General features: G+C 49.6%; 4 protein-coding genes across 13 annotated transcripts; 2 read left to right on the top strand and 2 right to left on the bottom strand.

Annotated features, from left to right (window-relative positions):
* Window positions 1-5,772: 5,772 nt before the first annotated feature.
* Window positions 5,773-38,714, top strand: SGF29 (SAGA complex associated factor 29). Of its 5 annotated transcripts, XM_060648880.3 has the most exons (13): window positions 5,773-5,854; window positions 6,955-7,293; window positions 12,134-12,231; window positions 17,639-17,705; window positions 27,466-27,554; window positions 29,942-30,017; window positions 30,713-30,785; window positions 35,969-36,033; window positions 36,945-37,074; window positions 37,148-37,294; window positions 37,509-37,544; window positions 37,635-37,797; window positions 38,509-38,714. In XM_060648880.3, exons 4-13 carry the CDS (start codon window positions 17,639-17,641, stop codon window positions 38,623-38,625), a joined length of 963 nt encoding a protein of 320 aa, XP_060504863.1. In that variant the 5' UTR covers window positions 5,773-5,854; window positions 6,955-7,293; window positions 12,134-12,231; the 3' UTR covers window positions 38,626-38,714. The 5 variants fall into 5 exon arrangements, with proteins under 5 accessions (XP_060504863.1, XP_060504866.1, XP_060504865.1 ...); XM_060648881.3 differs by lacking the exon at window positions 17,639-17,705 and having other exon boundaries at window positions 5,780-5,854; XM_060648883.3 differs by lacking the exons at window positions 12,134-12,231; window positions 17,639-17,705 and having other exon boundaries at window positions 6,955-7,186.
* Window positions 38,715-38,876: 162 nt separating this feature from the next.
* Window positions 38,877-42,050, bottom strand: LOC132689284 (sulfotransferase 1A1). Of its 4 annotated transcripts, none has more exons than XM_060648885.3 (8): window positions 41,936-42,050; window positions 41,027-41,210; window positions 40,795-40,920; window positions 40,606-40,703; window positions 40,060-40,186; window positions 39,868-39,962; window positions 39,206-39,386; window positions 38,877-39,075 (listed from the first exon to the last, which is right to left on the bottom strand). In XM_060648885.3, the coding sequence occupies exons 2-8, from the start codon at window positions 41,172-41,174 to the stop codon at window positions 38,963-38,965; spliced, it is 888 nt and encodes a 295-aa protein (XP_060504868.1). In that variant the 5' UTR covers window positions 41,175-41,210; window positions 41,936-42,050; the 3' UTR covers window positions 38,877-38,962. The 4 variants fall into 4 exon arrangements, with proteins under 4 accessions (XP_060504868.1, XP_060504870.1, XP_060504869.1 ...); XM_060648887.3 differs by having other exon boundaries at window positions 41,027-41,202; window positions 41,936-42,049; XM_060648886.3 differs by having other exon boundaries at window positions 41,027-41,202; window positions 41,931-42,042.
* Window positions 42,051-43,088: 1,038 nt separating this feature from the next.
* On the bottom strand, window positions 43,089-45,972 carry SLX1A (structure-specific endonuclease subunit SLX1A). Of its 3 annotated transcripts, none has more exons than XR_009614953.3 (6): window positions 45,777-45,972; window positions 45,165-45,216; window positions 44,720-45,058; window positions 43,537-43,664; window positions 43,283-43,433; window positions 43,089-43,198 (listed from the first exon to the last, which is right to left on the bottom strand). XR_009614953.3 is itself a non-coding variant. In XM_060648889.2 (6 exons), the coding sequence occupies exons 1-6, from the start codon at window positions 45,962-45,964 to the stop codon at window positions 43,169-43,171; spliced, it is 825 nt and encodes a 274-aa protein (XP_060504872.1). In that variant the 5' UTR covers window positions 45,965-45,972; the 3' UTR covers window positions 43,089-43,168. The 3 variants fall into 3 exon arrangements, 2 of the variants coding, with proteins under 2 accessions (XP_060504872.1, XP_081647842.1); XM_060648889.2 differs by having other exon boundaries at window positions 43,283-43,370; XM_081791716.1 differs by lacking the exon at window positions 45,777-45,972 and adding an exon at window positions 45,309-45,417 and having other exon boundaries at window positions 43,283-43,370.
* Window positions 45,973-46,376: 404 nt separating this feature from the next.
* LOC132689286 (bolA-like protein 2) lies at window positions 46,377-47,290 on the top strand. Its single transcript, XM_060648891.3, has 3 exons — window positions 46,377-46,485; window positions 46,573-46,670; window positions 46,964-47,290. Exons 1-3 carry the CDS (start codon window positions 46,423-46,425, stop codon window positions 47,061-47,063), a joined length of 261 nt encoding a protein of 86 aa, XP_060504874.1. The 5' UTR covers window positions 46,377-46,422; the 3' UTR covers window positions 47,064-47,290.
* Window positions 47,291-60,948: the final 13,658 nt, after the last annotated feature.

Here is a 60,948-nt window from a genome sequence, read left to right as displayed (position 1 = left end):
TTGACTGCCGAGTAATACTCCATTGTATATATAGATACCACATCTTTATCCATTCATCCATCGATGGACATTTGGGCTCTTTCCATACTTTGGCTATTGTTGAGAGTGCTGCTATAAACATCGGGGTGCAGGTGTTTTTATTTATTTTTAAGAGAGAAAGACAGAGAGCCTGAGCGGGGGAGGGGCAGAGAGAGGGAGACAGAATCTGAAGCAGGCTCCAGGCTCTGAGCTGTCAGCACAGAACCTGACATGGGGCTCAAACTCTTGAACCGCAAGATCATGGCCTGAGCTGAAGTCAGACACCTAACCGACTGAGCCACCCAGATGCCCCTTACATTACAGTTTTTGAAATAATATAAGTAACTGTGTGTAATACATTGTTTTCAGCATAAAATAGGTATCACACTTTCTCTGGTAAATAAAGAAGATGGATGGTCAGTTAAAACAATCATGAATGAGTCTAGAGTGATAAATTCTATTCCTGGAACACTCCCTAGAAATCAGTGAACCCAACCCCTTTACCAGAGGAGGAAGGAAGGATAAGACAGGCTAGCATTCACTATTCTACAAACGTCTAGGGCACCAATCATACACCAGGCACTTGCTTGGTGCTGGGATATAGAAGCGAACAGAACACGGTACCCGTATCCAAGGGGCTCATAGGCTGGTGGATGATACTGTCCAATAAGCAGGATGTTACCACCCAGCGTAATAAGTAATGTGACAAAAGCACCTTCAGGCCGCACCATGCACCTAACCCAGGCTTGTGAGCAACTCCCAGAAAAACTCACGTGTGAACTAACCTAGGAAGTCAGAGAGACCAGGTCAGTTTCCCAGGAAGGCCAAAGTGAAGGGAAGCACAGTGCATTTAGTTAGCCAAAGGAGCTAGAGCACAAGGGAATTCTAGTCCTGGATTTATTAGACGAGAGTCTCCTGTCTCACAGTTCAGTGCTCTTTTTTATTCTTGTCTTTTTAAAAATTTTTTAAAATTTTTATTTATTTTTGAGACACAGAGGGACAGAGCATGAGCAGGGGAGGGGCAGAGAGAGGGGGAGACACAGAATCTGAAGCAGGCTCCAGGCTCTGAGCTGTCAGCACAGAGCCCGACACAGGGTTGGAACTCACGGAGTGTGAGATATATGATCTGAGCTGAAGTTGGATGCTCAACCAACTGAGCCACCCAGGTGCCCCTTAAAATGTCTCTTTAGAGGAATAGTACAGACTTCTAGTTACGCCAAAATTTCTATGTGAATTGGGTCATGCCATAGAACTCTTAAATCTGGAAGGGATTTTTTTTTAATGCAACCAAATATTTATTAGTTATTTTTTTTATTTTTTAAATGTTTATTTATTTTTGAGAGAGAGAGAGAGAGAGAGAGAGAGCAAGTGGGGGAGGGTCAGAGAGAGAGAGAGAGAGAGAGAGGGAGACACAGAATCTGAAGCAGGCTCCAGGCTCTGAACTGTCAGCACAGAGCCTGATGCGGGCCTTGAACCCATGAACCATGGGATCATGACCTGAGCTGAAGTCGGACACTCAACCGAGTGGCTCAGTTGAGCCACCCAGGTGCCCCAAATCCGGAAGGGACTTTAAAAGGGATCGCTTTGGTAGGAGGGGCCAATGTCAGCATTCTGACACTAAAGGGGTCGTTGTCTGTAAACTGACCCAAATCACCTACTTTTTATTATCATCGTCAATCCTCAACAATGTCAATAGTACAATACGCCTCCCTGCCACAGCCAACACCTTAGCCCACCTTAGCCCTTCGTATGCCGGGGCACCTAGTATGCACCTACACACACGTAAAAAACAGGACCAAGTGGATTTCAGAACTAGCCGAAGTATCCATATTAGCTATCTATTCGTCTCATGTTACCATATGTTCTCCATTCTGTTTCATTTTGTAAACATAGCTTGAGTAGTCAAAATTACAGACATACGAAGAACTCACAACTATGTTTATCTTCGTAAGATGACGATATTTACCTCCAGCGAAGAGCCCTGTCTCTTCAAGTCTCAAATCCATTTCCCTCCGAGGCCGTGGCGTCCGATGTCCAGTGCTGTCACTTCTGCGTTCGCGGGCTTACCTGCTCTGCTGGGTACTCTGGCACCTTCTTGGTGGGGTAGACACACAGAGGTCTTTAATGTCCAGCTGGATGTCAAAACACTGGGCGGACAGTATCACCTTGTAATTCCTGGTGAAGGTTTCCTGGATAGGATAGCCATCCTTGACTGTATAAATTCCAATCCAGGTGTCATGTGATCTAGCTGACTTTCTGTCTGACCACTCCTGGATGGTAATGTGCTCTGGGGATCCCCTGTAGAAGCCCTGGTCTTTAAAGGTGGCATCCAGCCTGAGGAATGTCAAGAGAATCCTGGGGGTCCATCAGGGAGATCTTTGAGCATTTGCTTGTTGGCTCATTCAATCTGATACATCATTCCATACTTACAGAGGAAAATCTATTCAAATACGATTTTCAAATAGTGAAGATCATAGCCTTGCAGTTTGAGTGGGTGGTGGTAGGGGGTAGGGAATGTCTGTAGAGCCCAGTACCCTTCAGGGGCAGAATCTGGCCCCCCTCCCACCAGCCCTCCTCCCCAGCCCTGCTCTCAGCTGTCCCAGGTTACAGAAGTTCCCGTGCTTTGAGGAGTGGCTTCCCCCCACCCCAGAGAAAGAGAGCCCCAAGCCAATCTTATTTTTGTAAGCAAAATTATTGTAGTTACTGAACAAAGAAAGGGGGAGAGGCTAGGGGATGGGAAGTCATCACACTCTTCGGGAGTGGTCATGCCCTAGACAGGGATCATGGAGAATTTGTACTTTTTCCATTCCAGATTCTAGATCTCTGCAATGTTTGACTTTCTACCGCGTATACCCATTTTTAATTTAATTTAATTTAATTTTACTTTATGTTTTATTTTATGTTTTATTTTATTTCTTTTTTAAAATTTATATCCAAGTTAGTTAGCATATAGTGCAATAATGATTTCAGGAGTAGAATCCCCTGATTCATCCCCTACGTATAACCCCCAGTGCTCATCCCATCAAGTGTCCTCCTTAATGCTCCTCACCCATTTAGCCCACCTCCCAGCCATAAGAGTCTCTTATGTTTTGCCCCCGCTCCCTGTGTTTATATTATTTTTGCTTCCCTTCCCTTATGTTCATCTGTTTTGTATCTTAAATTCCACATATGAGCGAAGTCATATGATATTTGTCTTTTTCTGACTAATTTTGCTTAGCATAATACACTCTAGTTCCATCCATGTTGTTGCAAGATTTCACTGGCAAGATTTCATTCTTTTTGATTGCTGAGTAATACTCCATACAATGTATACCTATTTTAGGAGCGGCAGTGGGGTAGGGGAGGAGATAAAGGCAATTTTTAAGAGTTAATGTATTGTATCCCCTTCCCCCCTTGGGTTCCGTACACACTATGCCACCTTCTGGTCATTCTACGGCTTCTTTTGTATGTGTTGGGGAGGAAAAGCAGTAAGTGTAAAGAGTTAGAATTGGCCCCACCTGCCTGCCATGGGAGGTCAGATCCAAAGGAAGAGCCTGTAACCAAACCCAGTGAGAATTCATTCACCTGATGCACAGCAAGCCAGTAAAAACTGACACCGAGCTTTTGCAGTGAAGGAAGATAGGGTATTTATTGGTGTGGTGCCGTCCAGAAGAACGAGGAGCTAATGCTCAAAAGTCCCAAATGCCCCGATGGCTTACAAGTGAGGGTTTCTCAGGGCAAAATTTGGGTCAGGGATCTTCTGAGAAGGTAGATGCTGTTGATTAGAAGTCCATGAGGTCATGTTAACAGTTGTTCCTTAGTTGGTTCTGGTGTTGCTTTGTCCGGTCCCAGGGAGGTCAAAAGTTTATTCCACCTTTTGAGGGACTTGGAATCTGAAAAATATCTTTGTTCTGTATGTCATAGATTTCGTGAGCTGCATCTGGTGCTTACGTGTTCAGGATAGTGCTGGTTAGCTGCCTGTATGTGCTCGGACTACTTGTAGGTGCATACAAGTAGTTGGGCTGTATTCCTTCACGTTCCTTTGGATAGTAAGCAAGCATTTCTATCTCTTGGGCCTGGATTTGTATGTTGTTCCCTGGTCAGTCCAGCCATGCCTGGGGATCATATGACCTCTAGTTAGTTCTATCATCTGCACTAAGAAGATGGGTGTGGGATTCAAGCCTTTTCTGTTTTGTTCAAGTGGGTTATGGGTAGGCATGAATAGGGACAAGGTGAGAGATGGGTAGCTGGCTTTCCATAGAAGGTTCCGGAAGCCCCCCATGCACAGAGTCAGTTCTGAGCAGGAAGAAAGCAAAGAGGAGGGAGAGTGTGAGCACCGTCCTCAGCAGTGGAACTCTGTGAAGAAAGGGATTTGTAAAGGGATTGTTAGGAAGTCATGGTAACGTAACTCCCTCCGCATGACCTAAAGAGACCTTCCGTCAAGATCCCTGTGACTTTTCAAGGCTTTTTGGCAAAGATTCAGATGTGATGCTCTGACGCAAAGGGACTCAAAGACCAGAAGGGCCCAGTTTTCTTTGCCACACTGTGCCTTTCTCACAGGAACGAAGGGTGCTGTCCAGGCAAAGTGAGTGCTCTGGTCAGCACCACATTTCTAAATCAGTGGGTTCTGGTTTGTACATCAGTCCCTTTTGAGCTGCATCGGTGTGAGTCTACCCTGAGAGGTTGCTCACAAAATGGAATTTCTGGTCCTGCAGAGCTGAGGACCAAATTCTCTAGCAGTCACCCCACCAAGACGCCGGCCCCTCGATGGCCCTCCCCAAAGCAGAGATAACACCTCCATTTTCTCTTTCATCTAACAAATGTTTTTGTTATCTGCCAGGCACAAGGCTGTGTGCTAAAGATACGGTGATGAACATAAACAGGTATGAGCCCAGCCTTCATGGGGCTTATAATCTAAGGAGTGAGAGGTAGGACAGACATAAATCAAATTATGCCACAAACAACTGTACGATTGTGTTATTGTGTTATGGTCACAGTTACAGGAGGTCTACTACATGGGGCTCTCGAGGGATCGTGACAGAGGGATTTGGCCCAGTCAGGGAGATCTGAAGTTGAGTAGGAGATTTGGAGGTAAATAGGGCAGGGAAATATGCTCCAGAGGAGGGAGGAGGGACGTGGCAGGTATGAAAGACCTAAAGAAGTGGAGACGCTGAAGGAGAGAGCGAGGTGGAGAGGGTTGGGAGAGAAGGTGATGGGGCGGGAGACCCAGGTGCCAGTTCACGCACACCTTTGTGTTTTGAGAAGAGTGCTCTGGCCAGAATGTGCGAGGGCAGACAATTTAAGGGGCTATTACCAGTCTCATTGGGCAGTTATACTTCCCAGAAAAATCCTCACATTGGCCGCTAGAGGACAGGCATGAGGCTGGTTGTCTGCCGTAGCCAGTAGTTGGAGGCGATTTAAACGTCCATCACCACGGGTCCAGATAACTACAATGTGGATGTCCATTGAGAAAGATTGCACAGTTTTTCTAAGTAACAGGCACATACAACAACAAGGACAAATCTTAAAAGTACAGGGTGGAGTGGAAAAAATAAGAAACTGAGGTTTATAGCACAATACCACTTAAGCAAATTAAAAATACATGCACCCTAAGCAACACGCGTGTTTTGTAAAGACACACACACGCTGGGGAAGGGAGGAGGAGTGGAGAAGAGATAAAGGTCATAAACAGAGAAAACAAGAGAGAGGGTGTACTGAGCCCAATGATTGTAGTCTGTCATAAAGCGAGTAATGAGTAACCCAACCTCCACATCTGGGAATAAACAAATAAAAAGCTCTTGCAGTTGTTGAACGAGGAGTAGAGACCCCTCAGACGAGGGTGCAAGCAGTGAAGACGGTAAGTGTATGGAGTATGTTTTATGAATGAAACATACAAAACATATTAACAGCACCTGGTACACAGTAAGTCCCCAACAATGTGAACTGTTATTATTTATTATTTAACCAATCTACATGGAATTTCTTGGTCAGCACTAGGAAATTTACTGATAGATCCCTTCTATTCCCCTCAGGAGGGGTGACCTTGCCCAAAACAATGTATTCTTTGCTAATAATATCCTTTTTTTCTGCTCCCTCTCCACTTCAAAAACCTTTCCTTTTCTTCAGCTCGGTGGGTGGGATGCTGCCCAATTCACGAACCGAACCGTTTCAATAAAGCCAATTTGACCTTCTAAGTTAACTCAGTTGAATTTCTGTCGTTTGACAGTAGTAGTATAGGAGATTAAACATAAATTCAAACAAACAAACAAACAAACAAACAAACAAACAATTGTGAGCTCCAAATCTCTTCTGAGGAGCCACTAAGGTCAGTATTTGACATTCAGGAGAAACAGCTCTTGAGACCTCCACAAACGCAAAATTTGTGATATCCTTGCCAGCATTAGCTTCATAAAATGCAGGATATAGGGCTGAGTCTGGATAGATGGTCATGCCAGCATCATTGAGACAGAGATCACAAAATCAAAAAGAAGCTTGATGGGGGCGGGGGGGGGGGGGAATGATGCATTAATTTGGGGCTGGAAGAGTTTGTGTTGAAGTCTGCGATCCTTCTAAGTGTACACGAAAATATTGAGGGCCTACCATGCGCCCTCATAGGTACTAGGAATGTGCTAGGTACTGGGAACACATAGGTGAACAAAACAGATGATCCTAACCTTATTGGGCTGGCAAGTGTATCAAATAATCAAACGACATAAAATGTACTTCTAAACTTTGGCAGGGGTTATGTAAGAAGTTATAAGATACTGGTATGGAAACTAATGTAGTTAAACATTTACTCACGTCCTTAATAGGTTCCTGAGAAGACTCCCTGAAAGGGCAATTTCTGGGTCTAAGGATCTGTTTGTTTTAATTTATTCAAACTTTTTAAAATAGAATTTATCTTTTGGAGCAACCTGTGGTTTCACACACATAAAATTTTTTTTTATTATCTTATAGAGGCTTTGGGGAATGAGAGGCTACTGAAAACAGACAAAGGCCTTAGTTTGTTAAAATAAGGTCCAGTGGCTGACTCCGGACTAGGGTGACAAAGTAAAAACTACATTTCCCAAGGAGCAGCGCGGCGCGTCACACAGGAAGGACGGCGCATGCGTGAAGGCGTTCGCGCTGCGACTAGCTCATAAAAGGAAAACAGCGTGTGTGGCTCTCGACGTGCCGCGAATCTTCGAACGTAAGCGCGTTATGGTCCTAAGGCTTTGAAAAGCATTCGAGGGACGCGCCCGCTCCTGCCGTCGTAATTTCCAGCGCGACGTGCTTACTCCGTTCGTGGCTTGGCAGGTGGGGCTGGGTCGCGGTCTGGGGCCCCCGGGAAATGGCGGGAGCGGAGGGTTAGGGTCCCCGGTGCGTCCCTACTCCCGGGCCTTGCCGAGGCGGCTCTTGAGGGGCGGTGCGCACGCGCCCTGGGCGGGGAGAGGCGGGGCTGGAGGAGGGAGGGCCGGCGGTGTTTGAGTTTGCGCGTGCGCTCGCCGGAAGCTGGCGCGCGCGGTGCGGGGCGCTAAGGCGGCAGAGGCGGGGTACTCAGCCCAGGTGTGGGAAGACAGCAGCCGAGGATGCGCCCCCCTTAAGGAGAGGACTTCCTTCGCCCTCAAGAGACTTCCAGTTGCCTCCTCATCTGTCTGCGCCCGTTTACAGCCTAGGGCTTCAGTCTGTAGCTGACCTCTCATCTCCAGGTCTCTCGAGAACCCACTCCAGTCTAGGCCCCCACCATTCCACTGAAATAGCACTTTGTCAAAGCCACCAATGATCGCAACGTCGCCAAATTCAGTTTTAACTTCGTTCGCACTCCCGTAGCAATTTTTGATGCGGTTCATCGTTGCCCCTTCTTGAAGCACGTTCTTCATTTGATTTGTGCAATAGCCACGTCTTTAGCCTCAGCTCTCTGGCTTCTCCTCTGCTGATTTCTTGTTCCTCTTCCTTATCTTTAATGATTACACCGCCCCCAGGCCTCATGCTGAATCTCTTCTCCGTGGTCACTTCCTAGGAGCTATCAATTTCAAGGCTTTAAATATAAATACTGTGTGTTGTGCTCTCAAATTTCTATCTGCAGCCCAGTGCTCTACCTTGAACTCCAGATTCTTACATTCACCTCTCAAATGGTATCTCTTAAAATGTCAAATCAGTATCTCAAACATGTACAAAACTGACATTTTAAGTTTTACCCTTCTCGTACCTTAACCTGTCTTCCCATTCTTCCAGTTGCTCCTGCCAAACACTTGAGTTATTCTTGGTGTATTTTGTCCCCCTCCCCTTTCCTTCTCCAGTATATTATCATGTATTTGCCCTTGAGGCTTTGAAGTTTCACTATTGGGTGTCTAATTGTAGATATTCTCTTTGGCACTTTGTCCTTTTTGCCTGAGAATTTGTGTTTTCAGTTCTTCGACATCCCTGTCATTGTTTATTCAAATTTATCTGTGTATCTACTCTGTCCTCTATGTCCCTTTTATTTAAAAAAATTTTTTTTTTAATGTTTATGTATTTATTTTGAGAGAGTGCACATGTGCATGCAAGCCAGGGAGGGACAGAGAGAAAGAATCCCAAGCATGGAGCCCGACAGGATTCAATCCCACCAACCATGAGATCATGACCCGAGCCAATATCAAGAGTTGTTTTTTAACCAACTGAGCCTCCCAGGCGCCCCATCTCTATGTCCCTTTTAACTTTCACCTACAAATAAGTATATGGGACTATTTTTTTAATGTCTGTGTTCCTTTCTGGACTGTAAGTTTTGTACAGCAAGGCAGGGAGTCTTTGCCTCATTCACTGCTGTATGTTCCTCATGCCTGGCACAGCAGTATTTAACAAATTATTGAATGAATTAATTTATAGAGGAAAAGTACCTCTTCTCCGTAAGTGAGAGTAGATTGTCTTTCTTAGAGTATGTTTATAGGAACTATTTTTTTTTTTTTTTTTCTGGGATTGGAGAGAAGGTATTGACTAACCCAGCTTCAGAATTGGTGCATGCTTCTAAGCTGAAAGACTGTTTTAAGAGATTTCCAGGATTCAGCTCCCATAATCTATTTTGAAGACTTAGTAGGTGCCAGGCCCTGTGCTAGTTGCTGGGAATATAGAGACGAATACGCCTGCTTCTCTGTCTTCTGAGAGTTTGTGGTCTGCAGGAGAGACAAGTTAATGCAAGTGTCTCGTGCATGTGTGACAGGTGCAAGAACAGAAATTTGTGTACCGTGCTTTGGAAATTTTGATTGCCCTTGGCATCAGGGCACCTGAGCAGGGCCTGGGACAGCCAGATCCCCCTGCCATTCTCTTCTGGCTGCAAGCAGCTTTGTTCTTTTACACGAGGACACAAATAACATCATAAATACTACGTTCTGTGTATGCTGTGGTGTGAGAAATGTTGGCAAGTACTGCCGTGAAAGTATTAACTTGGCTGCCATTTGATTTGCACCTGAAAGACGAGCAAATTTGAGACCCACGGAGAGGTAGGGAAAGGATTAAAGGACCTGAAGCATGAAAGCCTGTGCTTGCTTGGGATGGGGACACTGGAATTGCTTACTGCAGTTGCTGTATGGTATTGCTGTTTGAGAGGGGCTGGCTGTCCAAGATCTGAAGTGGTGCCTTGAAAGTGTTTTGTCGGGGCACCTGGCTGGCTCAGTTGGTGGAGTGTGTGACTCTTGATCTCGGGGTCGTGAGTTCGAGCCCCACGTTGGGTGTAGAGATTGCTTAAATAAACAAACTTTTTAAAAAATCTTAAAAAAAGAAGTGTTTTGTAAACCACAGTGTGTGTTTTATAAATACCTGGCCCAGCCACGAGGCACCCTGTTCTCAGTGGGTAGGTCCATTAGAATTCATAGTTTTAGTGACCCAGCTTTCCGGAGCTGGAAACAGGGGCATGTAGTAAGTCAGCCTTTTAAACCTCATTTCTAAATTTGTGTACAAAGAGTCTTACAAATGTTTTAAAAATGAATCTTCTATAGGATCCTATATCATTTGCATTGGAAAAAATACCCAGTATACATCACTTCAGGATTTGTGGTCACTCTATCTGTGGAGGGGAAGCTAGTTTGTTGAACATCATACCAGTATGTTTGGGATGTTGATCATGAGCCTTAAGGCTTAGGTCATAGAGTCAGACAGATCTGGATTTGAATCCCACCTCTTCCACTTATTACTTGTGTGACTTCAGTAAAGTCACTGATTTCTCCAAGACTCCTGTTTCCACAGTGTTAAATGAAGAGCACTTCCTCTGCAGGACCGTTAGAAGAGTTAGATGGAGTCATCTACATAAAAGTGCTTAGCTCATAGTAGGTATTCAGTAAGGAATAGCTGTCAGTGTTTGTCGTAGATTCTAAATCTAAAGTTCTCTCTTGGCCAGCAAGAGAGCAGACGCAGGATTAAAAGCAAGAGATGGCTAATGTCCGCAAAAAGACAAGACCCCGAATAAGGGTCCTTGCTCCGTATTTATTAAGATCAGAAGGCTTACAAACGTGATGGGCATGCACAAAGAGACAATGAATCTGTGAACATTAACTCATGGGCATGAGGGAAAGAGGGTTTTGAAGATACACGGTGTTTGAGGTTTGGGTCAATCCTGGCGCCAGGCAGATGGGTAGATGGTTGTTAATGGCAGACAGGAGGCGCAGTGTCTGTTTATCTTAGCTAGCCTAGGGGATAAGGCAGATAGGGGAAATGACCTCAGGGTTAACAAGGCACCTTTTCTTTTGCTAATCAGCTCTGCTCTGGGCTGCTTCACCCACAGCAACAGAGGTCTATAGCCCTATTTACCTGTTTATTTAACTTGGTCCTTCCCTCCTGTGAAAGCAGCTTTACTGCTATAGTACTAAATTGGGGGGCACTTTTGCCCTGAATACCTAATCTTGCTTACTTCATATACCTTTGTGTTGGGGGCCTTTGCCCCCTACCATGTCTATTCTGGGGGCCTTTGCCCCTCTCCTACTCTATTCTGGGGGCCTAATCTTGTCTACTCAAGCTTGGGTAAGAGCATCCTATGGTTTTGTAATTCTTTATGCCTTGTTAACCCACTGGTGCAAGCCCAGGGAATTTCTAAACTTATTTCTCACAATTGTTACCTTTATTTTTATCAGATGCCACTACGAATCACCATCCTATTGGTGACTCTTTCAGTGCAATCTTAATAACAGTTGATTGACAGCTTCTAGTAGACGAAATGGTCTTACTTCATGATCTCTTTTGCTAATGAATAAGCCGAAGTCATTACAAAGTTTGAAATTGGGAGGGAGGGCATAGATTTTAGAGTTTGCAGTTTTGTAACTACCTGTTATTTCCTGAATTACCGAGCATAATTTAACCACTCTGAACTTCAGGTTCCCCAGCTATAGAGAGGGTGTGCTTAGGCGATTGTTAGGTTTCAATGAGAATGATGTATGTAAGCTTTGGTCTAGAAGCATGGTAGGTACTAGGGGAAAGAAATCCGCATCTCCTTAATTTTTTCAAACCAATTGATGAATGTAGATTGTTGTTGAGCGTGGCTACATTGAGAGTATGGGATCTGAGTGTAGGGTCTTAGATGCCTGACTTCCCTTTGATTCAGAACAAAGCTCTGTCTTTTTTTTTTTTTTAATTTTTTTTTTTTCAACGTTTTTTATTTATTTTTTTGGGACAGAGAGAGACAGAGCATGAACGGGGGAGGGGCAGAGATAGAGGGTGACACAGAATCGGAAACAGGCTCCAGGCTCCGAGCCATCAGCCCAGAGCCTGACGCGGGGCTCGAACTCACGGACCGCGAGATGGTGACCTGGCTGAAGTCGGACGCTTAACCGACTGCGCCACCCAGGTGCCCCTACAAAGCTCTGTCTTAAGCCCTGTGGGATTGATGTCAGAGTGGTTTAAGTATAGAATGTTTGGGTTTGTTGGTATGGGGCCTTGGCTTCTAGACAAGGTGCTAGAGAACAGGTTTAGACTGAGTGGTTAGCGGTTAACACGTTCTTTGTCCCTATAATTACCTATTAGGCTTCTCAGTTGCAGATAACAAAAAACTAACCCAAACTAGTCCAAGGAGAAAAGTAGTATCCATTAGACTCTAACTGAAAAGTCCTGGGTATACCAGCCTCAGGCACAGTTATATCCCGAAACCTAAGTTATGTCACCAGGAATTTTTTTTTTTTCTTTTAATGTCTTTCAGCTCCACTTTTCTCCATGTTGACTTCTATCTCAGACGGGCAAAAGCCTCCATCAGTTCCAGGCTTCCCTGCTACTCTGTTAACAACCAACTGAAAGAAGGTATCTCTTTTCAGATAGCTTCCAGCAAAAGATCTTTTTTTCCCCTAATTTCTGTCTAATTTTAATTAAAACAATTTTTAAAAATTTTTTCAAACATTTATTTATTTTTTTGAGAGACAGAGCACTAGGGGGGCAGGGGCAGAGAGAGAGAGAGAGAGTCACAGATTCCGAAGCAGGCTCCAGGCTCCAGGCTCCAAGCTGTCAGGACAGAGCCCAACATGGGGCTCGAACCCATGAACCGTGAGATCATGACCTGAGCCGAAGTTGGATGCTTAACCGACTGAGTCACTCAGGCGCGCCCCAGCAAAACCTCTTAAATTGATTTGGGCCAGACTTAGGTCACATTCCTCTTCCTGAGCTAGTCATGGCGGTCAGAAAGAGTGGAATACTCTTGTGGGCCCAGGTCATATACCCATCTTGGAGCCAAGGTGAAGGACATTTTCTCGAAGGAGAAATTGGGAGTACTGTTACCAAAATGGAGAGAAAAGGTGATGGGCATACACTGAGAGGTTGCTTCCAGTAATGATGGAGGAGCTCAGATCAGGCCAACCCTCTCACAGACAATGACCATAACTTGTACAAATTAAAACAAAACAAAAACCCACTAACTGGAGTCAGTGGAGCAGGAGTTGACCCCCAGAAGGGAGTGGCACTGATGAGGTGTTCTCAATGTCTTGTTACGTGATACTCATCTTGAAAAGATAGCCACGCAGAGGGAGTTCCAGTTTTTTTTAATGTTTGTTTATTTTTGAGAGAGAGAGAGAGAGAGAGAGAGAGAGACAGACAGACAGACAGAGTGCAAGCAGGGGAGGGGCAGAGGGAGAGGGAGACACAGAATACGAAGCAGGCTCCAGGCTCTGAGCTGTCAGCACAGAGCCTGATGCGGGGCTCGAATTCGTGAACTGCGAGATCATGACCTGAGCCGAAGTCGGATGCTCAACCGACTGAGCCCCCCAGGTGTCCCCCAGATTCTTGATATAAAAGTCATTTTACCTAAATGTCCCACCCACCGATGAATGGAAAAACAAAATCCATACCAGTGGAGTATTATTCAGCCATAAAAGGAATGAAATACACATGTGTAGCAGGAATGAACCTTGAAAATATTGCACTAAGTGAAAGAAGCCAGTCCCCAAAGGCCACATAGTGTGTGATTTTGTTTCTATGAAGCATCTAGAACAGGCAGATCTGTAAGGTCAGAAAGAATAAACAGTTGCCAGTGGCTACGGGGAGTGACTGCTGATGGGTACGGGTTTTTGGGGTGTACAGGCTTTGGGGGTCCTGAAAATGATTCTGAAATTAGGTCGCAGTGATGGTGGCACAACCTTTTGAATATACTAAAAGGCCACTGAATTGAACGTGTAAAGGAAGCCATATAAGCACATGGGAAGGTGCTCAGCATCAGTGGTCACCAGAGAAGTCTAAATTAAACCCACAATGGAAAACCACTTCACACTAGCTAGAATGGCTAAATTTTCTTAAATAAAATGAAAACAACAACACTGTATGTCATCGGGCATGTGGAGCAACTAAAGCTTCCATATGTTGTTGGTGGGAAGCCGGTACACCTTCTCAGGAACAGGGTCTGGTCCGGCGGTTTCCTGTAAAATTAAGTATCCACCTCAGACCTAAGCACTTAAGAGAAATGAACATATGTCCGAAAAAAGACTCACGTGTGACTGCTCGTGGCAGTTTTATTCACAGTGGCCCCGAACTGGGAATCACCCAGGTGCCACCAAAGCGAGGGCTGGTTAAAGAAACAGGTTTTTTCGTACAGGAGAATGCTGCTGGGCAGTGGAAAGAAACGGACTCCTGATACACATCCCACCACCGATGAATCTCAAAAACGTGTTGAGAGAATCCGGACCCTAAAGATGGTGGATGGCATGATTACATTTCAGTGAAATTCTAGAACAGGTGTAACTAATCGATAGTCAAAATGTCAGAATGGTGGTTCCCTCTGGGTAGAAATAGAAGCTGTGGCTTTTTTTTTTTTTTTTTTTTTTTAAGAACATGAGCAGGATAGAGGAACAGAGGGAGAGAGAGAGAATCTTAAGCAGGCTCTGCGCTCAGCATGGGTCTGACCTGGGGCTTGATCGTATGACCCTGGGATCATGACCTGAGCCCACATCAAGAGCGAGATATTCAACAACCGAGCCACCCAGGCGCCGCGGAAGTTGTGGCTTCTAAACCGGTTGGAAGAAGAGAGTGCTAGGAGCCAAAAAGTGTATAGTGTTGGGCCTTGCCTCAGAATTCAGAAGAATGCCTGAAACCTTGCAGGGATTGCCTGGCCTCCCAGGGTTAAGAACAGTGATAGATCAGCTGGGGCCTTTGGACTCTGATAACAGGCAGCTTGGGCTCAAAGCCATGTCCTCCCAGCTGGGAGCTCTGGCCTTTCAGCCAAGTTCCAGTGCCCGGTGCTTGGTTCCCACAGGCTCTGGTGTTGCAGATGTTTTCTGGGGAAGTCCAAGTTCACAACCGACTAGATCCAGTTAGTGGGAGTTTGTTGTAAAATCATAAAATGAGGTGGTTCTCCCAAGCAAGGCGCCACCCAGCAGGCAGAGCTCACACAGGAGAGCACTCCTCCGTGGTGTGGTCTTTGTGCGGGCCATCCGCTCAGAGCCGCTCCCCTCGGGCTCGGGATGCATCAGTGTTTTCTTTTGCTTGTGCCTTTGACTGCTTTGCTTGACTTAGCATAGTCCCTGTTTTTTCCTGGCAGTTCCCTGAGCCACATCTGCGGACAGAGAGGGGGAAACTCATGTCCACTAAGAGTGTGTGTTGTCCCAGGCACTGCCTGGACCTTACTTGTGTTGTTAATCCTCCAGTGGGTGCTCTGGTCTTTATGGAGACTCAGGAAGGTTAAGGAGCGCCCACAGGGTGAGTAAAAGGCCTCATGAGAACTTATGTTCCCTGTTGTGTCCCCTTTCCCCTCCTTGGAATGCTCCTAAAATATGCATGGCCGTCCATTTCTCTGATGACTTGTTGGTGGCGTATTTCATTTCTTTCTGTGACTTGATGCGTTTGGGCATGTGGGAATGCTGTTTGCCTCTTCCTGTGTTTACCAGAATAGTTTCTGATAAACAGCTGCCAAGCCCTCCTATGTTCTAGGCTTTGTTTCGGGTGCCAAGGCACAGAGATGACTAACACTCAGTTCTTGTATTTAAGGGGCTAGAAATCCTAGAAGTGGGCTCCTACGCAAATAGAAAACAGTTTTACAAGAGCAAGTGCACTCTGATTGCAGTTATATTGCACGTACAGGGAGCGGCACACAAAATGAAAATCATTTAGGTTGCTGAGGTTTACTTTAATAATTCTTTAATAATTCTTATACTATTTTTTTGTCTGCTAAATTAGGAAAAAATGGAAAGAGAGGTGTGGCCAGAGTGCTCTGGGGCCCAGGGGCGTTCCTCACTGCTGAGTGGTTAAGGAGTGCCCCAAAGAAGAGAGGGCATTTGAGCAGGAAGAACATGCTGGCATTTGTCTGTTAGGTTTTGGGGGAAGGGGCATCCGGGTAGTGGAAAAGCTTGGTGGTCCACTTGCAGAGGTGACTGGTTCCAGAGAAAGCAGTCGTTTGTCGTATAATCGAGAGATGAACTTTTCCCGGGCGGGGCACTACCCAGCGGACAAGGCGACCCTCCGGAATGCTGTTCTCCATCTCAGCACTTCACAGTGTTTCACACTGGATGGAAATGAGGGGAGGTGAAAGCATTTTAAAAACTACCAGTCACCATTCATACGTGAGGGGATCCCGATGATTGGTATAGGGGCTGAGTGTCGGAGGCCAAAGGTCTCCAAAACCGGGGCCCACCCTCCACTGCTGCTTGCTGGTTGCAAGATTAGGCCCTGACTGCTTTGCTCTTTGACCTCCTTCTTCCCCTCCAGACCACGTGGGTCAGCTTTCAAATTTCACTGTGCTGAAAGTTTCAAGCTCCATCACGTGTGTGTGTGTGTGTGTGTGTGTGTGTGTGTGTGTCTGTCTGTCTCTGCATCTTCCATTTGCAAAAGGTTTTCTGAGATACATGCTTTTTTTTCCTGTGTATGCATAGGATACCTCTGGAGAAATACCCAAGAAACAGTAGGGGTTACTTCTAGGGGTGGGAGATTTCATTGTACTTCTGGAATCATTTGAATTTTTTTTTTATTATGTGCATACGTTAAAGGTTTGTTGTTTTTTTTTTTTCCTTAAGAGGAACAGGCTTTGTGTCCAGCCACAATGAGGCACAGCAATGGGTGATATTGTGATAATGTGATGAGAGCCCCAACTAAGACAGTGACAGGTGGGGTGGAAGGGAGGGGCCGGGTTTGGGAGAAATTTCTGAGGCAAAATCCCTAGGAATGGAATGGGGTGGATCAGGGAGCTGTGGGGTTGCAGATGGCCAAGAAGGAGGAGTGGATGTCTCTGAGATGTGAGGCCTGGGAGGCTGGCTGGGCAGCGATGGGTGCCATCAAACCACATCTGGAAGGCAGAGCAGAGCAGGAAGTGTGAGTTGTCTGAGGGGCGTCTCGGGCCCTCAGCTGGCAGCTCAAAATCTGAGCTGGGAACCTTGGCGAGGGGTCAGGGTTGATGGAGGAATCTGGAAGTTTCAGAATATGGGGCCTTACAGCAGATGAGCTACCCAGGGAGCTTAGAGACTGAGAGGGGGGTCCTGGAGTAGCCGTCCTGTGGGTCGGAGGAGGGGGCAGCAGAAGGACCGCACAGGGTGGTTGGAGAAATAGGAGGGACCGCAGGCCTGGAAACTCAGCCAAGCTTCGAGAAGCAGCATGTGGTCAGGTGTTCAGGGCAGCAGAAAGGTCCAGGAGCTAACAGGAGATCACTGGGGAGTGGGGGGGGAGCCATGCTGTGTCGGGCTGAGGTGTGAATGGGAATAGAAAATGAGGACAGTGGTACGTGTGGAGCCCTGTGCTAGGTATCTACGATCTAGTGATCCCCACCCTCAAGAGAGGAGACAAAAACACACAAAGAGAATTTGAATATGATTTGATAGGCACTATGGTAGAGAGATGCACAGGATAATTCGAGGCCACAGAGAAAGGTAACAAGTCAGCCTAGTAGACAGGTTTCCGACCGTGGCTGATGAAGGGAGATGGTATATGAGCCAGATCCTAGAGAGTAAGTAGTTAAATTGGGCCGAGGATTAGGGATGTCCTGCTTGCAGGAAGCACATCCCAGATGGAGGGAACAGCATGGGGATAAGAAATGTGACATGGTGTGTGGCCAAAAGCAGGAGTGAGAAGTGTCTGGGGTATGAAGTGTGAGGCAGGCAGGGTGACGAGAGGAGACAGGAATGGGGGGCCAGGGACGGAGGCCTCTTCCGTCGAGTCTGTGTTGTGGGTAAGGACTTGATGCACCCTGGAGGCACGGGTTGAAAGCGTTTGGCAGGGGAACATGGCCACGCTTGTCTTTCAGATGGGTGGTGCCGCGGCCGCGTCGAGGGTGGATTTGATGGAGAGGAAACTGCAGAAGGGTGTGCTGGGTAAGTTACCGGGAGGCCATCGGTGTGGTGGGAAACAGTGACTGAAGGCTAAGAAGGGGGCAGTGAGTCAACAGGAGCGGTGACCGATTGGACAGGGGATTGAGGGAGAAGGTGGTTTGAAAACAGCTGTTTTCAGCACAGGCAGCTGAGTGGCTTCTGGACACGCCGGCAGGGAAGGAGCGAGCTAGCACACAGGAGTTTTAGGGGTGGAGTGGGTAGGGAGGGATGAGTTGGGTTTTGGACATACAGGGTTTTTTTTTTTTAAGTTTTATTGAGCTATAATTCACATACCATACGATTCACCTAAAGTGCACGATTCATTGTTGGTTTGTTGTTGTTGTGTCACTGATTTGTACAGCCATCACCAGTATTTTAGAATGGTTCCTGGACAAACTGATGTAAAATCTTTTTGAAATCGTAGAAAATTTCTAGTGTATAGGAGAGACTCATACAAGGAATGTCTGTGTCGGGCATAGGGATTTGGGGTCTTCTGTGGTAGGGCTGTCCAGCTGGCATGAAAATAAGGTTCTGAATCTTGGGGACGCTGTGGGGGCTGGAGGTAGATTTGGGAGTTGGTGCCATGTGGCCCATAGTTGATAATACGAGGGAAGAAGCCTTTGCTTAACAACAAAGTTTGGGAGAGTTGATGTGGGAAGTTCACAGTGGACCTTACTGCGGGGGCGGGGGGTGGGGAGAGGGTCAGGGCAGGAGAGAGGTGGTGTGTCAAGTAGAATTATTATCAAGTTCTTGCCAAGTCCTTGACACAACTTACCAGTGGTGGTTATTGATGTGAGGGGATTGCTGATGAAAGCAGAGGTGTTTGTTCTTGCCTGAGGAGCTCCCAGTCTGGTTGAGGAAGAAAAGCCAGTTTATAAAGGGAGGTTGGAAAGTCTAGATAGGAAGAGTCCAACAGGAGACACGTTTGGCTTATTTAGGGACAGTCAGGCAAGACCAGTCTTGAGCTGATCCTTGCAAGTGTAAGCTTTGGAGGAAGGGCATGCCCTTCAGCCTCTGTGGAGGGGAGGGGTGGTGGAAGGGACCTCCATGTCGAGTGTTTGTAGATGGGACGGGCTGGAAGGAATGTTCGAAAATGGTGATGGGACGGGCTGGAAGGAATGTTCGCAAATAATGAGGGCTGCCGCTGGGTGTATCTCAGGGCCGGATCCCGTCCCTCAACTGCCCGTGTCTTCTTCAGATGCAGCCCTGTTCTTTGGCCCTTGGTCTCGTTCTCAGCATGCTTCTAGAAGCCCCTCAGCCAGCGTACTCCCATTTCCCCACCCGAAGCCCCCCTCCCGCATCCACACTGCCTTCCCCTCAGGCCTCCACCCTCTCTGGTGCCACAGCTCTGGCAGGAGGTAGTTGTGTACATGTGCTTCTCCTGCATGGTGGCTCCTGTCTCTCCCATTGCCCGTTTCCTGAGGTCCTCAGTAAAGTCCTGACTGAGACCACTCCCGAGTCCTTTCCTGTAACATCTGGGGGCAGGTGGATGGGGGTGGCGGCCGGGGCGGGGTGGGGTGGGGGGAGACCTGGAAGTGTATACGGCGGCGGCCAGGCTCGAGCCCTGAGGAGCGCCAGCATTTGCAGGACAGGCCGGCGAGAGGCCGGTGCAGGAGAGGAGTGGAGGCTGACCACGCAGGAGGGAGGCCCTGACGCCAGGGGAGGAGGCGGCGGGCACCTGTGTCCAGCGGATGCAGGCAGGGGAAGCATCTAATTCTTTGGCCTGTGCGGTTCCTGGTTCTCCCGAGAGCATCATTGCTGGGCTGGGGACGACAGAAGCTAGACTCAAGTGGGTTGCGAAGTCAAATGGGGGCGAGGACTAGAAGCACAGGCTTGGACCACTTCTGAAGTTTTGCCGTGAAGAGACGAGGTGGGGAGCTGGAGGGGAGTGTGGGCTTTGGAAGCTCTTACATATTTTAATTTTTAAGATGGGCTCTCCTAAAGTATGCTCGTGTGCCATACGGCATAGGAAAGGGGCGTCAGCCGGCCCAAGAGGAGATGGGATTCAGAGCACAGATGACGGGTTGCTCTTCACTAAGCGCAGAGGTGACCGGTGCTGCTGCACTTAGCTTGTCCTGTTCATGGTGGGAACAGGGTCTCTGGCTTCTCTTCTGACCAGAGTGGGAACTTGGGACTTCAGCTAGGGGGGCTCAGACCCGGGCCTGAGGGCAGCAGCAAAAACATTGAAAGAGAGAGAGAGGTTGAAATGTCAGACAGACTTGCCAGGAACGACACCGATTTACGGGACAGCATTGTGGACACGCCCGCTGCCGGTGTTTGTGGTGGCACAGCGTAAAGTCAGATGCACCCGTCCAGTTGTGGGGCTCGCCCCAGTTTTACCGTGCACCGGTGTGGGCAGGTCCACGGCAGGTGGCTCCACCCAGGGTTCCTGCTTTACTTAGCGGGAGAGACAACTCTTTTCCACGCGAATCCATCCTCCTTGGGATCTTTCCACTGAGCTCTCCTTCCGTCCACACCTTCGCCTTTGTTGTAGCTCACGGCGGGGGGGGGGGGGGGGGGGGGGTCTTTCTCCTTCCTCTTTTCTCACTCAGCAGATCAGTTCCTTCATGCTGATCATTCTCAAGTTTGTACGCTTCTAATCTCTAAACTCTCTAAACTTGAGATCCATTATTTCATGCGATTCTAGCTAATGCAGCTGGACTGTTTTTTTTAAGGGACATGTTCTTCCCTGTATTAAAATGTATTATGTAAAGCTGTGGTGGCAAAAAATAGTGTTGCATGTGGGAAAACGTGTCTTGTGTCCCAAGCAATCAGGAAAAATAGATAAATTGGACTGTATAGACATTTAAAAATGTATTTCAAAGACAAAAATAAAGACAACCCAATAAAAATGGGTAAAGGGCAGTTCTCCAGAGCAGACACACCAATGGCTAATACACAGGTGAAAACACGTTCAGCATCGTTAGCCATGGGGGAAATGCAAATCAAAACCGCTAGTTAACTTTTCAAGCCCACTAGGAGGGCTGTGATCAGAAAGACAGTTACACGCACTGCTGCAGATGTAGGGATATCGGAACCCTGGTGCTTTGCTGCTGGGAATGTAAAATGGTGCGCCCACTTTGGAAACCGTCTGGCAGCTCCTCAAAAGGTTAAACCTAGAGTTACCATACAACCCAGCAGTTCCACTCCTGGGTATAGACCGAGAAAATGGAAACACGTCCACAGAAAAGCTTGTCCATGAGTGTTCATAGCAGTGTTATTCTCATTAGCCAAAAGTGAACACAACCCAAATGTCTATCAGTTGCTGGATTAATATACAAAGTGTGGTGTATGCAAGCAGAGGAATATTATTCCACAATGAGAATAAATGAAGTGCACAATAGGGAAATCTATAGAGGGGCGCCTGGATGGTTCAGTCGGTTGAGTGTCCGACTTCAGCTCAGGTTGTGATTTCGCTGTCCGTGAGTTTAAGCCCCGCGTCAGACTCTGTGCTGACAGCTCAGAGCCTGGAGCCTGTTTCGGATTCTGTGTCTCCCTCTCTCTCTGCCCCTCCCCCACTCATGCTCTGTCTCTCTGTCTCTCTGTCTCTCTCTCTCTCTGTCAAAAATAAATATTTTAAAAAAAATTTAAAAAAAATCTATAGAAACAGAAATAGATTAGTGTTTACCTGAGGCTGGTGGCTGGGCGTGGGGAGGTATATCTATCTAAAATTAACAACTCAGTGAATTTCAGTATATTCAGAGTTGTGCAGCTGTCACCACAATCAATTTTAGAACGTGGTCATCCCCTGGCTAAAAAGCCCCGTACTCATTAACAGTCCCTTTCCCCCTAACCACACTCCCGCCCCGCGCCCCGCCGCCATTTTCTGTGGATTTACCTAGATGATATTTCATCTAAATGGAATCGTACAGTAGGTAATGCAGTCTGTCGTGTGTGGCTTCTTTTACTTAGCATAAGGTTTTCAAGGTTCACCTGTGTTGTAATATGTGTCATACTTCGTTCCTTTTTTTGTTGAATCATATCTGCCTTTGTGTGAACAATACCACTTTCCTCCATTCGTAGGATTTCTCCACATCCTCACCAACACTTGTTATGTCTCTTTTTAATGTGAAATGCTACCTCCTTGTGGTTTTGACTTGTATTTTCTTGATGGCTAGTGATATTGAGTATCTTTTCATGTACTTTTTGGCCATTTATATATCTTCTTTGGGGAACTGTCTATTCAAATCTTTTTTAAGTTTATTTATTGGGAGAGAGAGAACAAGTGGGGAGGGGCAGAGAGAGAGGGGGACATAGGATCCAAAGCAGGCTCCGTGCCAATAACGGAGAGCCTGATGCGGGGCTCGAACTCATGAACTATGAGATCATGACCTGAGCTGAAGTCAGATGCTTAACTGACTGAGCCACCCAAGTGCCCCAGATCATTTTTGTATATGGTCTGAGGAAGGGGTCGAAATTCATTCTTTTACATATGGATACCTAGTTGTCCCAGTACTGTTTGTCAAAAAGACTATTCTAGTTGTCTTGGCACCCTGGTTGGAAATTAATTGACCGTAGGTATGAGGGTTTATTTCTGGTCTCTCGATGCTGTGTCATTGATCGATAGGTCTATCCTTATGCCCGTACTGCACCGCCTTGATTGCTATAGCTTTGTGTAGTGCATTTTGTAATTGGGAAAACATCTTTATATTTGAGATTGTTTTGTCTATTCTCGATCCCTTGAGTTACCAACTGGATTTTAGGATGAGCTCATTAATTTCTGCAAAGAAGCCAGCTGGGATTGCATTGAAAATGATGAGGGACAGAAGCAGGAAGATGTTTACCCTTATCCAGGAAGCTGACCTAAAGCCTGCATAGTTTTGATAAAGATCAAATGCATGCTGGTTACTACATTCTGTAAGGGTCTCGCGACTGCCTCTATATCTCCAATAGTTAATATCGAACTGAATGACAAAGGAATCTTGCAAAAGTAGTTTTACGAGTAGACATTCAAAGAAATTCGAAGAAATTTTGGTAATCTGATATTCCCAGCATGCCTCCTTCCCTTTGATTACTGAGTATATATAACCACCAGCCTCACACAGCAAAAGTACAGCACCTTCTGCCCATGGGTCGGGTTCCCATGCTACTTAAATACACTTAGTAAGTTGCACTGTCAGCGGCTCAAGAATTCTTTCTTTACTGTTGGCCTCAACCCCCACATAATTTTTGGTAGCCTGTACGGGGACAGTGATGAAAGAAATTCAGGAGCTTCAGTGCGGCTTGGTAAGTCTTCTTTACCCCCAGTATTTGTTTCTTACTTGTTCTTTTTCGGAGATGTCCTGAATAGTATGACTCTCCAGAATGTGCCTTGTCCAAGTGCTCAGGAGAGAACCTGTGCCTGTGGCTACACTACAGGGAGGGACAAACTTCTGCCCCCCAGCTGGACACTGGTACCTTGGCTGTAACAGCGTTGGTCAGAAATCAAGCTCTCCCTGTTTTACTGGTTTATTTTATTTTTTTTTAGTGTTTGTTTATTTTTGGGACCGAGAGAGACAGAGTGTGAGCAGGGGAGGGGCAGAGAGAGAGAGAGGGAGACACAGAATCCGAAGTAGCCCCAGGCTCTGAACTGTCTGCACACAGCCTGATGCAGGGCTCAAACTCAGGAGCCATGAGATCATGACCTGAGCCGAAGTCAGACACTTAACTGACAGAGCCACCCGGGAGCTCCTATTTTGCTGTTTTTTATAATGTTTGTATTCTTCTTGGGCATGGGATGGCCATACCTGTCATTAGGGTGGCTGCCAACCTTAAGACCCCCTAAATAGCCCAGTGTGATCCCTCGAGCATAAAATTCAACATACATCTTCCTGTGTGCTTCCCGAAAGGGACAGGTGGGAGCTGTTCCCATTTGGGGCACTAACCCAACAGGGGACCCCTCCCTTGGGACTGGTTGACGGCTGAAACTCATGAGAAAGTTGCCCGGGTTAGGTAGGAGTTCCACACTGCCATCTTTTCATGTCTCTCATTTGACCTTCCCCATCGACTGTTTGGTGTTCTTGGTCCTGCTCTCAGGGTAAAGGTACTTCTACCTTAGATATCTCATGCGTAATTTGATATGAAATGGCTGCCCCTTCTAAACAAAGGCCAGGACCTCCACCCCATCCATTACTACTAGATCCAGAGGCTTACGAAGGGTATCATTATTGGTCACCAAGCCTACCGACTCCCCCAAAATGGAAAGAGGCAGCCTCAACGGTTGCGGCATTTCAGTCCATCTCCCCGCACCTACCGCAGGTTAGGGTGCAATAGGGGAAGTGGAGGGAAGCCCACATCCCTCCTCAAGTAGTACAGGGGTGTCAGAGCAGTCAGGGGAGGGTGCCTCCTGCCGCCCTGAACCCCAGGAAGCTTCAGCAGTGTTCCTGACAGGATGCCATTCAGAAGCTGAGAGAGATTTTGGTCAAGGACTCTTAGTTAATGTAACGATGGATGGGATCAGCTTCTTCAGTCCCAGAGGATTCCCCGTCTCCTAACACAATGGAGTTAATTTGGATTTAAAGAAAAAGTGCCGAGCCCTACTCCCCACCCCAAAGAATAAATACTGCCCCCTAGTTAACACTGCCAATAAAAGATAGAAACCCAAGTGCCAGGGCGTGCAGCTCACTCTCTCGAGCTTGCCTGCTCTCACATCTCGAGAGTGTCTTTTTCACTTTAATAACCTTTCCCTCCCCACTTCTTTTACTCATCTGCTGTGCTGCATGTCTGTCCTGAGCTCCTTCCTGAGACAAGACCAAGAACCTTCAGCATCCACTTTGGGTCTGGCTGGGTCAAGGCTCCAGGGATCGGGGTCTCCCCAGTTCACACGGCAACACCTTCGGCAGCCACGAAGGGACAGGGTAACAGCAGGTCGAGTGACCGTCTTCATCGGTGAGCTTCTCACCTTCCTTGTGCTGGACAGTTGCTTAGTCACTCTTTGTTCTGCTCTCTCTTTCTGATCTCCCTGGGGAAAGGCCTCAAAAGGAAACAAAAAATTCCAGTATGCCAGATTATATCTCAGTACAGGGGAGACTTCTCCTGTCTCTCCCAAGGACACCCATGTTGATTGAAAGGAAGGATGGGCAGGGGTTCCCTCTTGGGGGGCACGCTAGGCCAAAGAGGGCAGCAGGTTGGGGATGCCCACCTGCATCAGGGATGATAGTGTGATGGTTCCAGGGAGATGTCCCAGGGCCCAGACTCTCCAGGGTGGTGCTCTTGGGGTTCAGCAGGGACGCCTCTAGCCCAGGAGACTGTCAACTTTCTTTCCTCTAAATCCTTGATCCCATCCCACCCCGCCTTGAGATACATCTTGAGAAGCTACAACCAGTTTGACCCTGGCACCTTGTATGCTTCCTTCCCACGTCGGCTTCTTTGTAACATTGTTGGCCTCAGTATAAAGAATGGGGAAGTCTGACCAGAAAAATAGACCGAAATCCCGTATGGTCAGGCTTTTACGGATCTGTACCCAAACCCTGATCTGTCCGTGCTCTTTTAGGGGGCCTCAGAACACCCACCTCCTCCACTCCTCAATGCACCATCAGCTCACCTGCCTTAGGCCTTGTTCTTCTGTTAATCCGCCACAAGCCTGTGTTCTGTCCTGTGTGCCCACCCACCTTGTCTCTTTTGTAAACAGGTTGCTGCCAGGATCCTGTACAGCCCCCCCCTCTTTTTCCTGAGTTACTCGTCTCCTCTTTGCTGCTGCTTTGGTGTGTCAGATCTGAAATCTGTCTTGAGAGACCTGGATGAATGTCGCCTGATCCTTGTACGTGGAGGCGTCTCCCTCCTTCGTCTCCAGGTTAATGGCTGTGATAAACGGAGCCAATTGTCTGTTACAGGTCTTCCTCAGGATGGGGACTTTAAGGAATATTCCCAAGCAGCTTTTGAAACTCCTTTTGTCTCAAGGGGGTTCCCTGTATTGTCTGGCCAGACTGGACTGCCTTTTTTCACATTTTGTTGGGGGAAAGAAAATGTTCATCTGTTCTCCTGTCTGGTGACCGGGAGTCTCTTTCTTCTGTTTGGGCTTTTATCGCCTCCAGCCTTGCAGGCAGCACCTCGCCTCTTCTGCCTCCTCCTCCCTCTCCTCCTGTTTCGGCACCACCCTCCACCCTAGGCAAGGCTTACCTAACAGGCTCCTGCACCTTCCTCAGTGCCTGTGGCACCAGTGGTTTCTGGTCCTACTCCCAGTGTCACGGAGCGGAGAGCACTCCAAGCTGTTGGGCCGCCTCCTTATGAGGTTCAAACTGAAACACGTCCCAGGTCGGCAAGAAGGGGCCTGACGGTTCCCTTGGACTTAAACCACCCCTCAGATTTCCCCACAGGTACCCCAAGCAACATGGACAGTGCGGAGCAGATTGATTGACTTTTAGTGGGCACAGGTGCAACATATTTTGATTGAAAGTCCATTTAAGTTTGTTTATTGTTTTTAAGTTTATTTATTTTGAGAGAGAGAGGATCCCAAGCAGGCTCTGTGCTGTCAGCACAGAGCCTGAGGTGGGGCTCGATCTCATGAACTGTCTCATAAAGCTTTCGTGGGTGATGGTTACGAACAAGTAGGTAGGTTGAATAAATGAAAAGGTTTCTAGGTAAAACTTTTAATGGCTTTCAAGATCTTTTGTAACATGAATTTTTTTTTATGTTTATTTTTGAGAGAGAGAGTACACATGCAAGCAGGGGAGGGGCAGAGAGAGAGGGAGTCAGAGAATGCAAAGCAGGTTCCAGGCTCTAAGCTGTCAGCCCCAGTGTGGGGCTCAAACTCATAAACCATGAGATCCTGACCTGAGCCAAAGTTGGATGCTTAACCGGTTGAGCCACCCAGGTGCCCCAGTAACCCAAAAGTTTTAAAGTTTTGCTAAGTTAAATGATAAATTGGATTGAATTCATTGGATATCCATAACCTTTCTAAATAAGGTAAAATACCTAAAGCATTGTTTTCTGAACGTAGGTTTGTGTTTTTGGCTTCTTATTGTGGAGAAACTGACAGGGTTGCTTTCCTCATCATTTCCATCAGCCTTAATTATGTTTAATAGAATTTTAACTTAGAAACCTTAGTTTCCAGTGAACATGAAGTAGTAACCAATTGTGAACTGTCTGCTACACCAGAATTCTTTAGATTGGCAAATTTATGAATATAGTTCATAATTTCTAAAAACATGTTTTCCCATAGCACAATCTTTCAACAAAGCATGCTTAACAAGAGACTCAACTCTGTATGTAGGAAAGTGGGAAATGTGTTAGGAAGATACAAGAAATGAGAATACATTTTGTTGAGAGGAAAAACAAAGTAATTTTGTCCTAAAATGAGACTGTTTATTTAGAGAGAGAAGCCTTAGGACAAAGCCTGAGTGAAAAAGAAAGTTGTAGAAGGTTTGTCAAGGCAAATCTTTGAAAAGAACTTTGTATGTAATCATGACTAAGATTGAAATGATCTCTTATTGTCAGCTTGGTTAGTTAAATATGGAGTTTTATAGTGATCTACGATCCTGTTTAGGCATGTACCATGAAACTTCCCAAGATTCAAACTCTAGATAAAGTCTTTTTGACTGATTAGGCTGGTTTATTTGGTATGGTAAGCTACTTGGGAAGTTGTATCACAGAGATGATGATAAAGGTTATGTTGTTTGGGTAAATGCTGTAACTGTTCTAGAAATTATATGAAATTCCTGTAGTTTTAGTATGTTCTGGTACAAGGTCATCATTTGACATTCTGAGCTTCAACATACCTTTTGGAGGACACGATGAACCCGTAACAGCCACTAACAGGGTTCTCTCCTATTCCTCTCCACCCCAGGCACCCCGTATGCAATGGCCCTGGTGTCTGCTGATTCCCGCATTGCAGAACTTCTCACGGAGCTCCATCAGCTGATCAAACAAACCCAGGTAAAAAGCTGTAGCCCTTGGCTCCTGGAGGGCAGCATGTGAGTGGCAGGGGTGGAGGGTGGGGGGTGGGGAGGGTTGTGTTCAGAGAGATTGGACGTGCAGGAGCCCAGGTGATGTGAAGAATGCGTTTTAAGAACGAGAATGTGGGGGTATAACTACCCTTCCTGCTGGATTTTCTATCAGGGGCAGGATTTTGTGATTCTTTCTGTTTAATAACGGCTGTATTGAGATCTAGTTCACTGGTTCCAAGTGTCCGATTCCAGTGGTTTTGGTGTATTCACAGAGTTGTGCCACCATCACCACGATCAATTTCAGAACGTTGACATCGTCTGACAAAAATGCCCTGTATCCATTATGGCCATTCCTCTTTTCCCTCCACCCTCTTATCTCAGCTGAACACAGATACTCTTACTGGGCAGGATACTCCAGGGGTGCAGGCAGAGGTTCTCTCCCGGGAGCTGGTCAAGGGCCAAAACTTTTTTGGAATATGCAAGATCTGAAAACACAGGCCTGTTGAGTTCAACTTTTCCGGCACAGCCCCCCGTCCCCAGCCCTTGGCCTAGGCTCCCTTAGAGTGAAATGATATCGGAGCATCTACATTTAATACAGCATTTCTACATCAGCTATAGCAGCAGTGTCAACACGAGTATGCCTAACATTTGGAGGAGCCGGTGTGGGGTCGGGATAGACTTCAAGAAACAGCCTGTCCTATTGAGCCATTACATACATTTTCATATTTTTATACTAATTTGGTTACCCATTTCGCCCCTTCATCCACTCCTGTTTGTGCCTTATAATACGTTTGTGTCGAACTGTTCCTTTGGGCACTGGTACCAGAATTATCATATGACTTCTTTACGTAAGGCAGTTGAGTTTTACTGGCGATACCAGGGTGGTACACTGTTGAACTATGGTCGTGGTAGAATTCAGTTTCATTATAGAACAAGTTAGTAAGAATTATAGACTTATTTCTTATGCCTTCCCACCGGAATTGGCCTTGCCCACTTACTAGATATCGTACTTAACTAGATAATGCCCTGGACAATAAAAGTATACTTTACAATATTTGCTTTGTTACGGTTGGCCACGATTCAGTTATTTCTGGGTTCTGGTGACAAAGCCAGTCACCCTGTTGCAGCTCACAGGCTTGAAAAGAGACTGGTTTTCATTGTGTGCCCTTGTACACCGGGGCTCACCTCCTCCCTATGGGAAGGACCTAAGCGATACTCAAAGTAACAGCCCTACCTCTGCCAGCTGTACCTCAGGATGTCTTATTTTGATCTGTTCTTGGATCAAGGCAGTCATGGTGCATCAATATAAATTATAAAAGCCCTGTACAGGTGCCCTAGAAGGGCCGCCACAGGTTTAGAAACGCGTGCTTCCCCTAGGTGTGTCCTTGGAGCTCAGTGGCTAGAATGGAGGGCCGTTGCCCCATGGCTGCCGCAGCCCCCGTCTAGATTAAAATAGCCAAGAGGCCCTGAGGGGCAGGGTGGCAAACCTTTCCCAACAACACATGGGTCCGTGAATTATCCAGCACTATCTGTTGGATTGACCTGGCCCAAGACACTAACTCCTCCTCATCTTTCCAGGTGGACACACACTCCTTGTCTTCCTCCTACCAGAGAACTCACCTTAGTCTGTTCGTTTTACTAATCAGTCTTCCTCTGAATGCCACTTCTCCTTAAAAGTGTATTCAATTGTCCCATGAGGCGCACACTAGCACCCGTCTCCCCTAAAACCCTTTCTGTCTGTGGGCCAGTGTACTTTGTCCAGCACGCATTTTGTTACCATTGTTGTCTACTGGCCTGGGTGCAGTGAGGAGACCTATTTCATACTCCAAAATGCTGGGTCCCCTATACTGGATGTATGGCGGCCACACGTAGATGTATTTTAGCCTGAATGTATCAAATGGCCTCTCCAAACCTTCCTCACCTCAGGGCGAGAAGGTTCCCCAGGGGAATTTGGACCCACCATGTGATGCCTGCTGCTCTAATCCTATCAGAAAGCCATTTTTTTTCCACTTAAAAAGATATCTTTTCATTCACAAAAATAAGGGTGGTGTGTGTTTGTGCACGGCATATTGGATGTGCCGCTGCTATACTTTGGTCCATTATAATCAGGGTCCTCTCCAAGCATTCGGTCATCCAGGTTTATAGTTACACAGGGACCCATCTCCTGGGAGCCATGCACCACACAGTCATGTGGCCCAGAAGGGAGCGGTTCCCGGAAATTCCTTCCCAAATGAAGTCTTTTGTAGTGGGATGTAACCTGAAAAGTAAGGGTCAGGAGATGCCGGTATAAATATATCTGGGGCCTCTGGCCTGGGATGCGGGGTGCCACAGCAGGATAAAGGGCCGCCCTCATGCCTGTTGACCTCACCCTTGCAGGAAGAGCGTTCACGGAGCGAACACAACTTAGTGAACATCCAGAAGACCCATGAGCGGATGCAGACAGAGAACAAGAGTAAGTAGCTGGGCTCACAACAGAAAGGGGTATGGGCCGAGACAGGGAACCTGACTGTTACTAGTGTCGGACAGGATTTGGACAGGATTTTTGCATGTACCTACACAACCCGAAATGAACCGCTCCTTGGCCAGAGGGACAGTTTTCCCTTAGGCTGTGTGATATATGGTGACCCAGGAAACAGATAGCAGATGACCTAGCACTAAGGAGCCTTAAAATCCCCCACTTCTAGGGACTGGGACGTCAGTGAAATGAGGCTGCATCCAGGGGAACCCCTTTGGGCACACAAGCATCCCCAGTAGGCTGGTGTTTTCTAGAGAGAGCTTCCCTCCCGTGCACTGCACATGCCCCAGCGGCCCTCATGCTCAGCCTCCTGGGTCGGTGCTTTCCAACCCTGAGCAGCTTCGAGAGTTGTTGTCTGTCTTCCTCTGTGCTGACACGTATTTTCTGTCATGCGATGGCAGAGATTAGAAAGTCCTCTCCTGACATGTAATGATGTGATCTGTACCATATGAAAATGTGAACTCGTCGAACATGGGCATCTGCCTCAGAGAGCACTTCTGACCCAATAAAGCTCACACCCTGGCCCGTGGCCTCTGTAAGCCTCCGGAAGTCTGATTTGGGTGTACTGGAAGCAGGGCCACATGACCACCAGCTGCCCCTTGCCCACGCCTCTTTCTCTGTTCACTCGGCAGTCTCTCCCTATTACCGGACAAAGCTGCGTGGGCTCTATACAACCGCCAAGGCCGATGCGGAGGCGGAGTGCAAGTGAGTACTGTCCCACCGCCCTGCCCTCATCTCCCCTTCCCCGCCCGTGCGCTGGGCTCCAGAAGCCTACAAAACACAGCCCCAGCTGCCTTTCCTGCCACGGATAAGCAGATTCCCACTCCCCAGGCTGTCCCTGGGGGCCTGCCTTCCCTAGCAGGGGAAGAACCCACTTTTGGACCTCTCTTTCCCGATAGCCCTGCTGTTTTGTAGATGGCAGTGAGGTGGGGACCAGACCCCAGCACTGCCATTTACCAGCCGCAGTGACCTTTTGAGCAGGCCCTTCCATCGAGACTCAGTGCTCCATCATTACAATGGGGATAATAACCATCTACAGAACTGTCAGCATATGAGACGGTTGTATATATAGTGCCTAAAACCAGTGTTTTTCAAACTTCTGATCATTACCTGTGGTAGGAAATACATTCTCTGTTGTGGCTTAATAATAATAATATTAAAGACATAATCATCATGTTAATAATATTAATAAAGACTCCTTTTGGCCTTACTGTGCCAGGCATTATTCCAAGTACTTTATGTATTTATCTCAATGCTCAGAGCCACCATTTTACAGATGAGGAAACTAAGACACAAGGGGTTCCATAATCTGCTAAAAGACATACAGCTAGTAAGTGGGGGAGCCCAACGTTAGACCCAAAGTCCATATTCTTGGATACCATGCTAGAATGGTTTAATGATTGTCTTTTCACATTTATTTTATATGCACATATATCATAGAATTGGAACAAGAAATAGTTTGTACTGTTACTATGTCTTTGTGTGTGTGTGTGTGTGTGTGTGTGCGTGCGCGTGTGTGTTTTGTTTTGTTTTGTTTTGTTTAAGTAATCTCTACACCCACTGTGTGGGGCTCAAACTCATGACCCAGAGATCGAGAGTTGCATGCTCTTACGGCTGAACCAGCCAGGTATCCTCTGTTCTGTTTTTTTTAAATGCTGGTTGTTACCCAGGAAATTAATTTCACAACTCACTAATGAGTTATGGGCTCCGTTTAAATACTGGCCTGCACATGTGGTGATGGCCAGCACCCTAAACATTTCTAGTGGTTCCAGATCTTCCTCTCCTCCCGTCAGGCTCTTCATGAGCACACCCTGCCTTGCGCTCATGGTCCCAGATTTTCGTCGCCTGCTGTCATCTTTGTTTTACAAACCTTTGCCGGCACCTGTGTCTGGTGCTGGCCATCCCCATGTAGAGACACGAGGATAGCGAAGACCCTGCCTTCAAGGGCAAACGGTCCGGAAAGGAGAGGCACCCTAAGAAAAGAGTTACAGGACAGTGTGGTTGATGGGCCAGCAGAGGTGGGCTCACTGTGCCTGCAGGCCCGGGATGGCCGCGGGGAGGAGGAGAGACTTGAAGTAGGGGTCAGCAGGTGGACACGGCAGAGGGGACAGTGTGTGGAGGCTGTGGAAGAGTGCCCGCTGGGCATGCGCACTGGGGGACTGAGAACCAGTCCTGTGTGGCTGGGAAGGGCAAGGCAGCATGTGGAGGGCTTCCAGGAACTGGGTTTTATCCTGGAGGCCACAGGGAGCCAGTGCGGATGTAAAAGGAGAGAAACCTCTGGCTGCTGTGTGGACGGTAGACTGGGTGAGATTCAGAGCCAGTGAGGAGATCGGGCAAGAGGTGGTGACGGGATTGAGCCAAGACAGTGGCTGTGGGGATGGAGAAGCAAGGGGGGGTTCAAGGGCAGATTCTGAAATAAAATTGGGGGAATCGGGCGCCTGGGTGGCCCAGTCGGTTGGGCGTCCGACTTCAACTCAGGTCATGATCTCACGGTTTCTGGGTTCAAGTCCTGCGTCGGGCTCTGTGCTGACAGCTCACAGCCTGGAGCCTGCTTCGGATTCTGTGTCTCCCTCTCTCTCTGCCCCTCCCCTGCTCATGCTCTGTCTCTCTGTGTCTCAAAAATAAATAAAAACATTTTTAAAAAATTAAAAAAAATAAAATTGGAATCATTTGGGACAGGGGAAGGTGAAGATCCCAGGGTTTTTTAGCTTAGAGGCACCAGCTGGGCTCCCTGTGCTGGTCTGGGGAGGAGAACAAAGGGTGGGGCTGACTTAGGCAGGGGGAGGCACAGGCCGGGGGGAGGCACGGAGCGTTCTGACCGCCAGCCGGCCTTCCAGCCCACCCTTCCCCACCGCCTCTTCTCCCTGATGTGCAAGTTTGTCTCATCCGGCCATAGTCGGGCCCTTTCCCGCTCACCTGCACTGGAGTTGGGCTGGCATGAGTTAGAGGGACACGCACATTAGAGAGTAAAAGGCAAATGGCCCTTCCAAGCTTAACTGCTGGGAAAGTGACTGCTTCAGAAACCAGTCTGGTGTGGGCTCCTCTCTCCCATTGACCCACCGGGAGTTAAACACTTAGAAGCTTATTTCCTAATTTCAGGGCCCAGCCTCTTGCAGTTCTGCCACTTTACTTTTCAGACTGTCAAAAGTTCGTACATTTATTCACTAGACTCTGAGTCCTTGTCAGCACCGGGTGCCGTGCTGGGCCCGGGAGCACATGAGGGGGCGAAGTGCCACCCTGCCTGCGGGAGGCTCCGAGTCTGGGAGTCTGGGTGGGGAACACGTGTCACGGTGTGTTCCCGCGACACTCTCCTCCACCCATACATCTCCAAGCAGATTAATTAAAGCCCTCAGGAAACTGAAGAGGCGCCAAGAGCCAGCGTCAGGAGTTAGTCCCATGACACGCCGCTAGCTGACTCCTTGACACGCTGCTGCACTTTCCTCCACATGCTCTTTCCTGCCCCCCGGCTGGTTTCATCCTCCTGCTTGCAGAAAATGGAAAAGTGCCTGTGTCTTCATTTAACAATTTCTTTTTTTTTTTTTTTTCTTTTTTTTTTTTAAAAAGGGCTTGAGGTTGCACACTGGCTGCAGGGGTCAGAGGGCAACAAGGTCAAAGATTTCACTTTCCAGAAATAGGCAGCCATTCCAGGCAGGAGCAAATCATTTTCTAGCCTTAGTGCAAAAGGTCTTCTGCAAGAGTGGGAGGGACGGGGTCCTCAGTGATACTTTGGCCACAGACCGTGGCTTCCAACCACCCCGAGTTCCGGCTGGGGAAGATGGTTTTTGCCCTGGCTCGGCTGGCGCAGGCAGAGGTGTAGGTTAGCTTCCCAAGGGCCTGAACGACTCCCAGGCTAACACGGCAGGTCCCCAGAGGAGAGAATGATTTGTGGTCTGAGGACGGTCCTTCCGCACCAGGTGCGGGGCCCTGGACAGCTGACCGTTGGCTGCGGGCGCTTGCGGCGTAGATGTTGTTCCAGGCTGCAGGCCAGAGGTGGCGCTCTAGTCTTGACCTGTTCCATAGGAAGGAGGTCTCGTCCACTTTTTTCCAGGGTTATGGCCGTTTTCCATTGTGTAGTTAGTAAGTCTCTTATGGGAGGTCATCGAGATTATGTAAATATTCCAGGTCAAGCTGTCTCTCAGCTTTGGCATCTGTTTATGGTCCTTGTTCACAACAATTGGGATTCTTTTTCTTAAAGCGCCCCAGGGGATTCTGATGTGGTTGAGACCCACTCCATTAATGTCTCACAGAGTACAGCTTAGGACATACTGCATAGAGCTGTGTTCTTCAGACAGGCCCAGCAGCAGTGGTCAGACTCCCAGGTTCCCTTTGGCCTCCTGGCTTTTACTCCCCTCCTGTCCTGGTGCCTGACTGCCCTGTGTCCCAGTGCTCCCGGCCTGCAGTGGCCCTGGCTGAGCCCTCCCTGTGTCCTGTGCCTGCCGCGCTGAACTGTGATGCTGCAGGCATATCAGGTGACATGTCCACCCCTCCCTGCTTTGGACTGCCCCACTCCATCTGCCTGACAAGCTCCACGAGAGCCTGGGACCCAGCAGGACACAGCTGCGAGGCTGTATCGTGCTGTGTTCTTATTTGTCTCCCTCCTGCTAAATGAAGGCCTTCAGAACTACAGGGGCATTTACTAAAGGTTTACTAGAGGAATAGCTATGGGAGAGGAGAATAAATGACCCAAAATGGAGTCTGTGCTGCTTAGTCCTATTGAAATACTTGTGGGGGAAGAGTCCTCAAGATCTAGGATAAAGAAATCTTCCTCCAGCGAGAATTGTGTTCAGTCTGCTGGATTGCCTGGGCCCCAACCACTCTGGAACCCCGTAAGTTAACTCCAGAGGCTTACTGGGGCTGTGGCCTTTCGGAGACAGATTCCTTCTACCCCTACCCCTGCTCTGAGCTGAGAGGACTCCCCACAATCCTCTGGAGTGTCTCCTTTTACACGTCCCAGCGTGGGCAGACCCCGAGCCTTAACTTCCACCCTGCGAACCTCCAGACTGTTCAGAGCAGCCAGACCTGTAGCATGCTTTCTTCAGGCTTTGTCAGATGCAGTTCTCTCTGCTTTGCTTGCCTCTCTGCGATTCTCTTGGATTCTTTGGCCTGCTTCCTCTCACTACCTTATCGGTTCTTTTATGCTTTTAAAATTAAAAAAACACGGGTGCCTGGCTGGCTCAGTCAGTGGAACACGTGACTCTCGATCTTGGGATTGGAGGTTTGACCCCCGACCCACGTTGGGTGTAGAGATTACTTAAAATTAAAATAAATAAACAAACCAAACCAAAGAGATAGGGGCGCCTGGGTGGCTCAGTCGGTTAAGCGTCCGACTTCGGCTCAGGTCCACGATCTCACAGTTCATGAGTTCGAGCCCCGCGTCGCGCTCTGTGCTGACAGCTCGGAGCCTGGAGCCTGCTTCCGATTCTGTGTCTCCCTGTCTCTCTGCCCCTCCCCCACTCACATTCTGTCTCCTCTCCTCTCCTCCCTCTCTGTCTGTCAAAAATAAACATTGGGGCGCCTGGGTGGCGCAGTCGGTTAAGCGTCCGACTTCAGCCAGGTCACGATCTCGCGGTCCGTGAGTTCGAGCCCCGCGTCAGGCTCTGGGCTGATGGCTCGGAGCCTGGAGCCTGTTTCCGATTCTGTGTCTCCCTCTCTCTCTGCCCCTCCCCCGTTCATGCTCTGTCTCTCTCTGTCCCAAAAATAAATTAAAAAAAAAAAAAAAAAACGAAAAAAAAAAAAATAAACATTAAGAAATAAATAAATAAGCACTTAGGGTTTATAGTTTTTGGCACTAGGGCTGATCTGAGTTACCCAGCTTGCTGTAAGCAGAGACGGAAGTCTGTGCTTTGTGCTTCATCCTGACGCCTTCTCTCCCTTCTCCCCACCCTCAGTATCCTCCGGAAAGCTCTAGATAAGATAGCAGAAATCAAGTCTCTGTTGGAGGAAAGGCGGATCGGTGAGTCGGAGATGCGTCTTGACCAGGCTGAGTGAGGCTTCTGAGAGCAGCAGCCACGGCTCCCTGCAGCCTCAGCCCTGTGTGCTCGTTCCGTGGACTTCCGGTGGGGGGAGCGCATCTGCGCAGCCCGGGTCTGGGAGGGAATGGAGACGCTCCCCTGCTCAGAGGCAGGGGCTCCCCAGCGTCCCTGTGCAGACCTGGGAGGTTTCATCCCCCTACCCGTGCTCTTCTCCCTTCCTCTTGTGCCTGGGCAGGTGCCTCCTTCCCGCTACCTCCACTCGCACTTCTTTCTGTCGTAAACCCTGGCTGCTCTGTGAGGGCCGTCCTAGGATGGAGTTTACACAGGTGCTGGCTTCCAGATCCCTCCAGGCCGCCCCGGCTCTCCCACCTCTCTTACCGTAACGTTCGGTGAGCCCACAGCGGGCAGTCGCCTCCCCCGTCAAACGTGTCACGCCGCCAGCGGGGTCCGTGTGAGGTTGACTGGGTGTGTGGTGCCATGCCTGAGGAGGTCAAGGGTCCGACTAAGGAACCTAAAGTTCTTTTACCTTTATGTGGAATAACAGCACATTCTAACAGTAGAAAAGCACGCCTAATTGTACACACAGCTCTGTGAAATTTTCACTGACCGAACATCTGATGTGACCAGCATCTCAGAAGCCCCCCTTTTTGCCCTCTTTCGTCCTTCACACCAAGGGACCCCCCTGACCCGACATCTCACCGGTCCGTGAGAGTAGTCCGCAAGTGTTTCTCCGCGGGCATCTGGCGGAAGGGGCCGGGATCCCATCTGGGCCCTTGCTGCTAACTCGGGAGCTGGGGTTCCAGGCCGAACGCCACTGGCAGCTCAGTGCACGGGTGGGCCTGGGGGAGGCGCCCTGTCCCCGGTGCCTCAGGGGCTCGCTTCCTTCCCACAGCGGCCAAGATTGCGGGCCTGTACAATGACTCGGAGCCCCCTCGGAAGACCATGCGCAGGGGGGTGCTGATGACCCTGCTGCAGCAGTCGGCCATGACCCTGCCCCTGTGGATCGGGAAGCCTGGTGACAAGTGAGGGCAGGCCCCGGGTGGAGGGAGCTGAGAAGTGGGAGGGGCTGGACCTAACACCTCGTCCCACCCTCAGGCCCCCGCCCCTCTGTGGGGCCATTCCAGCCTCTGGTGACTACGTGGCCAAACCTGGAGACAAGGTGGCCGCCCGGGTAAAGGCTGTGGATGGGGACGAGCAGTGGATCCTGGCCGAGGTGGTCAGCTACAGCCATGCCACCAACAAGTGAGTCGACACCCATGCCTCCGTCTGCGCTCCCGTTACACCTGCGCGGCTGCCCCTCCCCCACGTGCAGGATGGGAGAAGGGCTTCCCTCCGGGTGCCTGTGGGGACGGGGACGGTGTGTGGTGCAGGCTCCTTGGGCCCATTCCCTGCCCCGCTCGTGGCTCCCCGACTTGGCGCACCTCCCCGCATCCACCGTTTTCCTTTCGTTCGCCAGGTATGAGGTAGATGACATCGACGAAGAAGGCAAAGAGTGAGTGTGCTGGTCAGGGCGGGACCGTGGAAGCTGCTGGGAAGGAGCCCCCGCCTGGCCGCGGGTTGACCTAAGCCCCCCTTCCCCCAGGAGACATACCCTGAGCCGGCGGCGCATCATCCCACTGCCCCAGTGGAAGGCCAACCCCGAGACGGACCCTGAAGCCTTATTTCAGAAGGAGCAGCTCGTACTGGCCCTGTATCCGCAGACCACCTGCTTCTACCGTGCCCTGATCCACACGCCCCCGCAACGGGTAAGCAGCCCCCACGGGAGAGGCCGCACAGGACACGACGACTGGGCTGACCCCATGGGTCATGGGGTCACCGTCCACCTCCCTCCCCTCCTGACCACCTCCTCCAGCCTCTCTGAGCTAGGAGGGTCCCGTGCGTTGCCCTGTCTCCTGCTCACACTGCCCCGCAGCTGCCCTCCGGCCCTGCCCCCTACGGCAGTGCCAGCCAACCCCTCTCCCACCTTCAGAGTCCCAGCAGGCCCTGAGTGGAATGTGACCCACGAGTCCCCTAGTCTCACCTCACCTGCGCATTTCGACAGGCAGCCCTGAGATGGGAAGGCCCGTGCCGGGGCCCTTTCTCTGTCCCCGGCTGCGCTCCCTCATGCTGGTCACCCTTCACCTCATGGTGGGGGAAAGGCCCTTCTCCCCTCTTCCTCCAGGATTCCTGCCTGCTGCCCTCTGGGTTTTCCTTGATCCCCTTAACAGAGGGTCCTCAAAAGGCACCAGATCCTCTATGTAGGATCTCCCCATATAGACAGTAAGTCTCCCTCCTGCTTGCTCTTTGTTGCTGAGAAAAGAACTCCGTCCTAGCAGGGGTTAGGTTCAAACATCTAGACTTTTTGAGCGAGCTTGGGGACGGGAGAGGCTGGGAGCCCCAGAGGTTCTGCTCATTCTCGGCACAGGGCCTCGTCTGGGGGTCTCTGACCAGCCCCTCCTGTCTGCCCCCTACTGCAGCCCCAGGATGACTATTCAGTCCTGTTTGAAGACACCTCCTATGCGGATGGTTACTCCCCTCCCCTCAATGTGGCCCAGAGGTACGTGGTGGCTTGTAAGGAGCCCAAGAAAAAGTGAAGTGGGCTGGCAGACTCCAAATCTCCTGCCGTCCTCACAGGGGACTGCAACAGAAGATTTTGTGATCAAATAAATATTGTTCCCCTTTGCCCATGTCTCCTTGGCTTTGCTTTTCCAGGCCCTTCTCCCCCTCCTCCTGACAGGACAAGTTGGGGAATTGGAGGCCGCGGAGGAGATGGCCGCATCTGGTCCCAGCAGGCATTTAGTTTCAGTTGAGGTTTGCTCTTTGCTCGCATTAGAGACTCAGGGTGTTAACACAAATGGGATTTTATTCTCGACCCCAGGGTCAGGCCGGGTCACAGCAGTGGGGCCGCGGGCGTGCCTCGGGGAGCACCACTCACAGGTGCGTGCGGAAGCGGAGGCTGCAGCCCGCCATCTTCTCCGCATAGTGGGCGTCAAAGCGCTCGTTCTGGGCCACGGTGAAGGTGGTCTTCCAGTCCCCTGCGACGCCTGTGGGCGCGAGGAAGAAGGGCAGCGTGGCTGTGCGTCCTGGCGGCAGAGGCGGCCCCGGGTGGCTCGGGCAGCTCTCGCTCTGCTTCCACGCTTGCCTCCCCGCCCGGCCAGCCGCCCGGGCACTCACCTTTCCTCATGAAGGCCGAAACGCTGTGATCCATGATGTCAGGGGGTATGGTGGTGTAGTTAGCCATGGGGTTCTTCTTCATCTCCTTGAAAGACGTTTGCTGGGTGATGAGATCCACGGTCTCCTCTGGCAGGGTGCGCCCCACAAACTCCAGGATCTTCTGAATTTCCCTTTTAGGGTTCTGGAGCAGCAGAGGGGCTCTTCAGTAGAGGTTGGGATCGCTCATTGAGCAAACAAAAGGGGGCCTCCCAACCCCTTAGGGGACCTGGCCGCTTCCGCTTCCGGCCCTCCCAGCCCCAGCTCCTTGGGCCTGCCTTCCCTGGAGGCACATTAACTGCCGCCGCCCTGTGACCCTGTAACAAGCTCTGCCTGGGTCCCAACGGGTGAGGGCAGGGACAGTCGTCTCTCAGAACTCTGGCCCCAGGGAGAACAGCAGCAGTAAATGGCCAGTGGATGGCGAGGCGTCGCTCCGGTCTGAGACGAGCCATACAGTGTTGCCCCCCGGGTGGCACCGCAGCTCCATGTCCCGGGCGGGAAGGCGGGCCGGGGGGGTCCCGGGGACTGACGTGGGGGCTGCCATGGGGAAGGTGGCTGAGAGGGCCTCGGCAGGTCCCCGTGGGCTTCTTGGCTCTCTGGAGAGAAGTGGCAGCGGGTGACCTCACCTCTTTCATGTCCTCATAGAAGAGGTAGAGAACAGGGTGGGTATGACTCAGCTCCCACCACTCCCGCACGTGCTGATACCAGGACCCGTAGGACACTGGGGAAAGGGCAGGGGCAGGGACACAGAGCTGGCATTAGTTTTGACTGACCGCTGCTCAGCTCCACCCCACTCCTTCCTCCAGATTGAGCCCCACCTTCTCCGGCCATGAACTTCTCCAGGAAGCTGTCCCAGGTGTCAGGGTCAGGGTGCACCTTGGCCATGCGGTAGAAGTGGTAATAGGAGACAGCCACATCCTTTGCGTTGCGGGCAACATAGACCACCTGGAGGGGCAGACGACCCCCCCCACACACACACACCCACGCATCATCACCACACAGTGAGCCAGGCACTGGATGTTCCACCTTTCACAGCATCCCTGTGAGGGAAGTTATCCCTGGTCTGACCAGAGGGGAAACTGGCTTAGAGGCTGACTTGTTTGTGTCCCTGGAACCCTATTTGATGCTAATCTAATCCCCTCAGTGCCGCCATACCCAGATTTGGAACCAGGCGTGCCCCACTGTCACCAGCCCCTCCTCTGCGGGCCTGGGGAGGCCTGCAGAGAAGACTGCCTTTCACAGCTCTGCACAGAGGAGGCTCACTTTCACCGACTTCTACCACAGGATGGGGCAGACAGCCTCCCCCCTTAAGATGAGACCTTCCTCTCAGGACCAAAACTGGGATGGCTTCCTCTGCCACTCACCTTGACCTTCTGATCCAGCAGGGTCTGAGGGAGCAGGGCCAGGGGCAAGTGCGTCTTGATGATTCGTGGGGCCGGTGTGTCTTTCAGAACCTCCATACCTGTGCCGTGGGCAGGGAAAGGTCTGCCGAGCTAGAGCCCAGTCCTGCCTCCTCCCTCCGTTCCACGTGGCCCTAGAGCCCTACTGCACACCTGTGGGAATCCCTGGAGCCTTGAACTCAAGGAAGGGTATCCGGATAAAGACGGGGGCCCTGCGACACTTCTCCAGATCGCCACCTTGGTAGATCATGTCCAGGATCTCGCTCACCCAGGTGGTGCCTGGAGAGCAGGGAAAGAGGAGGCCGACAGGGCTGCGGGTGGCCCCCTGCTGGCCCAACGCGGGACTTGTGGCCCAGGAGAGGGGTGGGTGGCCCTCATCACTTACCGGATTTGGGGTAGGTACTGATAAGCAGGTCATCGGGCTGGGCCTGGAAGTTCTGCAGTGGCCCCAGTGCCTCGGCAAAGTACTTGATGAGAGGGATCCCCTTCACGTACTGCAGTGGCGGGCGTGAGGTGTCCGGGACCAGCTCCATGCCGCTGCGTCAGGGGCCAGAGTGCAGCCTACTTCCCTTAACATCACAACATGCCATCTACTGAAACCGTTGCTTTAAGATAAGGGACTGAAGGCTGGGTGACTTGCCCCCACTCACAAGGCTAGCGAGCGGCGGGGGCGGGGGTCCAAAGCCACACGTAACCTGCAGAGGGTCACAACGCCGGCTGCACCTTCACCTGAAGGGCCTGAAAAATCCCAGAGCTTGGGGCCACACCCCAATCCAGTTAAATCACTCTGGGGGCCCAATCCCAGTTTTCGGGAAGCTCTCCAGATTCCAGTGTGCACTTGAGAAAACTACTCTAGAGGCTGCCTGTCCTAAGTCCCCGCCTGTTTTCTTTTTCATACTACTTCCTGCTTCAGCCCCTGGCCTACTGCACTGGCCTCCTCGCCCTGTCGTCCCCTGGAGCTCCTTGGCCCCTCACATGTGGAAACATCCCAAAGGCCAGCCTGTGACCCCACTTGTCCAACCACACTCCATCTTGGCTCGGAGATAAACACCCAGCTGAGCAACTGAGCTTCCTTTAGGGGCTAAAGTCTGAGATGTAGATGAGCAAAAGAGAGGAGTCACGGAAGGGGGTTTCGGACCGGGTTGCAGTTGGCAGACTGCTTTCCCGAGGGAAAGCACAAGGATGCCATGCTATCAGAGGCAGCAGCAGAGAGAGAGGATCTGGAGAGAGAGGAGCTAGCGACGCCAAGTGAGGGAAGTCTGGCCAGCCCAGCCCACCCCAGCACTCACCACACCTCTCTGGATCTTGGCCTTGTGGCTCCTTTGTGCTGTGGCTTACTGGCTGCAGTTGTGGGGAGTACAGACTTGCTTTCTGAGCTGAAGCGTTTCTAAGTCCAAAGTGGGAGGTCTCTGGAGCCAGCACTGGGATCTGGCCGTCCTCCAGGAAGGAAAGGGTGGAGTTTAGAGTGGGAGGGCCCCCCTGTGCTCCCCTCCTCAGCACCTTAGCCAGAGCCAAGCTTAGACTGACCTGAAAATCCAAGATATGGGTTTAGCATGCAGAAAATAAGAGTGAATCCAGACAACAGAGCCCAATAAGCTTTCATTTTTGTCTTTTGGGGGTTTTTTGAGCTGTAATCCTGGCTCCTGACCTGCCTTCCAAGCTCCACCCCTGCAGGGCGGGCCAACCAACAGCTTTTTCTAATGGATCCAGCCAGTTGAGAGGGGGCAGGGTGGAGAGGAAAAATGGGACACTCCCGTGAGCAGGGTCACTCACCTTCCTGGCTGGCTCCAGGCCAGTCTTGGAGATGCCAAAGGCTCAGGCTGGGGGTGGCACACAGGCCCCCAGCAGCCCAGGGATTCTAAAAACTGTTACTCTTGACCTCTGACAGCAAGGCCAGTACAGAGCAATGTGGGTGGGCAGCATGACAGAGTCTGGGGTGGAGCAGAAAAGAGAGGAAGAATGCCGAGTCTAATAACCCTGGGAGTGAGTCCAGCTTCATGATTCCCAAGGGATTTCATGGAGATTCATTCATGGTTGGTAAAAGAACCATGGCCCCCAGAAGGTGCTTTTCTCTCACTGGGTCTGAAGGGGCTCTGCAGACAGAGACAAGGAGTTGGGGCTTAGAGAGCCACGGGGCCCCATGGGGGTAGAGTATCCCCCCGCCTCCACCGCACTCTTGGCCTCTGTCCTTCCTATTTGTATTAAAGTCCAGAGTCAAGCTGGGCACTGGATTTGGATGGGCTCTGAGTCAAGAGTGTGTCCCCCAAGCAAAGCACTGTGTGATGTCAGAAGCGTGCTAGGGACAGCTGAGGCACCCGGGCCTCCAGAAAGAGGAGAGGCTCATCCACACAGGCCAGCAGCCTCTCCCTGCCTCTGCTCTTCTCTTCAGGCCCCAGTGACTGGTAGGGCCTCTGCCTCCAGCCCCCAGCAAACACCAGGAAGTTCCGTTAACTCAAGACTCTTTATTGTGCTCAAGTAAAAACCGCCCAGACCCGCAGGAGTGGCACAAACAAGCAGTGGGCGAGGATCAGGTCTCCAGCATGTCTGTCCAGTGTTCCTGTGGAAACAAGAGGACCGGTCAAAGGCAGCCTGGGGGGGTGGGGCGGGGGAGGGGGAGGCCGGGGCCAAAGCCACCTCTCACCTCTTCTAATTCCAAGTTCTCTTCTTCCTCCTCGGTGCCCATCTGGCACAGCCAGATCAGGTCTCCCCACAGCAGTGAGTTCTTACAGCTACCAAGGGGTGCAGTCGGTAGGAGACACAGTCAGGATCACAAGCCTCTTCCAGGCTAGGCCCTGAGTGCCAAGATAAGGACTCGGCTGCCCTGGGCCTGGACCTGGACGACCGACACCATCTTCCCAAAGGTAGGCCAGGCTGGGGCAGGGGTGCTGGACTCACCCAGGGCATTGACCCTCTAGGGGCAGAAGCTGCCCTGGCTCCTTCTCCAGGAACTCCTCTGCAAGGCAGATCACGTGGGCCCTGAGGCGGCAGCCAGGGTGGGGGCAGCACAGGGGGCCCTCTTCATCCTGTCAGAGGTGGTAGGCAGGTAAGAGAGAAAAGCGGGAGGAATGAAGTAGCTAAACACTCAGAATTTCTATGGACCAGATACTGTTCCAGGGGCTTTGCATTAAACAATGCTGTGAGGCACATACTACTGCTATTTGCGTTTTATAGATGAAACTGAAGCACGGAGAGGTTACAGCACTTGCCCACAGAGACCAAGCTAATCAGTTTCCTCTCAGCATGAGCAGTGATTATATATTTTTTAAATTTTTTTAACGTTTATTTATTATTGAGAGACAGACACGGAGCGTGAGCAGGGGAGGGGCCGACAGATGGAGAGACACAGAATCCGAAGCGGGCTCCAGGCTCCGAGCCGTCAGCACAGAGCCCAACGCCGGGCTGGAACTCACAAACCGTGAGATCATGACCTGAGCTGAAGTCGGACGCCTGACCGACTGAGCCACCCGGCCGCCCCATGGGCAATGATTATATACACAGCACGGCCACTGCAGCCAGGCCTATAGTTCTTCCAGCTAACCGACCTCAGGCAGGTCACTTAATCTCTGAATGGCAGGTACTCAATTTACATTTCCCGAGAGCTCTGAAGAAGTCAGGCCCATCCTTTCAGTTAATCTGTTAAATATGTATTGTCTGTTTTCCCGACCCTTTTCTACAGCAGTCAACAAGACCTGGCCTTGTATGGGCGGTGGGAGAAACTGACAAGATGAATAAAACACCTAGCATGTTAAACAATAAGTGTTTAGGTTTTAAAAAAAAAAAAAAGGCAAGGAAGTGTACAAGAAAGAATTGCAGTTTTAGATGGAGAGCCGAGGAAGACTTCATGGAGAAGGGGAAGGTGGCACTTTATAAAGACCGAAAGTCTAGGGAAGAGCCTTACAGTCAAAGGGGAAAGGCACAGGCCCTGAGCAGAAGGGTACTGATTCTGAGGAATGGCAGCAAGTAGGCTCATCCCCATTTGAGAAACGAGGGCAAAAGGTGTCAGTGGGCTGCGCGGTCCCTCAATAAACAGCTGGATCCCAAGTCGTCCGAACCCTGAAGGCCAGGTGGAGCCGCTCACCTGGAAGGAGCGCGCGCACAGGGCGCAGCAGGCCTCGGCATCTTGGTCAGGCTCGGACTCCAGGTCAGCTAAGGGTCCGGCGCGGCGCTTCGGGGCCGCGGCGCGGGGCGGCGGAGGCCCAAAGGTCAGCGGCATGTGCGGCGGTGGCGGTGGGCAGAGGTCACACCGGAAGTCGGCGCGCAGCCAGCGCACGGTGAGCGGGAGGCGCACCCAAGGCGGCACGCGCAGCATGTGCGCCAGCACGCGTAGGTGGAAAGCGAAGGCGGCCTCGCTGCGCAGGCGCGGGCCCACGTGAGCCAGGCGGCGTGAGGCTTGCGGGTGCTGCCAGGCCCACTCGAACTGCGGGCGGAGAGTAGGGGCTTCAGGGACGCCCCAGGAAGGGGGCCGCCAGGGGAAGGCCCGAAGCCCCAGCCCATTCTCCCACCGTCCCCGACTCCTTTCTTACCCGAAGGGCGGCCACGGCGGAAGGGAAGCCGTGCACGATAAGCACCATCGCCCTGGGGAAAAGAACGAGGGCGCGGCCTGTGAGCCCCCCGCCTCACCCCGCGTCAAGCTGAACCCCCTGGCCATGATTCACCCCCAGTCCTACCTGAGAGTGAAGTCCTCATGCCAGGCTTCAAGCCTAGTCCGCGAGGCCCCGCCCCCTTCGCGAAGGTGCATCCTCTCACACCTGCCAACCTCAGGCCCCGCCTCCAGCACAGGCCCCGCCTCCTGCCCTCCCCCTGTCCTCTCCCTTGCAGACTCTCTCTGGTACAACCCCAGCCTTGTTCATCAGCCGCTGTCACCGGACCAACCCTAGATCCTCAGTCCCCTTCTCACTCAATCCCTGCCTCTTAGTCCCACAGCCGAGTTTCACAGGGCTCCGCCTCCCCACCGTGCTCCTCCACCCCTGGTGCCAGTGCACCAGGAACTCGCATCCCGGCCCTGCTCTCAGCCACCGCACCGGCTCCGCCCACTGTCACTGGCTTGGCCCCGCCCCTCTCGGCAGGCCTCTCCCCCTCAGAGCCTCGCCTCTCCCTGGAAGCCCTGCTCCAGACAGCAATCCACTCCCTCTTACCAGGGCCCGCGCCCGCTGGTCCGCCAGGCCCCTCCTTTCTTGCGGCCCCCGTTGTGCTGCTGGACCCTACGAGTAGGGTTGACGGTGAACCCCACGTAGACGCGACCCCGGTGCCGAGGGTTCAGGCAGTAGAGCAGATAGACGCCGAAGAAGCGCCCGGGCCTCGCCGCGTCCCCCTCAGGGCCCATCGGCACTTGTGGGTTGATTGCTGTGGCCTATGACCTTAGGGAGGACTGAGTTGCCAGGGCCGCAAGATGCTTGTCTCGGAAAAAGCGTTTGGAGGCGATCCCGAGATACCCTCGAGGCCACGGCAATGCAGATTCGCGCACCCTCTCCTGACTGGAGCTAGGGTGTCCAAACCGGCCCACGGGACCCGGGCTGCTGTGCAGGCGGCGGGCACTTATTACCGCCCGATTCGGTCCTTGGGCTGACTCTGATTGGCTGCTTGATGGTAAGCGCGGAAACCTGGGACTGTTGGAAAGCTGGACTTGCCTGAGGGCGGAAGTGCCTCGTTTACAATCGCCTTAGTAAGGGCGGAAGTCGAGACTCTGACGGAAGTGGCGTCAGTACGGGCGGAAGAGGTGTGGCTGCGGAGGGAGCTGGGATTCCATCCCCGCTGAGCTGCCGCCCCTTCTGGGCTGCCGCAATGGAACTCAGCGCCGAGTACCTCCGGGAGAAGCTGCAGCGGGACCTTGAGGCAGAGCACGTGGTGAGTTGAGCGGTCTAGATTCGCCCAACGAGGGGGAAAGGGCCTGAGGGGCGGGTTTCATACTCCCCACACCGTTGTTCCCCATAGGAAGTAGAGGACACGACTCCCAACCGTTGCGCGTCCAGCTTCCGAGTCCTGGTGGTGTCGGCCAAGTTCGAGGGGAAGCCGCTGCTTCAGAGACACCGGTGAGGCCCCGGGAGCCCCTCACTCAGCGCGACCCCAGCGCCGGGACCACAACCCTGGCCACTCCCCTCAACCTAACTCCCTACCCCCACCAGTGCGGCCCCGCACGGTGACCACGACCCCAGGGATGCCGCCTTCGTGGCCCCTGGATTGAGACTTAGGCCCTCTTCCTCTTTGGTCCGCACGTCCTGGGGACACAACCTGGGTGACACCTCCAGTCTCCCTGATCACCCTACATTCTGGAATCGCAACTCAGGCCTCCACCTACCGTTTCCTAACCCCATCTTTCCCCCAGGCTGGTGAACACGTGCCTAGCAGAAGAGCTTCTGCACATCCATGCCTTTGAGCAGAAAACTCTGACCCCAGAGCAGTGGACCCGTGAGCAGCAGAAATAAAGAGACCTAGGCCTGCACAGCCATTAAATAATGAATCAGGGCCAGCTTCTGTGTCAGCGTGTTGTGGGGGGGAGGGTGGGAAGGGTGCTGAGCTTTAATCTAGAGCCTGGTTTCTCCCTGCTCCGCCCCACCCCCACTCTCCATTGTCTTACACTTTGGACAAGTCTTTCACACATCCACAAGGCCTTAAGTGTTGAATCAGATAAAAACAAAAAACAAAAACAAAACTGAGCCTCAATGAACTCACAGGCTATCGTTTCTTCCCAACAGAGGCTACTGGTATTGCCTTTTGGCTTCAGCTAACACCCAATTACTTTACAAGGATTAATATGATCTAAAATCTACTGCCTCCACTGTAAGTACTCATTGACTAGTGGGCAAGGCATTTATGAAAAAGGAACCAACATTCACAAGAGGGTGAGTTAAGTAGGAGAAGTCAATCAGAAAGTTCCCATCGTACAATGTCTCCTATCTGACTTAAGCAAACAAAAAACCCAGTTAATACAGAATATAGTAACAGGATGTCTTGGGCCTGAATAATGCGAAAGTTCTTTTGGAAAAAATAAAACACTTAAGCACATGTAGTCTGAATATTTCTCCCAGTCTGTCTTGCCCGTTCATTTTCTCAGTGCATCCATTTTTCCTTTGTAATTAGTGCTTTTTTTTGTTCTGTATCCAAAACATTTGCCTACCTCAAGGTTGTCAACATATGCTCTCATGTTTTCATCTAAAAGATTTATGGTTCTAGCCTTTATATTTCGGTTTATGATCCATCCCAAATTCATGTGTACAGAACGAGGTAGGGGCTAAGGTCCATTTTGTTTCCACTTGAATATCCACTTTACCCAGAATTATTCATTAAAAAGACGTCCCTTTCGCCCACTGAATTGGCTTGACAATCTGGGTGAAGATCAACCAACAGTCCTTGTGTTTGGTCTATTTCTTGGACTCTTTATTCTGTGTCACTGATCTATCTCTATGCCAAAGACTTTGATTGCTGTGGCTTTACTGCAAGTCTTCAAATTAAGCAGTATTAAGCAGTTTAAGTGCTTCAACTCTGCTCTTCGTTTGAAGACTTTTTTGGCTATTCAAGACCCTTCACGTTTCCATATACATTTTCGAAACAATCTGTTAATTTCTTCTAAAAAAAAAAGATGGCTAGGATTTTGACGGTGATTGCACTGATTCCACGGATCAAGTCAGGGAGAACAGGAATCTCAAAACATCAAATCTTCCAATGCATGAACAAAGCATATATCCCATTTATTTCAGTCTCCTTGAATTCCTCTCAACAATGTTTTACGGTTTTCTGTGTAAAGTTGTTTTGCGTCTTTCATTATATTTATTCCTACCCAGTTTAGGTTTTTGGATGCTATTGTCAATGTTTTCAATTTGAATGTTCCTACCCATGTATGTATACGTACAATATATCTATCTGACAAAGAATTCCTATCCAGAATATAGAATAAACTCCAATGAGTCAAAACCAAAAACCATTAAGAACAAAAATGGGCAAAACACTTGAACAGACAGTTCACGAAAGATGTAGGAATGTCCAGTAAGCACACAAAAAGATGCCTAAGATCATTAGTCACCAGGGAAGTGCAATTTAAAACCATACTGAGATGCTCTTTCACCCTCACTGACAATACAGAATGTTAACAAGGATGTTGAGCAACTGGAGTTTCAATATATTGCTGGTGGGAAGTGTAAAGCGATAAACCACTTTGGAAATTAGTCTAGCAGTTAAATATATACCCACCCTGTGACTAAGCAATTCTATTCCTAGACATTTATTTGAGAGAAATTGAAGACTTGTATGAGAATGTCCCTTGTAGCCTATTCACAATGACCAAAAACTTCGATACAACTCAAATGTCCTATCATTGGAGAACACACGAACAAATCATGGTGTATTCATACATGTATAGGAACAAACTACACTGACAAAGACTCTTTCCTTGACCAAACTGTAGCCAGGTTCCTCGAGCCCTCTTCTCGACTAGGCTTCAACCTTGACTTACTGTATAGAGACTCGAACAAACACTAATGTAGACTTTAACAGCTCAAGGCTCCACCCCTAGGATGATTCCCGTACCCCTTAGTGCCTGCCCGAGAAAACTCAAGGCTGCCAAAAGCATCCATTGTTTCTTCTAGCCAACACTGAAAGATCAGGTCCCTGTCTCCCAGTGAGCAAATCCAGGTGGTTTCACATGAACCAATACCTTTCCTGGCTTTTGTAATTTTTTACTTCTGATTTCATTCACCCCCAACTTTCCTCCCTCATTCTCTCTTTAAAATCTCCTCTGTACAAACTGAAGTTGAGTTTCATTCACTCTGGACTCTTTTCCTTATTGGAATAGTTAATTACTGATTAAACTCTGTCCTCACCACGTGAACTAGTATCTAGCTTTATCTTTAAAAAATTTTTTTTAATGTTTATTTATTTTGAGAGACTGTGTGTGTGCGTGGATGCACACGCAGAGGAGGAGCAGGGGGTGGGGAAGACAGAGAGAGAGAGAGAGGAGAGAGAGAGAGAGAGAGAATCCTAAGCAGGCTCTACACTGTCAATGCAGAGCCAGACATGGGGCTCAATCCCACAAACCGTGAGATCATGCCCTGAGCCGGAATCAAGAGACAGATGGTCAAGTGACCAAGCCACCCAGGCGCCCCTGGCTTTATCTTTGATAACGCAAACAACATGGGTGAATCTCAAGGAACACAGTTGAGTGAAAGAAGACAAAAGAACACATACTGTATGACTCCATTTCTATGACATTCGAAAACAGGCAGATCTAATCTACCACAGATTTCGAAACCAGAAAATGACTGGTGAGGGTAAGAAGACTAATTAGAAACATATAACAAGGGAAGTTTCTAGAGTTTCAGATATATTTTATATCTTCTTTGGGTGGTGGTACACGGATATACCGTTGACTCTTGAACAATACAGGGGTTGGGGTGTCAACCTCCTGTGCAATCAAAACTTTGAATATAACTTTCGATTCCCCAAAAACTTAACTACAAATTGACTACTGTTGACCAGAGGTCTTAATAGTTGATTAACATGTATTTCATACGTTAGATTTATTATATATTGTATTCTTTCAATAAAGTAGGCTAAAGAAAATATTAAGAGGGGCACCTGAGTGGCTCAGTTGGTTAAGGGTCTGACTTTAGCTCAGGGCACGATCTCATGGTTCATGGATTCGAGCCCTCCATCGGGCATTCTGCTGTCAGTGCGGAACCCACTTTGGACCTCTTTCTCCCTCTCTCTGCCTCTCCCTTGATCGTGCATGCTCTCTCTCTCTCTCTCAAAAATAAATAAGCATTAAAAAAAAGAGAAAATATTAAGAAAATCATAAAGAAAATACGTTTAGAGTACTGTACTGCATTTATTGAAAAGCCACATATAAGTGCAGTTCAAACCCATGTTGTTCAAGAGTCAACCATATACACTTGTTAAGACTCGTCAAACTGAACACTAATGACCTGAGCATTTTATTTTATAAATCATCACCCTCCCACCCCTGCTCTCCCACCTCCATTTTCTTCCTTCCCCTCTCCCTCTGTCTCTTAAGAATACCTGGGGAAATTCTGAAGAACAAGAAAGATGAGCGATATAGCTGACCCTCCCAGTTCCCCATTCAATATCCACTTACCCCTTCCTCCTTACCCCCATTTTGTTTGAGGTATCAATCTGCCCCGTGAGAAATTCTCCCCTCCCACAGTTTCTTGCAGCTAGGGGTGAGGTCACCTGCCCAATTCTGGCCAATGAGAAGTATGTAGAAGTATGTAGAAGTCTGCAGGGTGGGATTTCCTGAAAAGCTATTGCTTTCACAGACTCAAATACGTGCTTTGGTTAGTATCACTTTCTTTTCTTTCCTCCTGGAGTGCAGCTGCTCAAATGAACTAAGGAGATTGTGCTAGTCCCTGATACAACCCTGTTTTACCCCAAGCTAGAGGAGCTCTTGGCAAGTCACAACTAACACCTCGCAAGTCAAAATGTTTAGGCATCGAAATGAAAAAAGCAATTCCGACTGGAAGTCAAGAATGATCTACGCATTGCTGTGCTAAAGTATACGTAAGAATTTAGTATGGAAGTGATATTTCAAATCAATGGAGGATACAGACCATCAACGGACAGTGTAGGAACAAAAACTGCTAACTTATAACATACAAAATTATAAAGATAGATGAATGCTCTAAGCAATAGAAGCCAAAACCGTAAAAGTGCTGAAAGAAAAGGCAGTGATTGAAAATGGTCTCATAAAACGTTACCCAAAAGCCCCAAGCCATAAAGTTAGACTGTCAGAGTTGGCACCATAAAGATTCAGAATTTCTGCATCATGAAATGTATGGTACAAGCTAAACTTAAAGACAAGCAACAGTTTGAGAGAAAATAATGGAACACATACGTAGGCAAAGGACTACTACCATACATATGACAAGTTCTTACAGACCAATAAAAACATAAATGAAACAAAACCCCAAAAACCCAGTTAGGAAAATGATAAGGAGAAAGGCGTCATGTAAAAAAATATCAGAGATAGTGAAGAACTAAAAATGCTCAGTCTTAGGACGCCAGGGTGGCTCAGGCGGTTGAACGTCTGGCTTTGGCTCAGGTCATGATCTCACAGTTTATGAGTTCGAGCCCCGCGTCAGGCTCTGTGCTAATAGCACAGGGCCTGCTTCGGATCCTCTCTCTCCCTCTCTCTGCCCCTTCCCCGCTTGCTCTCTCTCTCTCTCAAAAATAAACATAATTTTTTTTTTTAATAAAAATAGTCTTACTAGTGAGTAAAATAAAAAAGTTTTTTAAATAAAATAAAAATTTTTAAGACGTATTATCCACCTGCCAGCTGACAAACAATTTAAGAGACTGAGAATATTCTGTGTTCAGCATCTCTTTTACCATGAGAACAGAAACGGACACAACCTCTTTCGAGGACCACTTTGCAAAGGCTTCTCCCCTGAAATCCATCTCACTGGAAAACTGAAACGCACATGCAAAGATGTTTATCGCAACTCCATTTTAATAGCAAAATCATAGCTACCCAAATAATGAACAGAAGAACAGTCACATAAACTAAAACCACATTGTGGAATACTGTTCAGCCATTACGACAACAACAAAAAAAGGAGACAAAAAATTATATGTACGGTATATTCAAATTAGACTAATGAGTTGGGGAAGAGTATTCACTTTGGCCCTTTAACAAATTAACCATTAAGGGGCACCTGGCTGGCTCAAAGAGTATGTGATTCTTGATCTCAGGGTTGTGAGTTTGAGCTCCACGTTGGGTGTAGAGACTACTTAAAAACAAAATCTTGGGGGTGGGGGGGGGAAATCTGGGTGGCTCAGTCAGTTAAGCATCTGACTCTTGATATCAGCTCAGGTCATGATCTCACATGTTGTGAGATCAAGCCCTGCATCAGACTCTGCACTGACAAAATGGAGCCTGCTTGGGATTCTTTCTTTCGCTCTCTCTCTCTGCCACCCTCCTCAACCCGGCGTGCACACACTTGCTCGTTCGCTCGCGCACGCTCTCTCTCAAAATAAATAAGCATTAAAAAAAATAACAAAAAATAAATAAACAAAATCTTAGGGGCACATGAGTGGCTCCGTTGGTTAAGCGCTTGGCTCTTGATTTTGGCTCAGGTCACGATCTCATGGCTTGTGGGACCGAGCCCCACACTGGGCTCCACGTAGATGGCATGGAGCCTCTCTCACCCTCTCTCTGCTCCTCCACCTTCCCCCTCAAAAATAAACAAAACATCAATAATAAGAATGTTTAAAAAATTGAAAAAATCTTAAAAACATAATCATTAAAAACAATTAGTATTCTAGATTTGAAACCATTGTTTTTCATAGATGTTTTCCAAAATTTAATTTGTTGCTTTTTTGAAAAAATGAGGAGGGTTGCAGAAAATCCACAATTTACGGGACCTTCGTGATGGGCAAGTTGGGCAGCTAATTTATCCTCACCAGAATATTCTAATTCTAAAGTGACACATCTTCTCTGAGGATGGAAAGCAGCAGCCCCCACCTTCAAATATTCAGATCAATCTCTCAAGCACTGCTCTCTGGGCATGGCTGCAAAGATGCAATCCGTGTGCTGGAAAGGCCTAGGCCCTTGGGAAAATGCCGCCTCTCCAGGGAGGTGATCCTGTGACCCACCTGCACCTCAAGGGGGACATTTTTGGATTCGGTGGAAATCAGATTGACTTCTGTAATTTTTACAACAGGATTTCAGTCTTACAGCCCCTGGCCTGGCTTCTAAAACAGACAGACCACTCAAATACAGTGAAACAGAACAGCAGAATGTGGAGACCTCATCGGGAAGTGCAACCCTGAGCGTCGGCATTCAGTTCCTCGTCACTTGGCCGCCTGAGAAATGGGTCTAGCAGGCACGTGGCTAAGGCAGACACGGTCATTCCCCACACCTTTCTTCTCGCGGGGGGAGACAAACGTTCAACACTACGCCTGCCTATGCCGCAGCTGGACTGACCGTCACCAAGGACACGCACAGAGAACACGGAAGGGGCTGGGCCTGGTCTGCAGGTGTCAGGGGCCTCCAGGTGGGAGCCGCATCTGAGATGAGCCAGAGGGCTTGGCTTCTTCTTTCACTCACTGGCCTCACCCACATCCAATCTGTCAACACATCCCATCACCTCCTCCTTCAAAACGTACCCAGAATCTGGTCGATTCTCAGCCCTTCCGGTGCTACCATCCTGATCCAAGACATCAGCGCCTCTGTCTTGGAATATTCCATCAGCCTATTAACTGATCTCCCTGCTTCCGTCCTTGCTCCCTACAGGCGGCTCTCAACAGAGAAGCCAGAGTGATCCCATTAAAACCCAAGTCAGGTCACCTCGTTCTTCGGTTCAAAATTCTCCATTGGACACCACCACAAGTCCCTAAGACCCCTTCAGCCCACCTCCTTCTCCCTCATGCTGGCCTGGTCCTTCCTGGAACAAGTCAGGCCTGCTCCCTCCGTGGGCCTTCCTACCCTCCCTGCTCTCTGCCTGGGACACCGTTTCCAGAGACATCCACAGGGCTCCCTCCCTCACCTCCTACAAGCCTGTCCCCACCATTGTCCTTCTCAGGGGGCCATCTCAGGGGAAACTCTAAGCTCTACTCAGAGATACCAGCCTAGAGGGCATCTAAAGGACAGAAAAAATACAAAAACAAAAACAAAAACCAAACCCCTCAGGTCTTAAGGAAAAACACCCTGAGGACATAGCAGAAATAACTGACCCAGCAAGGTGGAAAGCAGAGATCAGGGTCGAGAGGGGCCGCGCTGCTCACCCATGAGGTCGTGTGGCACCAGGGCGGAAACGCAGGGTGCCACTGCGGCGATGGTGACAGACATGGATGAGAAGAGGTGATCGCTACAGACGAGGCGTTCCAGAAAATGAGTGCCCTGTGCGTAGCCTGGGTCCTCCACACGCACGGTGAAGCTGACTGGCCTGATGGCAAGAAGGTCGAGACAGACAGGAGGACTGTGGGCCAGGCACCCAAGACGTCCACGAATCAGGTGAATAACCAGGAGAAAACAGTAATGAGGAGAAAGAGAAGATGCTCCGCCTGGGGACCATGTATCTCAAGGAAACGGGGGGTTGGGGGGGGGGGTCAAAGAACAAGGACACAAATCTTGCACCCCCGATCCTGAAATCTCATACCCCGGGGTATGAGAAAACAGAGGCACCATCTGAGAGGACTTCAAAAAAGGATATCCCCGGGGAAGGACCAGGGTCAAAGCAAAGAGAGGGAAGAGATGGCTAAGGAGAGGCTGAGGAAGGAGACGAGGCTGGCGATTAAGGAGTGGGAATTTCCCGGGACACAGGGAGGGTCTGGGGAGAGGGGGTCAGGGGTAAACAACAGAGGGAACTGCCTTGGGCGGGCAGCACAGGACGGAGAAGACAAGGAGAGGGGAGATGGGTAGTGGCGAGAGTTAGCGATCACAGTAAGTGCTGGGAAAATACCTGCGGAATCCCACGGAATTTTTAAGCATAAGCCCAGAATGTCCGCTCAGAAGAGTTCTCACTGTAGGACCGCAGGACTGAGAGCACAGGCCCATGCTGATGGTCACGGCACTGACGATGACGACTGGGACAGTGCTGATAATAACCACCAGTCTTCGACACCTGCCGTGTGCCAGGCACTGTGGGGAGCGCGCCACATTTAATCCTGCCGACAGCCGTCTGACACCGTTCACGTCACTACTATCCCCGGGAGGGCTCTGAAAGGAAGGAGGGAACAACCTGCAAGAGAAGTAACAGAACCGCACGAGTCCTGGGAAGCTAACTGGCTCCTGTGTTAAATTAGGGCTTTTATGGCCTTAACCTAAGGCGGGGGGAACCAGCCTGATCCACAGGTATGACATATTCAGTAACTTCAACCAAACAGTGTTCGGAATGGAGGCAAATCAAAACCAGTAGTAACAATTTATTGAAGGCTTCACGCTGTGCCAGATCCTGTGCTAACTGCCACGTGTCTGTGATCTCATTGAATCCTTACATCCCGAAGGTGGGTTACCATTGTTATCCCCCCACTTCAAAACTCAGACGACAGACAGCCCACGGTTCATGCAAGGAATCCCTATTTAATAACGTGATCTTTTGACAAGATTGAAGGGTTTAACACATTACGGTGAAGATATCACAGAACTTGAAGGAGAGAGACCTACAACATGTCTTAAAACACTAACTTACGGATTCTCACAATCTTTTTGCATGTTTTTTTCAGATGAGGGAAAGGCCAGTGCAAAAGAAGCTTCAATGAAATGCACCCAGATGGCAAACACGCCCAGTCTTTATAGCCCAGGACCTATCCCAGCAGATTCTGATTCCGTGAGTCTAGAGTAGGACGTGAGCATCTGTGGTTTCTTCCTTTCTTTCTTTCTTAATTTTTTTTTAACATTTATTTATTTTTTGAGAGAAAGAGACACAGCATGAGCAGGAGAGGGGCAGAAAGAGAGAGAGACGCAGCATCAGCAGCAGAGCCCGATCAAAAAACTTGATGCAGAATGGTTTAGTGGCAGAGCTAGGATCAGCTTGACAGAGCCCGGCCCCAAGGTCCATGTTTTAAATCACTATGCTTAGTCTCCAAGAACCTACAAAAAGTGCGAGCCTTAACCCAAAACCTTGGCATTCCCCACCTCCATTCCCTAGTGGCCCCAGCTTCAAGGGCATTCTATCCATTCCTTTCACAGTTCGCACTCCCCTGCTCTGCCCCAACACCCTCCTTATATCCCCGTTTTGCATTCAGCCTTGTGATCTCAGCTTCAACATTATTGCCTAAATTACAAACTCGAATGGCATGCTGTATTTCTCAGCACTCAACACAAAACCGTAATTATGGATTTCACAGGGAATTATTTGCTTCCTGTCTTTTCCGAGGAGATGGTGCTGCCCTCAGACGCCACGTCAGTCCTATTCATCATGTGTTCCCAATAACTGAATACCCACCAACCATTCAAAAAAGAAGGCTTTGGCACAACGGATACGCTCAATAATTTCTGTGGAACGAGTGAATAAAGTACACTCGAGCCCCGTGCTTCCAGGTGTGTGATACATGTCTGTGCTCACGATACTGCCCTCACTACACCCCCAAGTATGTAGACCCCTGTGGCATAGAGGCAAGAGCTCTGGAAAATGCTGGCTCTGCACAGCAACATTATGGGGCCCCGGCAGGCCATTCCCCCCCCCCCCCGCCCCCCTATCTCGATTGGCCTGAGTTTCAGGGGCACTATGGGGATCGTAACAACCCCCAATGAAACGTAACCTATTAAAGAGGAAGAACTTGCACTTCTCCTAACTCCTCAAGACTAGAATTATTTGCTTCACTGTCTGTGAAGTCAAGTCTGTCTCCCAGCAAGACTTGAGCCTCACGAAGGCCACAAGACCCCGTTTGGCTGGGTAGGGCCGGATTCCCATTCCCGCTCTCCCCAGGCCTGACACACGGCACAAGTGAGACTATTACCGGTTAAATAAATGAACCGCTGCTCTGTGCACTTCACAGGTGTGAAACCAGGGTCGCCCGAAATTGACGGGTACCTTCCGGCGCACCAGGATGTTCCTGATACGCTGGGATCACAGGCCCACCTCCCACCTAGGCCCCAGGCCCCAGGGACGCCGGCCCCTAAGCCCGCGCCCGGCAGGCACCTCTTGCATCTAGAAGCATCTTCGCAAGTGCCGCGCACCCCCTCGTCGTCTGGGTCTGCCGAGGAGGAAGAAAAGGCGGTGAAAGAGAGCCTCCTCAGGCTAGCGGCCATGGGCGTGGAGGTTCCGGGGTGCCGTGTCCACCGGGGACATGGACGCGGACTCCACAAATGCCCTGGAAAGGAGCGAGCCACCCAGAAGGCTGGATAGAGGGGCTGGGCTCCAGCAGCCTCAGCGTGGGGGGGGGGGGGTGGGGGGGGGTGCTCAGTGACACCGCTCACTTCAGCTGCCCCAGCAACCTTCCCGCTCATTGGCGCCTCTGCCCAGACGCTCATTGGCCAATTTCTCCGCCCCCTTGGCCCGCGGAAGGGCTCATTGGATAGCTCTATTGGCCCCGCCCACACCACCCGGAAGTGCTCTGAGGAGGGGAAGGAAATAAGTGGAAGCAAAACGAGAGCACCGCAATGCTTTCTGGGAATTGTGGTCGTGGATGCGCTGGAAGTGTATTGGGTATTCATTTGTTTACTTATTTATTCATTTATTCATTTGTGTGTGTGTGTGTGTGTGTGTGTGTGTGTGTGTGTGTGTGTGTGTGTTTATTTATGAGCGAGAGAGAGAAAGAGAGAGAAGACAAGTGGGAAGGTCACGGGAAGGAGAGAGAGAATCTGCAACAAGCTGTATGCGCAGCGCAGAGCCTGACGCTAGGCTCCATCTCGCCACCGTGAGATCACGACCCCAACTGATATCAGGAGGCAGTCGCTTAACCCACTAAGCCACCCAGGTACCCCAGGCTTTGGGTTTCTTATTGTTGGTCAGAAAATTTTATAACTGTGATTCACGCAGGGCGGGAGAGCTAGCAGGATGCTCAGCTTTGGGTCGAAGGGCAGAGAGTCCAGCTGCAGGAAACAAGTGTTCGTGTTGCAGTTGGTCGGGGCTCAGTCTCATTCGCAATTGAACAAATGTTCACTGAGTGCTGACTGCGCCAGGAGCTGTGCTAAGTAAGGGCTTTGCGCACATAATCGCCTTTCAAATGTGGAGGAAGGAATGTGTGGGAAACTGGTACAATGGAAAACTATGTTGCAGTGTAAATGCACCAGAGCTGCCAGTTGCAAGCATCAATGGCTGAATTTAAGGACATAATATTCAGTGAAAGAAGGGATGTAACACTTTTATAAAGTCCCAACCAAGCAAAACGGATGTTAAGAGATACACATATATATGATAAAACACTCTACAGAAAAATAAAGGAATGGCGGGGGGCGGGGGGGGGGGGGAGGGAGGGAGACAGGAATCACCACTCTTGTGACCTTAAGAGAGTGGAGAGGATACAACACTGGAAGGGAAGGGTTACTTAGGCCCTTCAATAATTTCTCAAGTTGGGGTGGTTCACCTGTGTTTCATTATTACACATACCGAAGACACTCGTTACATATATTTTATACTGGCCTTCTAAAACATTTTCTAGGTAAGTAGTGTGTTTGTATGTTCCATTTCTCTATCTGTCAGGAGCACTGAACGGACATACTCAAACTGAAAGAACCATGGATCACGCAAACACGCGCACACACACACACACACACACACACACGCAAAATAACAACAAAAACTCAGTGCACATATCTTGGGGCAAAATCATATATCAAAAGCTTGCTTAGTAGTCACTGGAGGGATAAGAGCTCATTGGTACCCAAGATAGAAATGACAGTGGGGAAGGCTGAGGTTAGGAAGGCTTGCCAGGGGGAGTTGTGATGAGATGGATTACACCACTTTCTCTTGAGTCGTGCTCTGCCAAGAGGGTAAATGCAAAACACTGAATAAGCATAGTCTCCCAGCTTGGCCGTGTACACATTCCACGGGTGTCATAAGTAGAAAGTGTCATTGGCGAGTAGTACAAGGTGTCAATCCCGTAGGTGCGGACGGTAAGGCTCAGGGTAAGGGGAAGAGGGTGGAGACAGATATCCTGGTACACCTGTGTCGTTTGACAAGCAAAGAGTGTTCTTTGCTGAGCCTTTGATTCAGAAAAAGCTCGCGATTCAGAGGACTTTGTCATTTTTCACCGAGGACCTCCGCTGGGGTTCCTGCAGACAGGGCCAATTCATTTCATTGAAGTTCCTGGTTGAAGAGCTAGACCTTTATGACTGAGGAGTGGAGGCTAGAAGCGGCAAGCTTAGCCATCTCAGGCTGTGTGGTGCCTCCAAATATGAGGCTACACCGCGGTTGTCATGAACAACGTCATGAGACAATATCAGAGAAAGTTCACCACCTAATCTGCATCTACTGACAAAGACGAACTTACATTTAAAACCCCTGTGGACATTAATATTGGGAGCAAAAAGCAGGCATTAATCATGAAACTTCTCCGATAGAGGCTGAAGTAGACATTTGTGGTTGTGTCTATCCAGTATTTTTTTCTTCTATAACAGCCTGAGTTTATTATGGGGAGTTTTCAGTCCACGGGGATCAGGTGAGGGGTGCCTGGGTGGCTCAGTCGGTTGAGCGTCTGACTCTTGATTTGGGCTCAGGTCATGATTCCAGGGTCCTGGGATTGAGCCCTGTGCTGAGGGTGGAGCCTGCTTAAGATTCAGTCTCCCTCCCTCTGCCCCCTTCCCCCGCTTGCACTCTCTCTTAGAAAAAAAAATCAATATAAACCCTGGTACCCTTAAAACACCTGGGATCCCAACACATTTAAAGACGGTAAATATTTTGCTCTTTCTTATAGATTTGGCTGATAGGTTCTGTTCAGCTCCCATTTCAATGTCCTCTCAGCCACCTTTCCCTTGAGCTTGAAGGGGACATGTTTTACCTTGTTATGCACCGGGCACCCAAACCCTTCTGCTACCACATGTCATCTTTGCAGGCAGGATCTTAACTTACCCATCTTTCTCCGGGAGCACAGGTATGACATCCTACCGTGAGGACATTTGTTGGACACGTTTGTTGAGGACATACAAGTCTCAAATCTTTGCGTATTTTGGGGGTTCTGGAAGCAACATATTCCTTGTTGATAAATTTTACTTCAGCCGATTTATGCTGTTACTTGTAAATCAGACCACATGGAGTGGGCCTCCACCCAAACAAAGCGGTTGGAGAATACTCTCCTCCCATAGAGACAAATATACGTGTATGTCTTCCTTTGGCCAGAGCCTCCAAACCCACCAATGTCTACCCTTGTAGGAAGTAACCACTTTTTTGGGGTGCCTTGGTGGCTTGGTCATTGTAAGCATCTGACTTTGGCTCAGGTTGTGGTCTCGTGCCTTGTGATCTTGTGGCTCGTGACCTCTCAGCTCTTGAGTTCAAGCCCCGCCTCTGTCAGCGCAGAACCTGCTTCAGGTCCTCTTTCTCCCTCTCTCTCTCTCTCTCTGCCCCTTCCCCATTTTCATTCTCAAAAAAGAAAAATAAACATAAAAAATTATTGAAAAAAAAGAAGTAGCCACTGTTTTTTTTAATTAAAAAAAATTTTTTTAACGTGTATTCATTTTTGAGAGACAGAGCCAGAGCCTGGGCGGGGAAGGGGCCCCTAATTTTTTTTTTTATGTTTATTCATTTTTGAAAGACAGAGAGAGAGCACAAGCAGGGGTGGGGTGGAGAGAGGGGGGGACACAGAATCCGAAGCAGGCTCCAGGCTCCGAGCCGTCAGCACAGAGCCTGATGGGGGGCTCAAACTCACAAACTGCGAGATCATGACCCGAGCCGAAGCCAGACGCTCAACCGACTGAGCCAC

The sequence above is a fragment of the Panthera onca genome, chromosome E3 (assembly GCF_046562875.1).
Source record: "Panthera onca isolate mPanOnc1 chromosome E3, mPanOnc1 haplotype 2, whole genome shotgun sequence".
Classification (NCBI taxonomy): Eukaryota; Metazoa; Chordata; class Mammalia; order Carnivora; family Felidae; genus Panthera; species Panthera onca.
The sequence above is the reverse complement of the archived record's forward strand: the minus strand, read 5'-3'. Positions and strand labels throughout refer to the sequence as shown.

Coding starts and splice junctions, on each gene's coding strand:
- SLX1A (XM_060648889.2), bottom strand. CDS start 45,964: ATGGGCCCTGAGGGGGACGCGGCGAGGCCCGGGCGCTTCTTCGGCGTC. Junction 45,217..45,776: donor ACCAGCGGGCGCGGGCCCTG/GTAAGAGGGAGT, acceptor TCTTTTCCCCAG/GGCGATGGTGCTTATCGTGC. Junction 43,371..43,536: donor CTAGAGGGTCAATGCCCTGG/GTGAGTCCAGCA, acceptor ACCCCTTGGTAG/CTGTAAGAACTCACTGCTGT.
- LOC132689286 (XM_060648891.3), top strand. CDS start 46,423: ATGGAACTCAGCGCCGAGTACCTCCGGGAGAAGCTGCAGCGGGACCTT. Junction 46,486..46,572: donor ACCTTGAGGCAGAGCACGTG/GTGAGTTGAGCG, acceptor TGTTCCCCATAG/GAAGTAGAGGACACGACTCC. Junction 46,671..46,963: donor CCGCTGCTTCAGAGACACCG/GTGAGGCCCCGG, acceptor TCTTTCCCCCAG/GCTGGTGAACACGTGCCTAG.
- LOC132689284 (XM_060648885.3), bottom strand. CDS start 41,174: ATGGAGCTGGTCCCGGACACCTCACGCCCGCCACTGCAGTACGTGAAG. Junction 40,704..40,794: donor GGCTCCAGGGATTCCCACAG/GTGTGCAGTAGG, acceptor CCCACGGCACAG/GTATGGAGGTTCTGAAAGAC. Junction 39,076..39,205: donor TTCGGCCTTCATGAGGAAAG/GTGAGTGCCCGG, acceptor TCGCGCCCACAG/GCGTCGCAGGGGACTGGAAG.
- SGF29 (XM_060648880.3), top strand. CDS start 17,639: ATGGGTGGTGCCGCGGCCGCGTCGAGGGTGGATTTGATGGAGAGGAAA. Junction 30,018..30,712: donor GATGCAGACAGAGAACAAGA/GTAAGTAGCTGG, acceptor TTCACTCGGCAG/TCTCTCCCTATTACCGGACA. Junction 36,034..36,944: donor GTTGGAGGAAAGGCGGATCG/GTGAGTCGGAGA, acceptor TCCTTCCCACAG/CGGCCAAGATTGCGGGCCTG.